General features: G+C 49.4%; 1 protein-coding gene and 1 long non-coding RNA gene across 4 annotated transcripts; both read right to left on the bottom strand.

Annotated features, from left to right (window-relative positions):
• Nucleotides 1-17,978: 17,978 nt before the first annotated feature.
• LOC141021296 (uncharacterized) lies at nucleotides 17,979-21,468 on the bottom strand. Its single transcript, XR_012181998.1, has 2 exons — nucleotides 21,179-21,468; nucleotides 17,979-21,072 (listed from the first exon to the last, which is right to left on the bottom strand). It is a non-coding gene; the product is annotated as an uncharacterized lncRNA (long non-coding RNA).
• Nucleotides 21,469-44,469: 23,001 nt separating this feature from the next.
• LOC109754678 (peptidyl-prolyl cis-trans isomerase CYP23) lies at nucleotides 44,470-70,724 on the bottom strand. 3 transcript variants are annotated; one of them, XR_002230759.4, is made up of 9 exons: nucleotides 70,420-70,670; nucleotides 54,319-54,432; nucleotides 54,077-54,225; nucleotides 53,631-53,703; nucleotides 53,461-53,550; nucleotides 53,284-53,323; nucleotides 46,503-46,616; nucleotides 44,930-45,012; nucleotides 44,470-44,843 (listed from the first exon to the last, which is right to left on the bottom strand). XR_002230759.4 is itself a non-coding variant. In XM_020313589.4 (8 exons), the coding sequence occupies exons 1-8, from the start codon at nucleotides 70,561-70,563 to the stop codon at nucleotides 44,823-44,825; spliced, it is 714 nt and encodes a 237-aa protein (XP_020169178.1). In that variant the 5' UTR covers nucleotides 70,564-70,724; the 3' UTR covers nucleotides 44,470-44,822. The 3 variants fall into 3 exon arrangements, 2 of the variants coding, with proteins under 2 accessions (XP_020169178.1, XP_045083584.1); XM_020313589.4 differs by lacking the exon at nucleotides 46,503-46,616 and having other exon boundaries at nucleotides 70,420-70,724; XM_045227649.2 differs by lacking the exons at nucleotides 44,470-44,843; nucleotides 44,930-45,012; nucleotides 46,503-46,616 and adding an exon at nucleotides 52,682-53,050 and having other exon boundaries at nucleotides 70,420-70,724.
• Between the last annotated feature and the right edge of the window lie 955 nt (nucleotides 70,725-71,679).

The following is a 71,679-nucleotide window of genomic DNA, read 5'->3' as shown; positions in this document are numbered from 1 at the left end:
AGGTCGATGCCCGACAGGAGGGGGGAGAACTGCCCGTCATCCCGACATGGAGCAGGTCTTCCCTGATTCCTCGGGATGCTGCCTCCGCCTTGACACCACCCAGAGCTGCTTTCGGCTCTTCTACTGCACCGTCTTCCGCTCCCGGAGTCGGCGCGCCCACGCCTCAGGCTTCGAGGCTTTCAGGCTTCAAGCTTCCCAAGCGGAGGGTGGAGTACGCCGTGGTGGATCAGTAAGTGTTCGAGTTTCATCTTGCTTCTGCTTATACTTGCTAATTCCTGACGTTCACCCGTGGTTGACTAGGCCGACGCCTTCGGTGAAGAGAAGGAAGGAGGATGCAGCGGTCGTGCCCCCCGCGTCAGAGAAAGGAGGTGGCAGCACTCGCACCTCCCCAGCTCGGTCGCCCTCGCGAGGCCAAGGGGAGCAACGTCAGGAGGAGTCAGCCCCCGTGGCCCCGCTGGCTCCGGAAGTGCCAGTGCCTGGCCCGGCTGATGAGGTCCCAAGGGCTCAGGAGCCCTTGATCTCCCAAGCTCTGGTGACGACGTCGATTCCTCCTTCTGCCGCGCCACTACTCCCAGGCTCTTCTGCTTCCTCCACCGCCCTGGAGAGCATTCTTTCAGAGATGGCACAGCTGCGGGAAGATCTTCTGGGCGCAGACCCGCGCCTGGTAGCCGGGCTCCTGGAACTGGCCTCCGGCTGGCTTCATTCTGACTCGGTGGTCCGAGCGACGCTGAGCCAGGCCGCGGCGTCCTCCGAGAAGGAGAAGCACAGCGCCGCCAAAGCCGCGGCTGATCGCGACGCGGCACTGAAGGACGCCGAGGCCACCCGCGGCCGCTGCCGAGAGCTGGAGGACTAGCTGAAGCGTCTGCGCGACCAACACGAGGAAGAAGCACGCGGCTGCCAGGTGAAGGAAGAGGAGATGAGGGCCCAGGAGGACGCCATCAAGAACCGTGACGCCGAGTTGGGGGAGCTGGAGAAGACGCAGGCTGCTGAGCGCAACCGGCTCGAGGAGCTGGAGCGGGAGGTGAAGGCGAAGGAGGCTGATCTTGACGCCAAGGCGAAGGTCCTGGCTGAGGAACGCGCGTCCTTCGCTGATCTCGAGGAGAGGTCTCGCGCGGCACTGAAGACACTCTACGAGAACAACTTGGAGAGGCCGCTAGCCACCGATGATGACGGCCCTGCTCAGCTGCTTCCCTTCTTGGTGGAGGCGCTCAAGGAAGTTGTGGAGGGCGTCGGTCCCATGGCAGAGGCAGAGGCTCGTGTTCTTTCTTCAGCTGCGTTGACTCGCGTCTTCAGCCACCTGCACCTTCGTGACCACAACGCTTGTCTTGATGAGCTCCTGGAGCCTGTGGCTGGTGAACACTGCACAGCTGCCGCCGCAGACGTGCAAGGTCGGGTGGAGGCCCTGCTGAAGAAGTTCCGCGGCTTTGCATCCGCGCCCGGGGCGACACCACTATTGTGACTCCGACCGGCGACCAAGGCGAAGGCGACACCACCAAAGGAGGAGTGCCGCCCACGGGCAACGATGATATTCAGGGGTGACCTGCGGCTCCTTTCCTGCTTTATTCCTGCAATCATGCATCAGGCCTCGTGGAGGCGTTAAACTTGTGTTTGATATTGTGAGAACAATATGTCTTGTAATATTTGCTTCGAGATTTTGCAATTTTCTTCCTATCCACTTTGTGTTCTGCGTCGGCAAAGCCCGGCCCCGCGCATACCTCAACCGCCATTGGGCCGACCGGAGACCAGGACGGACCAAGGAGTGAGGGGCTACGTGACCAGTTAGGCTCCTGAGTCGCGATGCTCAGGAGTACCCCTTGACGTGCAAACAGCTTATAGGAAGGATGCGCGAGGATAGGTTAATGTTCTACGTCGGCAGAGCCCGGACCCGCGCATACCTCAACCGCCATTGGGCCGACCGGAGACCAGGACGGACCAAGGAGTGAGGGGCTACGTGCCAATTAGGCTCCTGAGTCGCGATGCTCAGGAGTCCCCCTTGACATGCAAACAATTTCCATACCTGCCCTCGCCGAGGCCTCGGGAGGGGCGTGCGACGACCAGGTCCGGGAGACCTGGTTGGGTGGCGTGCGCTTGGGTGCGACCCGAGCGCAGCCCCCAGGTCTGGGAGACCTGGTTGGGTGGCATACACTTGGGCGTGACCCGAGCGCAGCCCCCTCACGCGGCTCTCCCGAGGGGAGGCGTTGCGGTGTGGCTGGACGCTGAGCTCTGGGGCTCCTTGAGGTTGGTACGTGAAGGAAATATGCCCTAGAGGCAATAATAAAGTTATTATTTATTTCCTTATATCATGATAAATGTTTATTATTCATGCTAGAATTGTATTAACCAGAAACATAATACTTGTGTGAATACATAGACAAACAGAGTGTCACTAGTATGCCTCTACTTGACTAGCTCGTTGATCAAAGATGGTTATGTTTCCTAGCCATAGACATGAGTTGTCATTTGATTAACGGGATCACATCATTAGGAGAATGATGTGATTGACTTGACCCATTCCGTTAGCTTAGCACTCCATCGTTTAGTATGTTGCTATTGCTTTCTTCATGACTTATACATGTTCCTATGACTATGAGATTATGCAACTCCCGTTTACCGGGGGAACACTTTGTGTGCTACCAAACGTCACAACGTAACTGGGTGATTATAAAGGTGCTCTACAGGTGTCTCCAAAGGTATTTGTTGGGTTGGCGTATTTCGAGATTAGGATTTGTCACTCCGATTGTCGGAGAGGTATCTCCGGGCCCACTCAGTAATACACATCACTATAAGCCTTGCAAGCATTGTGACTAATGAGTTAGTTTCGGGATGATGTATTACGGAACGAGTAAAGAGACTTGCCGGTAACGAGATTGAACTAGGTATCGAGATACCGACGATCGAATCTCGGGCAAGTAACATACCGATGACAAAGGGAATAACGTATGTTGTTATGCGGTCTGACCGATAAAGATCTTCGTAGAATATGTGGGAACCAATATGAGCATCCAGGTTCCGCTATTGGTTATTGACCGGAGAAGTGTCTCGGTCATGTCTACATAGTTCTCGAACCCGTAGGGTCCGCACGCTTAACGTTACGATGACAGTTATATTATGAGTTTATATGTTTTGATGTACCGAAGGTTGTTCGGAGTCCCGGATGTGATCACGGACATAACGAGGAGTCTCGAAATGGTCGAGACATAAAGATTGATATATTGAAGCCTATGTTTGGATATCGGAAGTGTTCCAGGTGAAATCGGGATTTTTCCGGAGTACCGGGAGGTTACCGGAACCCCCCCGGTAACTTAATGGGCCTTAGTGGGCCTAGGTGGAAGAGAGGAGAGGAGGCCAGGGCAGGGCCGCACGCCCCTCCGCCCCAGTCCGAATAGGACAAGGAGAGGGGGGCGGCGCCCCCCCTTTCCTTCCTCCCCTCCACCTCTTCCCCCTCTCTCTCCTAGTCCAACATGGAAAAGGGGGGAGTCCTACTCCCGGTAGGAGTCGGACTCCTCCTGGCGCGCCTCTCCCCTTGGCCGGCCGAACCCCCCCCCCCCCTTGCTCCTTTATATACGGGGGCAGGGGGCACCTCTATACACACAATTGATCATTGATCTCTTAGCCGTGTGCGGTGCCCCCCTCCACCATATTACACCTCGATAATATCGTAGCGGTGCTTAGGCGAAGCCCTGCGTCGGTAGAACATCATCATTGTCACCACGCCGTCGTGCTGACGAAACTCTCCCTCAACACTCGGCTGGATCGGAGTTCGAGGGACGTCATCGAGCTGAACGTGTGCTGAACTCGGAGGTGTCGTGCGTTCGGTACTAGATCGGTCGGATTGTGAAGACGTATGACTACATCAACCGCGTTGTGTTAAACGCTTCCGCTTTCGGTCTACGAGGGTACGTGGACAACACTCTCCCCTCTCGTTGCTATAGATCACGATGATCTTGCGTGTGCGTAGGAAAATTTTCAAAATTACTACATTCCCCAACAGTGGCATCCGAGCCAGGTTTTATGCGTTGATGTTATATGCACGAGTAGAACACAAGTGAGTTGTGGGCGATATAAGTCATACTGCTTACCAGCATGTCATATTTTGGTTCAGCGGTATTGTGAGATGAAGCGGCCCGGATCGACATTACGCGTACGCTTACGCGAGACTGGTTTCACCATTGCGAGCACTTGTTGCTTAAAGGTGACTGGCGGGTGTCTGTCTCTCTCACTTTAGTTGAACCGAGTGTGGCTACGCCCGGTCCTTGCGAAGGTTAAAACAGCACCAACTTGACAAACTATCGTTGTGGTTTTGATGCGTAGGTACGAACGGTTCTTGCTAAGCCCGTAGCAGCCACGTAAAACTTGTAACAACAAAGTAGAGGACGTCTAACTTGTTTTTGCAGGGCATGTTGTGATGTGATATGGTCAAGACATGATGCTGAATTTTATTGTATGAGATGATCATGTTTTGTAACCGAGTTATCGGCAACTGGCAGGAGCCATATGGTTGTCGCTTTATTGTATGCAATGCAATCGCCATGTAATTGTTTTACTCTATCACTAAGCGGTAGCGATAGTCGTAGAAGCAATAGTTGGCGAGACGACAACGATGCTACGATGAAGATCAAGGTGTCGCGCCGGTGACGATGGTGATCATGACGGTGCTTCGGAGATGGAGATCACAAGCACAAGATGATGATGGCCATATCATATCACTTATATTGATTGCATGTGATGTTTATCTTTTATGCATCTTATCTTGCTTTGATTGACGGTAGCATTATAAGATGATCTCTCACTAAATTTCAAGATAAAAGTGTTCTTGCTGAGTATGCACCGTTAACAAAGTTCGTCGTGCCCAGACACCACGTGATGATCGGGTGTGATAAGCTCTACGTCCATCTACAACGGGTGCAAGCCAGTTTTGCACACGCAGGATACTCAGGTTAAACTTGACGAGCCTAGCATATGCAGATATGGCCTCGGAACACTGAGACCGAAAGGTCGAGCGTGAATCATATAGTAGATATGATCAACATAGTGATGTTCACCACTGAAAACTACTCCATTTCACGTGATGATCAGTTATGGTTTAGTTGATTTGGATCACGTAATCACTTAGATGATTAGAGGGATGTCTATCTAAGTGGGAGTTCTTAAGTAATATGATTAATAGAACTTAAATTTATCATGAACTTAGTACCTGATAGTATCTTGCTTGTCTATGTTAATTGTAGATAGATGGCCCGTGCTGTTGTTCCGTTGAATTTTAATGCGTTCCTTGAGAAAGCAAAGTTGAAAGATGATGGTAGCAATTATACGGACTGGGTCCGTAACTTGAGGATTATCCTCATTGCTGCACTGAAGAATTACGTCCTGGAAGCACCGCTGGGTGCCAGGCCTGCTGCAAGAGCAACACCAGAGGTTATGAACGTCTGGCAGAGCAAAGCTGATGACTACTCGATAGTTCAGTGTGCCATGCTTTACGGCTTAGAACCGGGTCTTCAACGACGTTTTGAACATCATGGAGCATATGAGATGTTCCAGGAGTTGAAGTTAATATTTCAAGCAAATGCCCGGATTGAGAGATATGAAGTCTCCAATAAGTTCTACAGCTGCAAGATGGAAGAGAATAGTTCTGTCAGTGAGCATATACTCAAAATGTCTGGGTATAACAATCAATTGATTCAACTGGGAGTTAATCTTTCGGATGAGAGCGTCATTGACAGAATTCTTCAATCAATGCCACCAAGCGACAAGAGCTTTCTGATGAACTATAACATGCAAGGGATGAATAAGACAATTCCCGAGCTCTTCGCAATGCTAAAGGCAGCGGAGGTAGAAATCAAAAAGGAGCATCAAGTGTTGATGGTCAATAAGACCACTAGTTTCAAGAAAAAGGGCAAAGGGAAGAAGGGGAACTTCAAGAAGAACAGCAAGCAAGTTGCTGTTCAGGAGAAGAAACCCAAATCTGGACCTAAGCCTGAAACTGAGTGCTTCTACTGCAAGCAGACTGGTCACTGGAAGCGGAACTGCCCCAAGTATTTGGCGGATAAGAAGGATGGCAAGGTGAACAAAGGTATATGTGATATACATGTTATTGATGTGTACCTTACCAGAGCTCGCAGTAACACCTGGGTATTTGATACTGGTTCTGTTGCTAATATTTGCAACTCAAAACAGGGACTACGGATTAAGCGAACACTGGCCAAGGACGAGGTGACGATGCGCATGGGAAACGGTTCCAAAGTCGATGTGATCGCCGTCGGCACGCTACCTCTACATCTACCTTCGGGATTAGTATTAGACCTAAATAATTGTTATTTGGTGCCAGCGTTAAGCATGAACATTATATCTGGATCTTGTTTGATGCGAGACGGTTATTCATTTAAATCAGAGAATAATGGTTGTTTTATTTATATGAGTAATATCTTTTATGGTCATGTACCCTTGAAGAGTGGTCTATTTTTAATGAATCTCGGTAGTAGTGACACACATATTCATAATGTCGAAGCCAAAAGATGCAGAGTTGATAATGATAGTGCAACTTATTTATGGCACTGCCGTTTAGGTCATATCGGTGTAAAGCGCATGAAGAAACTCCATAATGATGGACTTTTGGAATCACTTGATTATGAATCACTTGGTACTTGCGAACCATGTCTCATGGGCAAGATGACTAAAACACCGTTCTCCGGAACTATGGAGAGAGCAACTAATTTGTTGGAAATCATACATACAGATGTATGTGGTCCGATGAATATTGAGGCTCGTGGCGGATATCGTTATTTTCTCACCTTCACAGATGATTTGAGCAGATATGGGTATATCTACTTAATGAAACATAAGTCTGAAACATTTGAAAAGTTCAAAGAATTTCAGAGCGAAGTGGAATATTTGAGTTACGAGTTTGGCCTACATTTGAAACAATGCGGAATAGTTTCGCAACTCACGCCACCCGGAACACCACAACGTAATGGTGTGTCCGAACGTCGTAATCGTACTTTACTAGATATGGTGCGATCTATGATGTCTCTTACTGATTTACCGCTATCGTTTTGGGGTTATGCTTTAGAGACGGCTGCATTCACTCTAAATAGGGCACCATCGAAATCCGTTGAGACGACGCCTTATGAACTATGGTTTGGCAAGAAACCAAAGTTGTCGTTTCTTAAAGTTTGGGGTTGCGATTCTTATGTGAAGAAACTTCAACCTGATAAGCTCGAACCTAAATCGGAGAAATGTGTCTTCATAGGATACCCAAAGGAGACTGTTGGGTACACCTTCTATCACAGATCCGAAGGCAAGACATTCGTTGCTAAGAATGGATCCTTTCTAGAGAAGGAGTTTCTCTCGAAAGAAGTGAGTGGGAGGAAAGTAGAACTTGATGAGGTAACTGTACCTTCTCCCTTATTGGAAAGTAGATCATCACAGAAACCAGTTTCTGCGACACCTACGCCAATTAGTGGGGAAGTTAATGATAATGATCATGAAACTTCAGATCAAGTTATTACTGAACCTCGTAGGTCAACCAGATTAAGATCCGCACCAGAGTGGTACGGTAATCCTGTTCTGGAGGTTATGTTACTAGACCATGACGAACCTACGAACTATGAAGAAGCGATGGTGAGCCCAGATTCCGCAAAATGGCTTGAAGCCATGAAATCCGAGATGGGATCCATGTATGAGAACAAAGTATGGACTTTGGTTGACTTGCCTGATGATCGGCAAGCCATTGAAAATAAATGGATCTTCAAGAAGAAGACTGACGCTGACGGTAATGTTACTGTCTATAAAGCTCGACTTGTTGCGAAAGGTTTTCGACAAGTTCAAGGGATTGACTACGATGAGACTTTCTCACCCGTAGCCATGCTCAAGTCTGTCCGAATCATGTTAGCAATTGCCGCATTTTATGATTATGAAATTTGGCAAATGGATGTCAAAACTGCATTCCTGAATGGATTTCTGGAAGAAGAGTTGTATATGATGCAACCGGAAGGTTTTGTCAATCCAAAGGGAGCTAACAAAGTGTGCAAGCTCCAGCGATCCATTTATGGACTGGTGCAAGCCTCTCGGAGTTGGAATAAACGCTTTGATAGTGTGATCAAAGCATTTGGTTTTATACAGACTTTTGGAGAAGCCTGTATTTACAAGAAAGTGAGTGGGAGCTCAGTAGCATTTCTGATATTATATGTGGATGACATATTGCTAATTGGAAATGATATAGAATTTCTGGATAGCATAAAGGGATACTTGAATAAGAGTTTTTCAATGAAAGACCTCGGTGAAGCTGCATATATATTGGGCATCAAGATCTATAGAGATAGATCAAGACGCTTAATTGGACTTTCACAAAACACATACCTTGACAAAGTTTTGAAGAAGTTCAAAATGGATCAAGCAAAGAAAGGGTTCTTGCCTGTATTACAAGGTGTGAGATTGAGTAAGACTCAATGCCCGACCACTGCAGAAGATAGAGAGAAGATGAAAGATGTTCCCTATGCTTCAGCCATAGGCTCTATCATGTATACAATGCTGTGTACCAGACCTAATGTGTGCCTTGCTATAAGTTTAGCAGGGAGGTACCAAAGTAATCCAGGAGTGGATCACTGGACAGCGGTCAAGAACATCCTGAAATACCTGAAAAGGACTAAGGATATGTTTCTCATTTATGGAGGTGACAAAGAGCTCATCGTAAATGGTTACGTTGATGCAAGCTTTGACACTGATCCGGACGATTCTAAATCGCAAACCGGATACGTGTTTACATTGAACGGTGGAGCTGTCAGTTGGTGCAGTTCTAAGCAAAGTGTCGTGGCGGGATCTACGTGTGAAGCGGAGTACATAGCTGCTTCGGAAGCAGCAAATGAAGGAGTCTGGATGAAGGAGTTCATATCCGATCTAGGTGTCATACCTAGTGCATCGGGTCCAATGAAAATCTTTTGTGACAATACTGGTGCAATTGCCTTAGCAAAGGAATCCAGATTTCACAAAAGAACCAAGCACATCAAAAGACGCTTCAATTCCATCCGGGATTTAGTCCAGGTGGGAGACATAGAAATTTGCAAGATACATACGGATCTGAATGTTGCAGACCCGTTGACTAAGCCTCTTCCACGAGCAAAACATGATCAGCACCAAGACTCCATGGGTGTAAGAATCATTACTATGTAATCTAGATTATTGACTCTAGTGCAAGTGGGAGACTGAAGGAAATATGCCCTAGAGGCAATAATAAAGTTATTATTTATTTCCTTATATCATGATAAATGTTTATTATTCATGCTAGAATTGTATTAACCGGAAACATAATACTTGTGTGAATACATAGACAAACAGAGTGTCACTAGTATGCCTCTACTTGACTAGCTCGTTGATCAAAGATGGTTATGTTTCCTAGCCATAGACATGAGTTGTCATTTGATTAACGGGATCACATCATTAGGAGAATGATGTGATTGACTTGACCCATTCCGTTAGCTTAGCACTCCATCGTTTAGTATGTTGCTATTGCTTTCTTCATGACTTATACATGTTCCTATGACTATGAGATCATGCAACTCCCGTTTACCGGAGGAACACTTTGTGTGCTACCAAACGTCACAACGTAACTGGGTGATTATAAAGGTGCTCTACAGGTGTCTCCAAAGGTATTTGTTGGGTTGGCGTATTTCGAGATTAGGATTTGTCACTCCGATTGTCGGAGAGGTATCTCCGGGCCCACTCAGTAATACACATCACTATAAGCCTTGCAAGCATTGTGACTAATGAGTTAGTTGCGGGATGATGTATTACGGAACGAGTAAAGAGACTTGCCGGTAACGAGATTGAACTAGGTATCGAGATACCGACGATCGAATCTCGGGCAAGTAACATACCGATGACAAAGGGAATAACGTATGTTGTTATGCGGTCTGACCGATAAAGATCTTCGTAGAATATGTGGGAACCAATATGAGCATCCAGGTTCCGCTATTGGTTATTGACCGGAGAGGTGCCTCGGTCATGTCTACATAGTTCTCGAACCCGTAGGGTCCGCACGCTTAACGTTACGATGATAGTTATATTATGAGTTTATATGTTTTGATGTACCGAAGGTTGTTTGGAGTCCCGGATGTGATCACGGACATAACGAGGAGTCTCGAAATGGTCGAGACATAAAGATTGATATATTGAAAGCCTATGTTTGGATATCGGAAGTGTTCCGGGTGAAATCGGGATTTTTCCGGAGTACCGGGAGGTTACCGGAACCCCCCGGTAACTTAAGGGGCCTTAGTGGGCCTAGGTGGAAGAGAGGAGAGGAGGGCAGGGCAGGGCCGCACGCCCCTCCCCCCAGTCCGAATAGGACAAGGAGAGGGGGGCGGCGCCCCCCCTTTCCTTCCTCCCCTCCACCTCTTCCCCCTCTCTCTCCTAGTCCAACATGGAAAAGGGGGGGAGTCCTACTCCCGGTAGGAGTAGGACTCCTCCTGGCGCGCCTCTCCCCTTGGCCGGCCGAACCCCCCCTTGCTCCTTTATATACGGGGGCAGGGGGCACCTCTATACACACAATTGATCATTGATCTCTTAGCCGTGTGAGGTGCCCCCCTCCACCATATTACACCTCGATAATATCGTAGCGGTGCTTAGGCGAAGCCCTACGTCGGTAGAACATCATCATTGTCACCACGCCGTTGTGCTGACGAAACTCTCCCTCAACACTCGGCTGGATCGGAGTTCGAGGGACGTCATCGAGCTGAACGTGTGCTGAACTCGGAGGTGCCGTGCGTTGGGTACTTGATCGGTCGGATCGTGAAGACGTACGACTACATCAACCGCGTTGTGTTAAACGCTTCCGCTTTCGGTCTACGAGGGTACGTGGACAACACTCTCCCCTCTCGTTGCTATACATCACGATGATCTTGCGTGTGCGTAGGAAATTTTTTGAAATTACTACGTTTCCCAACAGTACGGCCGTGAAGCCGCCCTCAGTTGTTTATCACCAGTGCGGAGCATAGTGCTTCCGCTTGTGCACGGGCATAGCCGCTCCTCGGCAGTGTCGACGGCCAGAGCGGAGCATGGTGCTTCCACTTGTGCGTGGGAGGGGGGCTCCCTCTGAAGAGAGCCCCCGGGGCGTGTACAGCCCCGCCCTGACACGTGGCTTGCACGGCAGGGCTGCGAGGTGTATCTGGGCACTCATGAGCCAGCGCGGGACTCACGAGACCCTACCTCAAGGCGGGTTGCGCCAGGTCTTGGGTCTTGATAGTTGTATGTTCCTACGAGACGGTTAGGTACAAATGCTCTACGTCCTCAGGTCCCGGCCCTCGAGCGAGCTCAGCCGCCGCTGGTATGCCAGGTCGCGATGCCGTGGTCAAGGCCAGGGGGTGAGGGCTGGAGAGCCAGTAAGAGCTCCTGAGTCGCGATGCTCAGGAGCCCCCCTTTTAACGCGCAAGCGAATTGCAAGAGAGAGAGGGGTGGACCCATGGCAGGTGGCAATCGAGCAGGTGATAACCACAGGTAGATTACGCATGAAAGGCAGGTCAGCTTGGGTAAATGCGGCAAGATACATGCCACTGGGTCAGGCCCGAGCGGCTTGGGGATGATGCAGCCCGAGGGGCGCCCCAAGAGGGTAAGCTAAAGACATGCGCAAAAGTGAAACATGCCACAGCGACGGACCCACGCGGCCTGGGAATGATGCAGCCCAAGGGGCGCTCCCAGCTGAATGAACTTGGAAAATGTCACCTGGTTCTGTTGATGAAGGGTTGTTGGGGCAGCTGAAGGTATGCAGTGAAGGGATTGCTCCTCACGAGCCACCGGGGCCCTGAGCCTCGGGAGGCTTTGGGGGCTCAGGTGGTTCCCTGAGGACCGTCTCCATCTCTGCCAGACGGCGTGGTGCCTGACCTCCTGAGCCGCCAGGACAGGCCGCAGGTTGCGCTGATAGGCTAACGACACGCTCGGCAAGCCGAAAGGCATGCGAACGTAGCTGTGTGGTGGGCCCTCGCAACGGCCCACGCGCGAAGGCCAGAAAGGCTCCTGAGATGCGGCCCTGTTGAGCCCTGGAACGTCGATGCAGACGCGCAGCCCGGCATCCTCGCCTGGATGGGGAGCTGCGCCTCGTGAGCGGCGGTCGCCGCGCATGGCCCTTGCGTCCTGCTGTTCCTGAGTGGTCTTGGTCATAAACTCCTGAGCGGTGGGCGCTCCTTGCCCTGTGTGCTCCTGAGGGAAACGTGCCTTGAAGCACGCCTCCAAGTGGTGCCCGAGCGCCTCCCTCGTGATGTTGGCAAGGTCTGAGGCCCTCCAGAAGAGAGCCCCCGATCCCTGCCCGAGGAGGGCACTGGGCGCGCCTTCCTACGCGACGGAGGGAGGCGCCCCTGGAGCGGGCGCTGATCCTGACAAGGTTCCAGCCGCGACGCCACCCTCCTGAGGTCCGGCACGGCGCAGCTGCTTCTTCTTCTTGGGGATGGCCTCCGGAGGGCCATCGCCCTGCTGTCGGGGTCGTCGATTGCTGCAGCTTGAAAGGCACGCTCGAGGGAGCACGCCGCGTCTCTTTCTTCGCATGGGACCGTGATGATTCCGCCGCTTCCCGGCATCTTGAGGACGTTGTAGCCGTGGTGGGTCACTGCCATGAACTTGGCCAGGGCTGGATACCCAAGGATGGCGTTGTATGGCAGGCGGATGTGCGCGACGTCGAAGTCGATGAGCTCGGTGCGGTAGTTCTTACGTTCTCCGAAGGTGACAGGGAGGCGGACCTGCCCTATCGGTGTGGTGGAGCCGTCGGTCACTCCTGAGAAAGGCTTGTAGGCTGAAGCTGGTCATATGGCACTTGGAGGTTGTCGAACGTGTCGACGGACCAGACGTTGAGCCCTGCGCCGCCGTCGATGAGGGTCTTGGTAACTTGCACGTTGCTAATGACTGGTGAACAAAGCATCGGGAGAGCGCCAGCGGTGGCCGCGCACTTGAGCTGGTCTGCCGAGTTGAAGGTGATGGCGCACTGGGACCACCTGAGCGGGCGCGTGGCCTCAAGCTTGGGGAGGACTGCATTCACCTCACGAGCAAACTGTTTGAAGATGCGCTGCGAGGCTGGGGCCTGGGCTCCGCCCAAGATGCAGGCGATAGCGCGCGGTTCCTGGAAGCCCCCAGCCCCCTCGTCCTGATGGTGGTCGTCATTCCATCTTGGTGGTGGCGGCAGCGGGGGAAGAGCGGCGTTGCCCTGAGGACGATCCTCACGAGGCTGGTCCCTCCAGGCACCCTCGCGAGGATGATCCTGCCAACGGTCCTCACGAGGCCTGTCGCACCACTCCTAGCGCGGGCCACGGGCGTCCCAGCGCCCGCCACCACGTCCTCCTCCTCGGTCATAGCCCCGGTCACTGCGCTCGGGGCGTCGACCGAAGTGTCCTTCTTGAATGGCTCTGAGCTCTTGACAGTCGCTGGAGTTGTGGGTGTTCAGGTTGTGGAAGGCGCAGAACGGTCGGCTACTCTTGGATGACTCGGGCTGATCTCTGCCTCGCTTGGTGTCCGGCTCTGCTGCGAACACGACTGCTTCCTTGTGCTTCACGTCCTTGGCCTTGGCTTTCTTCTCCTCCAGGTCCGTAGCTAGCAGCTCAAGGAGGGAGAGGCGCCCTTCCTCAGCTCTTGCGCATTTAGTAGCCAGGTTGAACAGCTCCTGAGATGTGCACAACTCCTCATGGATAGCGAGCTCGTCCTTCATCTTGATGTCACGGACGCCATCAGAGAACGCGGAGATGATGGCCTCATCCGTCACCTTAGGGATCTTGAGGCGAGTGTTGTTGAAGCGCTGGATGTACTTCTGGAGGGTCTCTTCTGGCTATTGCTTGATGCGCTGCAGGTCACCCGCGGCCGGCGGGCGGTCGCGAGTGCCCTGGAAGTTGGCGACGAAGCGGTCGCGCATCTCCTCCCAGAAGGATATCGAGCCTGGAGGCAGGTTGAGGAGCCACGAACGGGCGCCGTCTTTGAGTGCCATAGGGAACCAGTTTGCCACGACTTTCTCGTCGCCGTTGGCCGCCTCGATGCTCAGCTCGTAGAGCTGCAGGAACTCCGCGGGGTCGGGGGTGCCGTCGTAGCGTGGAGGCAGATCTGGCTTGAACTTGCCTGGCCAGGCGATGCTACGCAGCTCGGGGTGAAGGCGCGGCAGCCGGCCGTGGTCGCCGGGGCCCGTCTTGGAGGCGGAGCTTGGTCCTGGCGCCCACGCGCCGCCACGGCAAGTGGCGCGGGGGCCTGCCGCGGCAGACGATCCTGGTGTGGCGGGGCGAGGAGTGGCGGAGCGTTCTCTTGCAGTCGAGGAACTTCTTGGCAGCTTCCTTCTTCACGCGCGGGCGCCGGACGCGGCGGATCGCGTCGCGGAGCCGCACGCCTTGGCGCCAAGGCGCCATCTTGGGGCAGAGGTGGTGGAGGCGCTCCGTGAGCTACGTCGCCCGTAGCTGGCGGAGGGTGAGGCGGGGAGAGGGACGGCGCAGGGAAGCCCCCTGCGGCGCGGACGAGCTCGGTGATGCCGTCGAGCCAGTCCTAGTAGAGGTCGTCGACCGGGCGGTAGCGCAGGAGCTCGTGCGCCATGAGGAGCGTGGCCCGTGCGTCCATGGGAGCACGACGAGCATGGGACGACGAACTAGCGGGAGTCAGCGATGGAGTGGCGGTGCGGCCGTCCTGCCGCACCGAGGGGTGCAGCGAGGACGCTTGCTGCTCGTTCCCCGCCGGGCCGGTGGCGGCGTTGGCGGCAGGAGACGGAGAACGACGAGGTGGCCCACCAACGGGAGCCGTCCGAGTGACGCGGGTGGCCAGGGCAGCCCGGCGCTCGGCACGAGCACGGCGAGCGTCCGCCATGGAGACGATGGAGCAACTGGACGCGAACGACGGAAGGGAAGCTCTGACGCACCCCTACCTGGCGCGCCAAATGTCGGATCACAGGTTCAGGCAAAACCCTTAAGGTTCGAACACTGGGGTGCGCGCGGAGATTTCCTCCCTACCGATCTACGCCCTAGCTCGCTAAGACCTCACGGACGAACTCAACGAACTCGTAACACAAAGACACAATATTTATACTGGTTCGGGCCACCGTTGTGGTGTAATACCCTACTCCAGTGTGGTGGTGGTGGATTGCCACTTGGGCTGATGATGAACAGTACAAGGGGAAGAACAGCCTCCTGAGGTCGAGGTGTTCTTGTGCTCGATGTGTGGCTAAGGATTGGCTCAGGGTCAGATTCCTTGCCTCTACTGTGGTGGCTAGTTCTACTTATACAGGCCCTGGTCCTCTCCCCAAATATTGAGCGGGAAGGGAGCCAACAACGGCCAATTTGAAAGGGGACAGCTAGTACAACTTATCCTGACAAAAGCGGTCTTCGCCTGCAAAAGCCTCTAGTGATGACGTTGTCTTGGGCTCCATGGTGACCTCCGTCCTGCCGTCTGGATGGTCTTGGTCTCGTTGCACAGATATGGAAACCTTTGCTTGATGTCTCGGTACTCCGCGCCTGCGCTTGCCTCCTTAGCACCAAAGAGGAAACAAGGACGCTGCGCATGCTGACGCCCGCCTGATCTTGATCGTCATGGCTCACGTCACGAGAGCCTCGCGAGGTTTGCCCCGCCTTTCTCCGCTCCTTGCGAGGCAGCCTGGTGAGGCCGCTCCTGAGGAGGTCTTGCGTCGTCCGCCTCGCGAGGCTTGGCCCCTCACGAGGGTCTTGAATGTCTCGTTGATGAAGTTGGGCCGTACAAGCCTGCAGCACAACCACCCCGTGGGCCGCAGGCAGGCATGTCTGGGGGACCCCGTTCCCAGAACGCCGACAAAAGTCCATCAAAATATGACAAACAAAACAACCTTGCTTCAAAACACACATGATTGATATAAATATAGATAAGCTTTTGCAACACTAAAAAGAATTGTTCTTAATAGGAATAGGGAGAATTAGTGAACCACAAAGTTAAGCTGAAAAAATATGTTTAATGCGAAGAACCCAGTATCACATGGTAACATACAGCAAGGTGAACCACAAAGTCATGCATAATTTGCAAGTGTTACGCCTTATCTTATAAGTACATAATAGCACTATTTTTCACACATACCAAAAAGGATTTTTGGTACATATATAGTAGATACAGTCATTCCATATAAGGTGGTTGAAATCTTGAAGAGACAGTACTATTTTGTCTACAGATGGTATTTCTTATATCATGCTTTTATTTTTTGCGAACCTATTTCTTTCATCAGTTAAGATCATGAATGGAGTGGATCTGATCAATTCTTCAATAATCTTTTTTGCAATTTCTTTATTATGGTAAGATCTTGAACGGAGTGGAGCTAAGCAATTCTTCAATAATGATCATAAAGGGAAACAAAAGGTTCCACAATTGAGCATGACAATATATCTCAACAAAAAAGAATTAACAGTTAACTTTAGCCCAAGAAATCAAATTGCAGCCAAGAAAGGATTTAATTAAAAGTGTGTTATGGCACTGCTAGAAGCAGGGCGCGAGAGGGCCGGCCGGGGGCCTTTTTACCCACGACCGGGCAAGAGGGAAGGGATTTCCTTCTTAATTCTTGCTTGATTAGATTGATACATCTCCTCTCATTATATAGAGAGGTTTACTTGACTTCCAAGCAAGGCTTACTTGATCCCTAAGCAAGCGACCCTTATCTCTAATTAACCCTAAGACTAACGGGCTAGACCGCCAGCCTAGGCCATTAGGCCCATTACGTACTCTAACACTACACCCCACCTGGACATGCAGCTTGTCCTCGAGCTGCAGCCTAACCAACTTATAACCATGACTCGACGCAACACAAACCTAACACCTAAAAACAAGCCTTTTACATCTCGGCTTGTTTTATTACTCTCAACCTGAAATGGACTGGGACGATTTATTTTGGACCCCTTAACAAAAGTGGACACCATCCGCACGTCGGACGCGCACGTGTACAGCCACCTGGATCCCATGGACACCATTTGGACAAAAAGAGTGCATGTGTATGGCCACCTGGAAGTGGTCGCCAGAGCGACCAGTAGAGACGCCCTCGCGGCGGCCGGCGGAATGCAGTGGTGCTACGCGGTGCGCTCCTGTTGGTGACACCCTGCCTTCTCCCCGCCGAACGGCTGTTGGTCTGCACCGCACAGAGAAGAGTGGAGGGCTTGCGATGGAGAATGACGAGAAGGGGTGCGCCCCCCCCCAACCGCCGATGTCGCAGACTTTGAGGTCGCTGCCCGCAGGGAAAACAACATGCCCAAGATCCCAGACGCAGCGGACAAGATCGAGGTCCTTTGTGTAGCGAAGCGCAGCTGGGAGGAGCGGCAGCTACAGACCACGCATCTCCTGCACACGCCGACGTGCTAGGAGGCCGCGCGCAGCAGCCTGCAGCCCCACCGCCGCCGACACGTGGTGGGTAGTGATCCAAGCCGGAAGCGGCGACGGCGACGGCGGGAACTTGATCTGCTAGATGGGGACGCCCTGGGAAAGCGGTAATGGCGACGGCGGGAACTTGATCTGGTGGATCGGGACTCCCGCTGGCACGGTCGATGCGGGGCCGGAGCTGACCGGCGGTGGCTGCGGCCCGACCGCCTGGGTTAGGTCCCGCAGCACCCTGGACACCTCCTCCGGGGTGAGGACGGCGGAGGCGGGTGCGACGGAGGATCCCGACAGCGGAAGAGACAGGTTAGGCGACGGTGAAGACATGATCGAACCGAAGCTAGCTGTTACCAAATTGTTATGGCGCTGCTAGAAGGAGGGCGCGAGAGGGCCGGCCGGGGGCCTTTTTGCCCACGGCCTGGCAAGAGGGAAGGGATTTCCTTCTTAATTCTTGCTTGATTAGATTGATACATCTCCTTTCTTTATATAGAGAGGTTTACTTGACTCCCAAGCAAGCGATCCTTATCTCTAATTAACCCTAAGACTAATGGGCTATACCGCCAGCCCAGGCCCATTATGTACTGTTATGGCGCTGCTAGAAGGAGGGCGCGAGAGGTCCGGCTGGGGGCCTTTTTGTCCACGGCCGGGCAAGAGGGAAGGGATTTCCTTCTTAATTCTTGCTTGATTAGATTGATATATCTCCTTTCTTTATATAGAGAGGTTTACTTGACTCCTAAGCAAGCGACTCTTATCTCTAATTAACCCTAAGACTAATGGGCTATACTGCCAGCCCATGCCCATTATGTACTCTAACACTACACCCCACCTGGACATGCAGTTTGTCCTCGAGCTGCAGCCTAACCAACTTATAACCATGACTTGACGCAACACAAACCTAACACCTAAAAACAAGCCTTTTACATCTCGGCTTGTTTTATTACTCTCAACCTAAAATGGACTGGGACGCTTTATTTTGGACCCCTTAATAGAAAGTGGACACCATCCACACGTCGGACGTGCACGTGTATAGCCACCTGGATCCCATGGATACCAGCCACTTCAGCAGTTGGGACACGGTGCGCTCCTGTCGGTGACACCCTGCCTTCTCCCCGCCGGACGGCTGTTGGTCTGCACCGCACAGAGAAGAGTGGAGGGCTTGCGATGGAGAATGACGAGGAGGGGTGCGCCCCCCTACCGCCGATGTCGCAGACTTTGAGGTCGCTGTCCGTCGGAACGAGATCGAGATCCTTTGCGCAACGAAGGACAACTGTGAGGAGCGGCAGCTGCAGACCACGCCTCTCTCGCACACGCCGACGCGCTAGGAGGCCGCGCATAGCAGCCTGCAGCCTCACCACCGCTGACACGTGGCGGGTACCAATCCAAGCCGGAAGTGGTGACGGCGACGGCAGGAACTTGATCTGCTGGATGGGGACGCCCTGGGAAAGCGGTGATGGCGACGGCGGGAACTTGATCTGGTAGATCGGGACTCCCGCCGGCGCGGTCGATGCGGGGCCGGAGCTGACCGGCGGGGGCCGCTGCAGCTGCAGCGGCTGCTGCGGTGTCGCGCCGGGCAGCGGCTGCTGCGGCGGAGCGCCGGGCGCGGCGGAGGCCACAGTAGTGGCGGCTGCCACTGCAGCCAGGGCGGGGCGGTGGATGCCAACTACAGCGGCCCGACGAGCGCGGTGGAGGCCGCCAGGAGCGGCGGCTGCCACTGCAGCCAGGGTGGGGCGGTGGATGGCAGCTGGAGCGGCCCAGCGAGCGCGGCGGGGGCCGCCTGGTGCGGCGGCTGCCATGGCGGCGCAGCCTGGTGCGGCCCGTAGGACCCGGCCAAGAACAGGCGGATCTCCTGGACCGCCTGGGTTAGGTCCCGCAGCACCCCGGACACCTCCTCTGGGGTGAGGACGGCGAGGGCGGGCGCGACGGAGGACAGCAGGAGAGACGGGTTGGGCGGCGGTGAAGACATGATCGAACCGAAAGCTAGCTGATACCTATGGCGTTGCTAGAAGGAGGGCGCGAGAGGGCCGGCCGGGGGCCTTTTTGCCCACGACCGGGCAAGAGGAAAGGGATTTCCTTCTTAATTCTTGCTTGATTAGATTGATACATCTCCTTTCTTTATATAGAGAGGTTTACTTGACTCCCAAACAAGCGACCCATATCTCTAATTAACCCTAAGACTAATGGGCTATACCGCCAGCCCAGGCCCATTACGTACTCTAACAAAGTGCAATAGCAGACGAATGGGACATGCACTGGAAACCATAAAAAAACAAAGGTTATGAGTCATGAGATTCAAGCCCATCAATAAAATTATGAACACAAAAAACTGCAAAACAGTTGTTTCCCGGCTGTAAATTCAACCATGTAAGTATTTCTTCTCCTTATATGTGTTGGCAATGCTCCTGCCATTTTCATCAAAAAATAGTAAAGATTATGCTAGTACTATATGAAAACAAACAGTAAAGAGTATATTATTACTGACATGAAAACATGACTTCCTTCGTCATGTGCGGACTACATCACAAATAGCAAGCACAACCATTAATATATGCTTTCCTAACTTATAACTGAATTCTGATTGGGGGGGGGGGGGGGGGGGAGGGGGAGCAAAAGCCTGAGTTTGCCACTGAGGAAACTGTAGTGTACGTGGTACTTGAAGGCTGCAGCTTGTTCTTGAATTGAGTGTGTTGAGATTGATATCCATTTGTATGGAGAGGTGTCTGCATATATTAGAATACAACGAAAACAACATGGAGACGGAAGAGATCAAGTTAGCATGTCATACTCATTTATCATCATATTATGACATGGAAAACGCAACATGGAACCCAAGTCAGGGATTCGAGGCCAATTAGCACCTAAAACTTAAAGATAAGGATGGGGCTCGCCAGGCATCCTGATGACTTCAAAAGGATGGTGTGGCTAGTCGTGGAGAAGATCCTAATCGATAACTATATCCATCGGGGCAAGCTAGCTGCAACTAAAACTCACAACAATGTCAAGTTAGGCGCAACTGCATGGATGCAAGAGACGGCGACTTGGATCCAGAGGAGATGCTAGAAGATCAATCGAGGAGGGATAATATTTGGGTCATGGGTGGTGCCCCTGCAGAAGTATGTGAATGGACAGGAATGAAGAGATAACTTTAATTGCCTCTTGGTGGTTAATGGAGATTAATTGCAAATTGGGAAGAAATTATGATTCCTTCAGTTACCAACCTGATCGAGAGGAGAAAGGAGTTGAAGTTTCAAGAGTAAATGGGAAATGATGCTACTCTAGCAAGGAGAAAGAAAATCTACCGAAGCCACCATCTAAATGGGTGGCATATGATTGGTGTGATCTTTTTTTATAAGAAACAGTCGCACCAAAGAAAACAAATATTGCAGAACAGAATAACTAACCTGACTTGACAAACAAAGTCGTGGTAGTCCGAAAATTCCATTGCCACAGTAGAAGGTCGCAGCTGGAGGGAGACAAACTTGTCACTAACTGTAGCTGCAGGTGCTGGATCCAGTCCACGCTATGGCAGAGGCCTCACCGGGGTAGCACTCGAGTGTACAGTCACCAGGATCACTGCACAATCCTTGAAATCACCATACCAATCCACGAGGATTATTTGAGCTAGATACATACTGTATCAACTAAGGCCAGTACATAGTGCATGCTGACATTTGTTGTGAACTTGTGATTCAGTAAAGCCGGTGTGGATACTTGAGAGTGCCAATCCTTACAGAGATATGCTTGAGGATGAGTCCGCCTCTGCATACATAGAAACAAAACCATAAATGGATTAGACATACTGCATCAGCGCTAAGGTAGCACTTGCTGGAGAACATGAGAGTGCAAGTCAGTGCTAAGGTAACACCTCTGCATACAGCATACATAGAACAAGCTCGGAGAGCCGTCGAAGGCGGACCGGTGGTCGTGGTGGAATTGTAGACCCATCGGAGGAGAGTCAGACCAGCGGTCCAAGCCGACGGTCCTGCCGGAGGGGCATTGGATCAGATCTCGGCCGCCGCGTCGAATGCATAGGGGCGACCGGCCAGCGGTCCTGCCGGAGGGGCGTCAGATTGTACTCTGGCCGCCGCGCAGGAGGATACAGAGGGGATCAGGGGAAAGAGAGCGATGGGTTTGGCTAAATCCGGGAGATAAACGTACGTGATGAGTCTGTTTCCGGTCCTACTGCTGTTCTGTGTTCTGGTGGGTCCCATATGTAAGCCGGAAAAGAAAATGCTGAGATGGCAGGCTGCTGACGTGAATAGCCTGCATGTTTAGATAAATAGGTTAGTGGGGATGAATACGATCGAGATTTAACAAACCATTCACATTAAATGTATGACCATAGAAGATTTTATTCATTTAAACAGAACAACAATTATTCTCTAACTTAAATGAATAATCGTATTGCAATAAACATGATCTAATCATATTCATGCTCAACGCAAACACCAAATAACATTTATTTATTTAGGTTCAACACTAATCCTGAAGGTAGAGAGAGTGTGCGATGGTGATCTTATCAACCTTGAAATCACTTTCAACACACATCGTCACCTCGCCCTTAACTAGTTTTTGTTCATTCTGCAACTCCCGTTTCGAGTTACTACTCTTAGCAACTGAACCAGTATCAAATGCCGAGGGGTTCCTATAAACACTAGTAAAGTACACATCAATAACATGTATATCCAATATACCTTTGTTCACTTTGCCATCCTTCTTATCCGCCAAGTATCTAGGGCAGTTCCACTTCCAGTGACCATTTCCTTTCCAGTAGAAGCATTCAGTTTCAGGCTTGGGTCTAGCTTTGGGCTTCTTCACGGGAGTAGCAACTTGCTTGCCGTTCTTTTTGAAGTTCCCCTTCTTCCCTTTGCCCTTTTCTTGAAACTAGTGGTCTTGTCAACCATCACCACTTGATGCTTTTCTTGATTTCTACCTTCGTCGATTTCAGCATCACGAAGAGCTTGGGAATTGTTTCCGTTATCCCTTGAATATTATAGTTCATCACGAAATTCTAGTAACTTGGTGATAGTGACCAGAGAACTCTGTCAATCATTATCTTATCTGGAAGATTAACTCCCACTTGATTCAAGCGATTGAAGTACCCAGACATTCTGAGCACATGCTCACTAGTTGAGCTATTCTCCTCCATCTTGTAGGCAAAGTACTTGTCAGAGGTTTCATACCTCTCGACACGGGCATGAGACTGAAATACCAATTTCATCTCTTGGAACATCTCATATGCTCCGTGGCGTTCAAAATGTTTTTGAAGTCCTGGTTCTAAGCCGTAAAGCATGGTGCACTAAACTATCAAGTAGTCATCATACCAAGCTTTGTCAAACGTTCATAACGTCTGCATCTGCTCCTGCAATAGGTCTATCGCCTAGCATTGCATCAAGGACATAATTCTTCTGTGCAGTAATGGGGATAATTCTCAGATCACGGACCAAGTCCGTATCTGTCGGATTACGGGTTCCGGCAAAACCCTTGAGGTTCGAACTCTGGGGTGCGCATGAAGATCTCTCTCCCCCTAGCTCACACTCTCGCCACGATCTCAAGGCCTAGCTCGCCGAACCCACGGAACATGGGACACAAGAGTTTATACTGGTTCAGGCCACCGATGTGGTGTAATATCCTACTCCAGTGTGGTGTGGTGAATTGCCTTGCAAGCTGGGGATGAACAAGTACAAGGGAAGAACGACCTCCTGAGGAGAGGTGTTCTCTAGCTCGATGAGCTTGTGTGTGTGAGGATGGACTGGGTCTGATCCCAGATCTGTTTTCTATGGTGGTCGCTAGTCCTATTTATAGAGGCACTGATCCTCTTCCCAAATGTTTAGGCGGGAAGGGACCCTACAACGGCCAATTTGAAGGGGGACAGCTAGTACAAGCTATCCTGACAAAAGGTGGTCTTCGCCTGCCAAAGGCTCTGGTGGTGACGACATCGTGGGCTCCGCGATGACGTCCATCCTGCCGTCCTGCTGGTCTTGGTCTTGTTGCACCGATATGGAAACCTTTGCCTGATGCCTCGGGACTCCTCGTCTGCACCTTCCCCTTTAGCACCAAAGAGGCAACCGGTACTCTGCGCCCGCTGGCGCCTGCTTGGCCTTGGTCGTCATGACTCACGTCACGGAAACCTTGCGAGGTGCCCCTCACCTTGATCTCTCCGCTCCTCGCGAGCCAGCCTAGTGAGGCAGCCCCTGAGGAGGTCTTGTGTCGTCTGCCTCGCGAGGCTTGGCCCCTCGCGAGGGTCTTGAGTGTTGTTGATGAAGATGGGCCGTACCAGGCCGCTGGAGGAGCCACGCTCTGGGCCGCAGGCAGGCAAGTCTGGGTACCCCCGTTCCCAGGGCGTCGACAGTAGCCCCCGGGCCCAAGGCGCGCTCGGACTTGGCTTCGTGGCGAAGCCAAGGGTCAAGGGCGGAGCGTCGCGGGCCCCAATAGCCTGCGGCCTTGATTGACGCGTGGCGATTGATAGGACGTGGGCGTCTCCGCTTCCCCACGCTGCCTCGGCAACTGTCCGACTTGACGAGTCCTTGGTGCATGCAGAAAAGCCATCATTACCTGCGATCGTGGAGGTCGTCGGTTGGCCTCCTCCTGCTATAAATGGGGAGGGGGGCGGAGCCCCCGCTGCCCATCTCTTCCTCCGTTCATCTTGCTTCTTCTTCCTTGCTTCACTACCTCGCCGCGTCACCCATGGCACCCATGAAGAGGTTCTCGGCCGCGGAGAAGGGGAAGGCTCGCCAAGAGGGGCCTGGTTCTCACCCGCCCAAGAGGGGGCGTGGCCGCCCTCAAAATCACGCCGCGACCCCCGCTGTGGTTCCTCGTGGGCGAGGACGAGTCTCTTCGGGGTCCGATGCCGCTCCGGGCAGCCGAGGCGGCGTTTCTCCCCCTGGTGGAAGCCGTCTGAGGCATGGCGGTCCCGTCGATGAGGGGAGGCGCACCATGGTCGCTAGGCCTCCCCGGCCACACTTCCACTCGGTGGAGATGCTGCCGGAGTTCATTGTGTGGTCGGAGAACCCGACCGGCACCTGGCTCCAGCTTCCGCGCTCCTTTGCCAGTGAGCTGGCGGCCACGGGTCCCGGCGGCCTCTGGTTGCAGGCGGACGGCTGCTGCAGCAAGGCCTCGTGGGTCGCGGTGCAGATCTCCATTGCGGGCAATGTGGCCCTGGCCCGCAGCTGGCAGACGTTTGCCCGCGCGCGCGGTTTGAGCAGGCGGTGCACCCTCCACTTCAAGTACGACGGTGCCGCGACGCTCTTCGTGAGGGTGTTCGGGGAAGACGGTCGCCGCGCTGGGTGCTGCCCTGAAGACAGTGATGGTGACGAAGTGCTCGGCCTTGGCGACGGACGCGACGAGGACGGGGGCGAGCTCGCCCTCGGTGATGGCCGCGGCTCGTCCGGCAGCGGCGGCTCCTCCTCCGGCGAAAGCTCCAGCAGAGGCGGCTACGACCAACTGCCCCGTCGCCAGGCTCGCTTCAAGGACGGTGGCGGGTCGTCCCGTCGTCGCGCCCCAGTGAAGCGCGAGGAGGGCTCTGGCTGAGTTTGGGGAAGTGCTGGGAGCTGATTCTCGGGAGTAGCCGCGGGCGTAGGGGCCGCTTTTGCCTGTTTTTTCTTTCTTTTCTTCCTGCATCACAAGAAACAAGTATGGGGCCCCACGGGGAGTATGATGAACCGTAACGCTTTTTTTGCCTTATGCTATTTTCATCGCTTCTGAGCTGTGTTGTGGTATCAGTGCTTTATGTAGGCATGTAAGGATAACTTAGCTCGAGGTATCTGAAGTAGTTTCCACCTCATGAGGCGCGCATCTCCCAGCACCTGATGAGACCTCCCTGCTACGGACTTGGGAGGCGTCTAGACATTGCAAAAATTTGTTAAGAAACCCTTATTCTTCCTTGCTCAGGGCCCCAGGCGTGGCAGGTCATGGCCCAGCGCACCACATCACGGTACCCGTGGGGCACGGACTTAAAACGGGGTGCACCGGTCGCGAGCTCGATGAGGGTGCCTCGTGAAGACCAGGGGCAGCACTTACGCGCGCACCTGTCCAGCCCCCTCGCGAGGCGTGCGAGGGAGAGTGTCGGGCAAAACAGAGAACCGATGGAAGAAACAGAGAGCAAAGGGAATCGAACCAAGCCATCGAGAAACACCAGAATTCAAATTTCCATTAAAGAGGGGCAAGCCAACTACGGAAAGCAAATGAACAGCCGCGTCCGGCACCTAGTCTAGTCTTCTCATCAGCGCGGAGCTAAGTGCTGCCACTAGGACGTGGGAGGAAGCCCCCGAGGCCCGAGGGCGGCACTCTAGAGACTCCGGGGCGTGTACAGCCCCACTCATTATTACGTGAGAGTGTCACGGGCGGAGACCTTCACAGGCACTGGGCCTTGCTTCATGGGTAGAACTTCCGGAGGTGCTGAATGTTCCAGGCGTTCTGGATGGGGATCCCGTCCTGTGTCTCCAGGCGCACGGCGCCAGGCCTGGAGACATGGGCAATCCTAAACGGGCCCTCCCACATGGGTGAGAGCTTATGCAGCCCTTCCCTAGAGAGCACCCGCCTTAGGACGAGATCGCCCACCTCGAGCGTCCTGGAGCGGACGTTGCGGCAGTGATACCGGCGCAGCGCCTACTGGTACCTTGCCGCCCGGAGCGAGGCTTAGCGGCGGCGCTCCTCCCCCAGCACGAGGTCCATCCCCCGCATGGCGTCCTGGTGCGCTTCGTCGAACGCTAGGACCCGCGCAGAGCGATGCTTGATCTCGTGAGGGAGGACTGCTTCAGCTCCGTAGACGAGGAAGAACAGGGTGTCGCCGGTTGGTTTGGTGACGGTGGTGCGGATGGACCACGGCACAGACTGGAGTTGGTTGTGCCATCCCCTACCGTAGGCCTCGAGCTTCATCTTGAAGGTCCTGGTCTTGAGGCCTCTCAGGACCTCCGCGTTGGCGCGCTCGGCCTGGCCATTGCTCCTGGGTGTGCCACTGAGGCGTAGCATATCTGCGTTCCAAGGTTTGCCCAATATGTCTTGAAGAGATTGCTAGTGAACTGCGAGCCGTTGTCGGTGATGATGCTGTTAGGGACCCCAAACCGGCTCACGAGGCCCTTGATGAACTTAACTGCGGACCCGGCTGGGATGGTGCGGACGGCCTCCACCTCTGCCCATTTGGTGAACTTGTCGATGGCGACGTAGAGGTAGTGATAGCCCCCAAGCACTCGGGGGAACGAGCCTAGGATATCCAGCCCCCAGACCGCGAATGGCCATGAGAGCGGGATAGTCTGGAGGCCCTGAGATGGCTGGTGGATCCGCTTGGTGTGGAATTGGCAGGCCTCGTAGGATTTCACTAGCTTGGCTGCGCCGTTGAGTGCCGTGGGCCAGTAGAACCCGTTGCGGAACACCTTGCCAACCAGGGTGCGCGATGACGAGTGATGCCCGCAATCTCCGCCATGTATGTCAGCTAGCAGCTCGCCCCCTTGCTTCCTGGAGATGCATCGTAAGGAAACATCATTCGGCCATTTTCTGTAGAGCTCACTATCTTGGATGCAGTACGTCGTGGCTTGCCGGGCCACACGCTCTGCATCCTCCTCCTTCTCCGGCAGCGTCCCCCGCACCAGGTATGCCTTGAACTCCTCGGTCCAGCACCCCTCCTGAGGCTCGAGCGCCAGGAGCAGACGTGCTCCTGAGGTTGGACTGCAAGCGGGGGCTCCCGAGGTCGGTGGCTTGGGGAGTTCCTCTCGAGATGGCGCAATATCCGCGGCCGCGGGGGCCGCTGAAGGCTTGAAGAGTCGCTCCTCGAAGACGCCGGGTTCTTGGGGCTCGCGCCTTGACGCCCTCTTGGCGATCTCATCGGCCTCCTAGTTGGTGTCGCGCGGTACATGCTGCAGTTCTAGGCCCAAGAATTGCTTCTCCATCTTGCGAACCTCCGCGAGGTACGCCTCCATGTGCTCGTCCCTTGGTCCGTACACCTTGTTGGAGAAGTTGACGAGGAGCTGGGAGTCACCCTTGATGGTGAGATGCTTCACCCCCAAGGCCGCCGCTGCCTTGAGGCCGGTGATCAATCCCTCGTATTCCGCGATGTTGTTGGAGACCTTCTCACCACGCTGGAAGCAGAGCTGCACGACGTAGTATAGCTTGTCTTGGGTGGGCGAGATGAGCACTGCGCCAGCCCCCGCGCCCTGGCGTGCGAAGGCGCCGTCGAAGTACATGACCCAACTATCTGGTGCTTCACTTCCCGGCGAGAGAGATAGGCTCTCGCCAACTTCAGGTTCCGGGGCGTCGGTGTAACGCCCCGAGACCGACGCTCCAGAAGACTTCCAGCTATTCCGAGTTTCGCCGTGTGATTTATTTTTGTTTGTTGCATTTCATCATGTCATCTCTTGCATTGCATCATGTCATCATGCTGTCATATCATTAATTTTATAACTCTTTTAAACAAATTGTATGGATTTTTCGATCCATTTAAATCAAGGGAAGGGTGACTTCTCTTTATAACATATCCCCCCAATATTATGGAGCTATCATAAATATTCCATCAACTTTGGAATCACCATAACACACCTGCAGTTTAAGTTCCATGCATTTTTCTATCTAAATTCCTTGCCTCAAACTTTGCCAACAATTCTTTCTCCATTTATTGTGGCTCCTCTAAAATGCTCAACATTTTTGGGCCTTCCAAACCTCCACTTCCTATTCACCCATTTGAATTAAATTCAAATGTTTTTGAATCTAAACCTTGCATCCATGCCCACTCCTATTTTCTTGGATTAAACTCATTTTTCTGAGTCTGAGAAAATTAACCCCGTGCCAATTCTTTCTCTAACCTTCTCTTTTCTCTCTTTTCTTTCTTTCTATTTTCTGTAAATCAAGAAGAGAGAAGCCCAGTTGGCCAATTGGGCCTCCCAGCAGGTCAGCCCACCTATCTAATCCTAACCCTAGACCGACCTCCTCCTCACTCCCATCGATCTCCATCTCTCCCTCGTCCTCCCTCCAGCGCCGCCAGCGCTCGATCCCCCCACCTCCTCGCTCGATCCCCATCTCCTTCTCTTTCTGCCGCCCGGCCTCCCGCGCCACCAGAAGTGGCCCCGTCACCCGAAACCATGGCGCCCGTGCTCTCAAGCTTCCTGGTCCACCGCCCCTGGCATGGCCGCTGCTTCTGCCTTCCTCCAGCCGCCGAGCATCCCCGCCGCCGCCTCGTCGTGGAGCCGCGTCCCCTTTGCTCCGCCCCGCACCTCGCCCTTGCCTCCCTTTGCCATGACCTTCTCCTCGCTGCCGCGACCGTCGCCCGCCTCCACCACGCGCGTGCCTCGCGCCGGGCCTCCTCTCTCCAGCGCTCGCCCTCCTCCTACCATGCCCACCGCCTGCCATGGCCCGCGAGGCCATCAGCATTGCCGCGGCCCTGCTCGCGTGAAGCCCCTGCTCCACCACCATCAGTGCCTGGCGTCTCCGTCCCGTTCCACGCCTTGCTGCTGCTGCAGGCCATGAGCTCGCGGCTACCGCAGGGACGCCATGGCCGAGACCATCTCCAGCAACTCGCCCGCTTGTTCCCGTGGACTCGATTCAGCCAAACGCCAGGTCCACGGGTCGAGGCCGCCTCCCCTTCCCTTCGCCAGTTCTGGCCTCCTGTTCACGTTGACCGGAATACCGCAAGATATCTCTCTGTCTCCTATACACGTTGTTCTCCAACAGTCTGATGCACGCCAAGACATACCCCCTGGTTCTCCAAGTACACCTTCGTCAAGACCGTTGCTCGAACCAGCACCCTTCGCGTGGATTGCGTCAAGTACCACTACTCTCGTCCGTCGGGGAAATCGGATTCGTCAAGTTCCTCTTCAAAACTTGAACCACTACTTCCACAACGACGTGTGTACCACTACCGTCGACCTCGAAGACCCCGTGGACGTCAAGTTCCTTGACGTGACCCCGAACATCTACGGAGTGTGTACAACTACGAAATGTGTACGACTACTTCCCCTACGACACGTGAACAACTACTTCCACTTCTAACGCGTTCCGCCCCGAATGCACGCTTCAAAGGTATAACCGCCGAGAACGACGTCCGTGGAACGAAAGCATGTGTTGTTTGAGTTGCTTGCGTTTGCACCGTGCCCGACTTGTTTGTCGCACGCTGTCACTCGTTTCCTTACCATGCCGCCGTACCGTGGGAACCCGGTAACCGGGAGCACCCCACCATTCTCTTGCGTGTTTCACACATCCGCACAATTCTCCTTGCGCCGGTATCTCCGTGAGCTACCGGAACCGATATGTTGCCGTGGCACCATTTTCGGATTCGTTGTCGTGGCACCCTTTTTCGTTCCACCACGGTAACAAATGCTTCATAACATGCTCATGTCCACGTTTTATAAAATAGCATATACTTTGCATATGTTCATCCGCATCATGATAACAACATTTAAAATGTCTAAGATTGTGTTTGTATTAAATTGCTAAATGACACGAGGATTTTCCGGAATTATTGTTTGTTGTTCCGGCCTCATTTAAACTTGCCTAAATAGATAGTTATTATGCTTCACCTCTTGCCATGGTAATCAACATTTAATATGGTCGAGTACATAATGAGAGAGAACTAAATAATTAAATGTGGTGTTTCTTCAATATGCAACTCGTTGCATATTGAGCTCCACTTAACTTGTAGTATTGTTTGTTGCACTTTGCCATGCCATGCATATTTAAACCGGACATGCATCATACTTGTTTGTGCATCATGCCATGTTTATGTGGTGGTTGTTTACTATGTTGTTTGTTTCTTTCCGGGTTGCTTCTTTCGTTACCTTCGGTTTCGTTTCGGAGTTGTGAGGATTCCTTCGTCTACGTCCGTTTGTCTTCTTCATGGACTCGCTCTTCTTCCTTGCGGGATCTCGGGCAAGATGACCATACCCTCGAAATCACTTCTATCTTTGCTTGCTAGCTGTTCGCTCTATTGCTATGCCGCGCTACCTACCACTTGCTTTTCAAGCCTCCCAAGTTGCCATGAACCTCTAACCTTTGTCACCCTTCCTAGCAAACCGTTGTTTGGCTATGTTACCGCTTTTGCTCAGCCCCTCTTATAGCATTGCTAGATGTAGGTGAAGATGAAGATTGCTCCATGTTGGATTATGTTTATGTTGGGATATCACAATATCTCTTATTTATTTAATGCATCTATATACTTGGTAAAGGGTGGAAGGCTCGGCCTTATGCCTGGTGTTTTGTTCCACTCTTGCCGCCCTAGTTTCCGTCATACCGGTGTTATGTTCCTTGATTTTGCGTTCCTTACGCGGTTGGGTGATTTATGGGACCCCCTTGACAGTTCGCTTTGAATAAAACTCCTCCAGCAAGGCCCAACCTTGGTTTTATCATTTGCTACCACCTATCCCCTTTTCCCTTGGGTTCTGCAGACTCAAGGGTCATCTTTATTTTAGACCCCCCCGGGCCAGTGCTCCTTCGAGTGTTGGTCTGAACCGAGCAGCTGCGGGGCCACCTCGGGGAAACTCGAGGTCTGGTTTTACTCGTAGCTTGACTTATCCGGTGTGCCCTGAGAACGAGATATGTGCAGCTCCTATCGGGATTTGTCGGCACATTCGGGCGGCTTTGCTGGTCTTGTTTTACCATTGTCGAAATGTCTTGTAAACCGGGATTCCGAGACTGATCGGGTCTTCCTGGGAGAAGGTTTATCCTTCGTTGACCATGAGGGCTTATGATGGGCTAAGTTGGAACACCCTTGCAGGGTATTATCTTTCGAAAGCCGTGCCCGCGGTTATGTGGCAGATGGGAATTTGTTAGTATCCGGTTGTAGAGAATTTGACACTTGACCTTAATTAAAATACATCAACCGCGTGTGTAGCCGTGATGGTCCCTTCTCGGCGGAGTCCGGGAAGTGAACACGGTTTCTGGGTTATGTTTTGACGTAAGTAGGTGTTCAGGATCACTTCTTGATCATTGCTAGTTCACGACCGTTCCGTTGCTTCTCTTCTCGCTCTCATTTGCGTATGTTAGCCACCATATATGCTAGTGCTTGCTGCAGCTCCACCTCATTACACCATCCTTTCCTATAAGCTTAAATAGTCTTGATCTCACAGGTGTGAGATTGCTGAGTCCTCGTGACTCACAGATACTTCCAAAACAGTTGCAGGTGCCGACGATGCCAGTGCAGATGACGCAACCGAGCTCAAGTGGGAGCTCGATGAAGATTTTGTTTATTGTGTTGTTTCTTTTCATTTTGATCAGTAGTGGTGCCCAGTTGGGACGATCAGGGATCTAGCAGTTGGGTTGTCTTCTTTTCTTTTGGTTCCGTAGTCGGACCTATGTGTGTATCTCTGAATGATGTATGTTTTATTTATGTATTGTGTGAAGTGGCAATTGTAAGCCAACTCTTTATCCCATTCTTGTTCATTACATGGGATTGTGTGAAGATGACCCTTCTTGCGACAAAACCACAATGCGGTTATGCCTCTAAGTCGTGCCTCGACACGTGGGAGATATAGCCGCATCGTGGGTGTTACAGTCGGTCCATTCAGCTATGAAGTCGGCTAGGGCGGCTCCCTTGATGACCCTGGTTGTGGTGAACTTGAGATGAAATGCCTGAAGTTCGATGTTCCACTCGGCGACCCTTCCCGCGGCATTAGGGCTCCGGAGCACCCTCTCTAGTGGGTAAGCTGAGACGACCTTGATCGGGTGGCCTTGGAAGTAATGGCGCAGCTTGCGTGAGGCCACCAAGAGCGCGAGCAGGAGCTTCTGCGGCATGGGATAGCGTGCTCTCGCATCCCGTAGCACTGTGCTGACGAAGTATACTGGGTGCTCGACAAGGGCGGGAGCGTCGGTGGAGCCTGTGCCCTCCGGAAGTTGTGGTGCCTCCTGAGGTGGGGGGACCTCAGGAGCCTGGTCGCTCATCTCGGCCTCTGCAAGCCCGGGAGTGCCGTCTTGCAAGGCCTGGTTGTCAGCCGACGCCGTCGTGGCTTCGGTGGTGCCGTCTTGGTGTCACGTCGTCCCTGCCGTGGATGCGGCGTTGCGTGGCGAACTCTTGTGAGGCGCTCTTCCGGACCGCCACTAACGTCGCGCTGGCGGAGTGGGGAGTGGCGGCTAGGTAAAGCACCAGGGGCTTGAGGGGACGAGGCGCCACCATCACCGGAGGGCTGGTCAGGTATCTCTTGAGGTCTTGAAACGCCAGGTCGGCCTCCGGGGTCCACTCGAACGGGCCCATCTTCTTCATCAGCTTAAAGAACGGCAGGGCGCGCTCCCCCAGCTTGGAGATGAAGCGCCCCAGCGAGGTCACGCAGCCTGCAAGCCTCTGCATTACCTTGAGAGTTTGCGGTGGGCTCATGTCTTCTATTGCCTTAACCTTCTCGAGGTTAGCCTCGATCCCCCTGTGAGACACGAGGAAACCCAGTAGCTTGCTGGAGGGGACACCAAACACGCACTTCTCCGGGTTGAGCCGCAAATCCACCTGGCGCAGGCTAGCGAAGGTATCCTCCAGGTCCTGAACCAGGGTTCTCGCCTCCCGAGACTTTACCACGATGTCGTCGACATAGGCTTCACCGTTTCTCCTGAGCTGCTGACCTAGGGCGATGTGCATCAGCCGCTGGAAGGTCGCCCCAGCGTTGCGCAGTCCGAACGGCATGCAGGTGTAGCAGTACACCCCGCGCGGGGTCAAGAAGGCGGACTTCTCCACATCCTCAACTGCCATCTTGATCTGGTGGTAGCCCGAGAACGCGTCCAGGAAACACAGCAGGTCGCACTCGGCGGTGGAGTCGACGATCTGGTCGATGCGCGGAAGCGGGAACGGGTCTTGGGGACAGGCCTTGTTGAGGTTGGTGAAGTCGACACACATGCGTTCCTTCCCGCCTTTCTTTGGCACGACGACGGGGTTCGCCAGCCACTCCGGGTATTGGACCTCGCGAATGACACCTGCCGCCTCCAGCTTGCGAGTTTCCTGGACGATGAAGGACTGCTTCTCCATGGACTGTCTCCGCGCCTTCTGGTTCACAGGGCGCACATTGGGGCACACCCTTAAGTGATGCTCGATTACCCCCCTTGGGACCCCTACCAGTTGCTTGGGTTCCCAGGCGAATACCTCCTTGTTCGCGCGCAAGAACTTCACCAATGCCTCCTCTTGATCTGGGTCGAGGTTGGCGCCTATGGTGAAGGTGGCTCCCGAGGGTCCGCCTTCCTCCACCGGTACTTGCTTCGTTTCGGCTCGATCTTGAGTGAACAGCTGCTTCTTCTTCGCCAGCGTGGCCTCCTTAGCCCCTAGGGTGCCTTCGCCGATCGGGTGCGCTACCGCTGCGGCCCTGAAGGCAAGCTTGAGGGCCGCCAGAGCCTCCTTGGTGTCCCCAGCCACGGTGAGGGCGCCGCTGCTGCCCGGCATCTTCATGAGGTTGTAGGCCGGATGAGTCGCTGCCATGAACTGAGCTAAGGCAGGGTACCCGAGGATGGCGTTGTACGGGAGGCCGATGCGGGCGATGTCGAAGTCGATAAGCTCGGTGCGGTAGTTGTCGCGGGTGCCGAAGGTCACGGGGAGGCGGATCTGCCCTAGGGGGCTGGTGGAGCCACTGCTGACTCCGGAGAAGGGCTTGGTGGGATGGAGCCGCTCGCGCAGTACGTGAAGTAAGCCGAAATCCTCCACGGAGAGCACATTAAGGCCGGCCCCGCCGTCGATGAGGGTCTTGGTGACGGCTACATTGCAGATGGTGGGCGTGCAAAGCATTGGGAGCACGCCCAAGCTGGCAGTGGTGACGGGGTGATCCCCTGAGTCGAAGGTGAGGTCGGCCTCGGGCGCCGCCGATCCTGGAGGGGCTCCTTGCTGCACAGGGGCGGCGCCGATCTGGCGGAAAAACTGCTTGGCGTGGCGGTCCGAGGGAGGTGCTTGCGAGCCGCCGAGGAGGGCCACAATGGCGACAGGCGCCGGTGCCGTGAAGCGTGCGACAAAAAGACCGCGCAGCTCTTCCCAAGAGGCCACAGAGGATCCTGGTAGGTTGAGCAGCCAGGCATGCGGCGCGCCAGCGAGGGCCATGGGGAACCAGTTGGCCATGACCTTGTCGTCGCCTCCAGCTTCCAAGACGGCCTCCTCGTACGCTAGCAGGAAGGCCGATGGATCCGCTGCGCCGTCGTAGCGCGGCGGCATCTCCGGCTTGAACTTGGGCGGCCATTGCACCTGCCGCAAGGCGGGGGTAAAGGCCCTAAGCCCCCTGGCGCCGTCGTGGGCGTCCATTGACCCAGTTGGAGGAGCAACGCCGGCCATGGGGACTGAACGGGGAGGCGGTGCCGGTAGAGAGGCGAACTTCGGCGCACCCCTACCTGGCGCGCCAAATGTCGGATTACGGGTTCCGGCAAAACCCTTGAGGTTCGAACTCTGCAGTGCGCACGAAGATCTCTCTCCCCCTAGCTCACACTCTAGCCACGATCTCAAGGCCTAGCTCGCCGAACCCACGGAACAAGGGACACAAGAGTTTATACTGGTTTGGGCCACCGATGTGGTGTAATACCCTACTCCAGTGTGGTGTGATGGATTGCCTTGCAGGTTGGGGATGAACAAGTACAAGGGAAGAACGACCTCCTGAGGAGAGCCGTTCTCTAGCTTGATGAGCTTGTGTGTGTGAGGATGGAATGGGTCCGATCCGAGATCCGTTTCCTATGGTGGTGGCTAGTCCTATTTATAGAGGCCCTGGTCCTCTTCCCAAATGTTTAGGCGGGAAGGGATCCCACAACGGCCAATTTGAAGGGGGGCAGCTAGTACAAGCTATCCTGACAAAAGGTGGTCTTCGCCTGCCAAAGGCTCTGGTGGTGACGACGTCGTGGGCTCCGCGATGACCTCCGTCCTGCCATCCTGCTGGTCTTGGTCTTGTTGCACCGATATGGAAACCTTTGTCTGATGCCTCGGGACTCCTCGCCTGCACCTGCCCCTTTAGCACCAAAGAGGCAACCGGTACTCTGCGCCCGCTGGCGCCCGCCTGGCCTTGGTCGTCATGGCCCACGTCATGGAAACCTCCCGAGGTGCCCCTCACCTTGATCTCTCCGCTCCTTGCGAGCCAGCCTAGTGAGGCAGCCCCTGAGGAGGTCTTGTGTCGTCCGCCTCGCGAGGCTTGGCCCCTCGCGAGGGTCTTGAGTGTTGTTGATGAAGATGGGCCGTACCAGGCCGCTGGAGGAGCCACGCCCTAGGTCGCAGGCAGGCAAGTCTGGGTACCCCCGTTCCCAAGACGCCGACAGTATCATTGCTACTATCATCTTTTCCACTTATTTTTCTCTTGGAACATATCAAAATAAACTGGGAGCTACATCGCGAGCTATTGATCTACAACATAATTTGCAAATACTATCAAGACTAAGTTCATGATAAATTAAGTTCAGTTAATTATATTACTTAAGAACTCCCACTTAGATAGACATCCCTCGAGTCATCTAAATGATCACGTGATCCATATCAACTAAACCATGTCCGATCATCACGTGAGATGGAGTAGTTTTCTATGGTGAACATCTCTATGTTGATCATACCTACTATATGATTCACATTCGACCTTTCGGTCTCCAGTGTTCCGAGGCCATGTCTGTACATGCTAGGCTCGTCAAGTTTAACCCGAGTATTCCTCATGTGCAAAACTCACCCGTTGTATGTGAACGTAGAGCTTATCACACCCGATCATCATGTGGTGTCTCCGCATGACGAACTGTCGCAACGGTGCATACTCAGGGAGAATACTTATACCTTGAATTTTTTAGTGAGGGATCATCTTATAATGCTACCGCCGTACTAAGCAAAATAAGATGCATAAAAGATAAACATCACATGTAATCAAAATATGTGACATGATATGTGACATGATATGGCCATCATCATCTTGTGCCTTTGATCTCCATCTCCAAAGCACCGTCATGATTTCCATTGTCACCGGCTTGACACCTTGATCTCCATCGTAGCATCGTTGTCTTCTCGCCAACTATTGCTTCTACAACTATCGCTAACGCATAGTGATAAAGTAAAGCAATTACATGGTGATTGCATTTCATACAATAAAGAGACAACCATAAGGCTCCTGCCAGTTACCGATAACTATTAGAAAACATGATCATCTCATACAACAACGTATATAACATCATGTCTTGACCATATCACGTCACAACATGCCCTGCAAAAACAAGTTAGATGTCCTTTACTTTGTTCTTGCAAGTTTTACGTGGCTGCTACGGGCTTCTATTAAGAACCGTTCTTACCTACGCATCAAAACCATAATGGTGTTTTGTCAAGTTTGTTATTTTAACCTTCAACAAGGACCGGCCGTAGTCAAATTTGATTCAACTAAAGTTGGAGAAACAGACACCCGTCAGCCACCTTTATGCAAAACAAGTTGCATGTCTGTCGGTGGAACCGGTCTCATGAACGTGGTCATGTAAGGTTGGTCCGGGCCGCTTCATCCAACAATACCGCCGAATCAAAATAAGAAGTTGGTGGTAAGCAGTATCACTATCATCGCCCACAACTCTTTGTGTTCTACTCGTGCATATCATCTACGCATAGACCTGGCTCGGATGTCAATGTTGGGAAACGTAGCATGCAATTTCAAAAAAATCCTACGCTCACGCAAGATCTATCTAGGAGATGCATAGCAACGAGAGGGGGAGAGTGTGTCCACGTACCCTCGTAGACCGAAAGCGAAAGCGTTTGACAACGCGGTTGATGTAGTCGAACTTCTTCTCGTTCCGACCGATCAAGCACCGAACGTACGGCACCTCCGAGTTCTGCACACATCCAGCTCGATGACATCCCTCAAACTCTTGATTCAGCAAAGTATCAAGGGAGAGTTTCGTCAGCATGATGGCGTGGTGACGGTGATGGTGAAGTTATCCGTGCAGGGCTTCGCCTAAGCACTACGTGAATATGACCGGAGGCGTAAACTGCGGAGGGGGTGCCACACACGGCTAACAATGTTTGTTGTGTGTTCTAGCGGTGCCCCCTCATATATATAGGTTGGAGGGGAGGGGAGGCAGCCAAGGGGGCGCCCCAAGTAGGAGGAATCCTACTTGGGCACCTCCCAATTCGGCCTCCCCCCTTTCCTATTCCTATTCGGAGTAGGAAGGGAAGAGGGGGAAGGGGGAATCCTATTCCCTTTTTCCTTTCCTCCTTCCCCTTTCCTTCTCAAATTTGGCCAGCCCATATGGGGGGGCACCAGCCCCTTAGTGGCTGGTGTGTTTCCCCTCTTGGCCCATAAGGCCCATATAGTTTGCCGGGGGTAGCCCGGAACCCCTTTCGGTGGCCCGATACGTACCCGGTACCCCCGGAACACTTTCGGCGTCTAAATACTATCGTCCTATATATGAATCTTTACCTCTCGACCATTTTGAGACTCCTCGTCATGTCCATGATCTCATCCGGGACTCCGAACAACATCCGGTCACCAAATTACATAACTCATATAATACAAAATTGTCATCGAACATTAAGCGCGCGGACCCTACGGGTTCGAGAACTATGTAGACATGACCGAGACACCTCTTCGGTCAATAACCAACAGCGGAACCTGGATGCTCATATTGGTTCTTACATATTCTACGAAGATCTTTATCGGTCAAACCGTAATGACAACATACGTCATTCCCTTTGTCATTGGTATGTTACTTGCCCGAGATTCGATCGTCGGTATCTTCATACCTAGTTCAATCTCGTTACCGGCAAGTCTCTTTACTCGTTCCGTAATGCATCATCCCGCAACTAACTCATTAGTCACATTGCTTGCAAGGCTTATCATGATGTGCATTACCGAGAGGGCCTAGAGATACCTCTCGGATACTCGGAGTGACAAATCCTAATCTCGATCTATGCCAACCCAACAAACACATTCGAAGATACCTGTAGAGCATCTTTATAATCACCCAGTTACGTTGTGACGTTCGATAGCACACAAGGTATTCCTCCGGTATCCGGAAGTTGCATAATCTCGTAGTCAAAGGAATATGTATAAGTCATGAAGAAAGCAATAGCAATAAAACTTAACGATCATTATGCTAAGCTAACGGATGGGTCTTGTCCATCACATCATTCTCCTAATGATGTGATCCCGTTCATCAAATGACAGCACATGTCTATGGTTAGGAAACTTAACCATCTTTCATTAATGAGCTAGTCTAGTAGAGGCATACTAGGGACACGGTGTTTTGTCTATGTATCCACACATGTATCAAGTTTCCGGTTAATACAATTCTAGCATGAATAATAAACATTTATCATGATATAAGGAAATATAAAATAACAACTTTATTATTGCCTCTAGGGCATATTTCCTTCACAAGCTACTACTGAGCTTCGTAGGTCGACTAGGACACGTTTCACACCAGCATGGTACGGTAATCTTGTCTTGGATGTCGTGTTGTTGGACAACGGCGAACCCATGAACTATGAAGCAATGATGAGCCCAGATCCCGACAAATGGCTTGAGGCCATGAAATCCAAGATAGGATCCATGTATGAGAACCAAGTATGGACTTTGGTAGACTTACCCGATGACCGACGGGCCATTGAGAACAAATGGATCTTCAAGAAGAAGACAGACGTTGATTGTAATGTCACCGTCTATAAAGCTTGACTTGTTGCAAAGGGTTTTCGACAAGTTCAAAGGGTTGACTATGATGAGACTTTCTCACCCGTAGCGATGCTCAAGTTTGTTAGAATTATGTTAGCAATAAGCATATTTCGATTATGAAATCTGGCAGATGGACGTCAAAATGGCGTTCCTTAACAGTTTCCTTAAGAGTTATATATGGTGCAACCAGAAGGTTTTGTCGATCCTATGGGTGCTAACAAGGTATGCAAGCTCCAGCGATCCATCTATGGACTGGTGCAAGCATCTCGAAGTTGGAATATATGCCTTGATGAGGTGATCAAAACTTTCAGCTTTATACAAACTTATGGAGAAGCTTGTATTTATAAGAAAGTGAGTGGGAGCTATGTTGCATTTCTAATACTGTATGCGGAGGACATATTATTGATTCGAAATGATATAGAATTTTTGGAAAGTATAAAGGGCTATTTGAACAAGAGTTTGTCAATGAAGACCTGTGAAGTTGCTTACATATTGGGCATCAAGATCTATAGATATAGATGAAGACGCCTGATAGGACTTTCACAAAGCACATACCTTGACAAGATTTTGAAGAAGTTCAAAATAGACCAGTCAAAGAAGGGGTTCTTGCCTGTGTTGCAAGGTATGAAGTTGAGTAATGTTGAGATATTAATAGTGAAAAGTCCGAAAATAGTTCGAAGTCCCGGATGGGATCCGGGACATCACGAGAAGCTCCGGAATGGACTGGAGGTAGAGATTTATAGATGGGAAGTCATATTCAGGGTTCTAGAAAAGTTCGGGAATTTTTGGTAGAGTACCGAGAAGGTTCTAGAAGGTTCCGGGGGTTCCACCGTGGGGTCCAACGCCCCGGGAAGGGCCCACATGGACCGAGGGGTGGGGCTATAGCCCACATGGGCTAGACGCACAATTCCCCAAGGCACATGTCATTTAAATCTAGAGATAAGGTCTTATCTCTAAATTTAAAGGGTTGAATCTAGAGATAAGATGTTATCTCCATGTTTAAAGGGATTTCTCCCTTGTGGCCGACCCTAGGAGGGTTTTGGACGCCCTCCCCTCCCCCCTTGCCTATATATAGAGAGGGTGAGGCGCATGGGGGAAGCCACCCCTTCACCCTTGTCCATTGCCTCTCCCAACTCCCCCCACATTTTTCCGGTACGCACCTGGCAAGCCCTGCCCGAATTCCACTGCCACCACCACCACCATACCATCATGATGGTACTAATCTCATCTACCTCATCTCCCTCGTTTGCAGGATCAAGAAGGAGAGGACGCCATCAAGCTAAACGTGTGCTAATTTTGGAGGTGTCATCCGTTCGGCACTAGATCGGATTGGATCCTGATTGGATCATGAAGTACGACTACATAAACAGTGCTACATACGCTAGCGCATTCGGTCTACAAGGGTACGTAGACACACTTCCCTCCCATTGATATGCATCTCCTAGATTGGATCTTGGGTGTTTCATAGAATTTTTTTGATTTTCATGCTTCGTTCCCCATCACAAAGCAATACCGAAGCACCGCCTAGATGATTCATTAATTAAGCAGTACTTAAGTAGTCAACCATGTGGTTGTATGGTGGTATATTATAGGTGTTTACCAATCCCCGATATGGCAGCTAAGTAACTAGTCGTTGGTTACATGGTCGGGGCATAAATGGACCTATATCATCCTATTGGGTTCTGTCAAGCATAAAGTAAAATCCTATAGGGAGTTCCTAGTTGAAAACAACTACAATGCATGAAAACATAGGTTATGATCAAAGGTTCCACTTGTCTGTATTGACGATTCTTCAATCTCATAATCTTGATCATGTTACTCTTCGCTCCCCGTATAATCTATCATAGGTAAAGAGCAATAATAAACAACCATACAATACAAACAACAAACGATAGGTGTTGTGCATGGCGTTTGTGTCATTGTGCTGTGAGATCTGGTGTCAGGGTTAACTCATAAGAGTTTGGAAAACAACATAGTGGTTGTTAATTGGAATACATGTAACATAAGAGTTCCCATGCAAGTTTCAAATAAAGGTTCATCACATAAGGAGTATGTGATGTCAAGTTGTAGTCGTTAGATTCTGGAAAAGAATCTTAACAACAGAGTCATGGTCTTATGAAACTTGGGTAGCCAAGGTCATGTTCAAGTTTGAATGACAATTCAACTTGTTGACCTTTTATGATTTTGAATACACTAAGGTCTGAAAATGATAACTTGGTATAACTTCCTGCTCAAGTTGGGTTTGGATAAGATTGATCTTATCTGAATTCAAGTTGAATTGAGTTCACAATTTGATTTGATTTCAGTTATGTCAATTCGGATTGTGGGTTATTTCATAATTGAGTAAGTTGGTTCAAACAATTCAACATGTGTGTTGCTTCCCTAAAGTCAAGTACAAATCCAATATGATGACTAATGCCCATTGTTTAATTCAAGTTCAACCTGAAGTCAAATATAGTACCACATAATACTATAGTTTATTTATCTGATTTTTTGTTTAACTAAAGTCAAATATAATCCACTAAGATCACTGTGGTTTATCAATTTGATTACTAAGGTTCATTACTCAATTGATTCAATTAAGGTCTTGTACCAATCCAATGTGTTCGCTAAGGTTTATTCATTTGATCTTTAGTCTTACTGAGGTCAATTATAAATCCAATGCCATTACTATGGTTTTTTATTTAATTCGATCTAAGTCAAATTTAGAACAATTGGTTTACTATGTGCAAATGGTTTCAAATTTAATTTAATTTAACTTAATTTAATTAATTTGAGTTCATCTTTCCCTATAGTCAAGTATTAACTCCAACACTGATTACTAGGTTTAATTCATTTCATTAAATCACATTGCATTAGTTTTATTTAAAATAAACCTAGGGTATCAATGTTATATTCAAAGTATGTCTGAATTTAATTCAATTGTTGTTTGAATTACCTAAAGTCAAATAATAATCCAAATAATTTTTATGGTTCATAATATAGTTTTTGAACTCATTTGTATCACTGTTGTTTTATTACACAATTTTTATTTCAAAGTTAAACCTAATTAGGTTTAATTTCTATTTGAATTTAGGCCTATACTGTATTCTGTGTCAAATGTATATTTAAATTATCTAAACTTGAACTAAAGTGTTATGGGATGAAAATACATTTCACTAGGTTCAATTTGTAAAAAGAGTAATTTAATTTGGATTTATTATGTGCAAGTTATGCCCTATTCAAATTTAAATTCATTATGTCTGAATTTGAATTTTAAATTGTTCAAATATGAAATTTTTCTAGGCAGGATGAAAGTATTTTTCATAAGGATCATTTTGCAAAAAGAATCATCTATTTTGGACATGTAGATAATTAGTTTATGAGTGTTTGAAGTTCACGGGATTTTTTGCAAAATTCCCTTTTAATTAATTAACTGGTTTTCTTTTGGATAATGTTGATGACGTGGCGTGATGTGGTTGGCCGATATCGTTTTAGTTTAAGTGATTGTGTGAGATGCGTTGGATCGAAGATCTACGGCTAAGATTAGACAGAGGAGATCCTCACCAGAGCTAGGTCACCGGAGAAGTCATTGGGGACGACGCGGACGACGACGCACGGCTCGGACCTCATAAGGGACGATGTTCTAGGGGGCGCCGGAGATGGTGGAACGCACAGGTGGACGCGAGAGTGGTAATGAACAAACTCGAGGATGACTATAGTGACATTACGAGCTCGTCGGAGCTCGGGTGCGGCGGCGGAGCTACGGGCGTGGATGCACGCGTCGATCTGGAGCACCTAGGGTCAACCAAATGGTCAGGGAGGCATGCACATGTGCGGTGAAGACGTTGGACAAGGTGCGCGGGCCAAATTACCTCGGTGATCGCCAAAGTTGGGCTTGCGGCGGAGGATGGCTCGGGTCACTGGTGGTCAAGGGCATCCAGGGGGTTTCGGGCAGGAAGGAGATGTCTAGGGGTCACCTGGACATGGGGAGTTGAGTGGTGTGAGTGGTTGATCTCGGGGGTGGCTAAGTTTGCCGGAATCCTCATCGGAGTGGCTAGGTGATAGGCGGATACGGGTGCTCGCCGGCGAGCAGCTTGGCGGCGATGTGGAGCGAAAGGAGAGGGGAAATGGAGAGGGGGTCCAGTCCTATTTATAGGACATGACCATTGCGGCTGGCGTGGTCTAAGGGTGCGCGGGCGTGCGCAACGTGGGCTCAGGCCGTGCGTGCGTGCGAGAGGGGCGGTTGAAGGTAGGGACAAGGGAGCTGACGGGTGGGGTCGGAGTGTCAGCAAGAGCGGGAGAGAGAGGGGTGCGGGCGGGGCTTGGTTAGCTGGGTCGGCTAGCTGGGTTGCGGCCTAGCTGGCTGGCTCAGCTGGGCCTTTTCTTTTTATTTTCTGTTTTCCTTTTCTGATTTTTCCTTTTTTCTGTTTTGTCTATATTTTCAAATGAATCTGAATTTGAATTTCTTTGAACAGAGAATGTTTTCTATATTCCAAATGGAATATTAAGAAATGTTTGAACATTTTGTTTCAACAAAATGGACATGTAATTCCTCCGGTTATATTTCTTATTTGAACTTGAATTTGGTTTCAAAACCAAATTTGTTTCAAATCCTTTTTAGAAAATTGGCAGAGGGTCAAGATTATTGTTTGGACTTATGAAATTTGATTTCCTGCCAGATAAAATGCAAATCCATTTTTGAATAATTTCCTTCTGATTTGAATTGATTTCAAAATGAATCCAACTCAATTCTTTTGGGAAATTTTTAATTTGGCTTTGAATATTACTTGGGGCTTATTGAAAATGCTTTTGCCCAAAAAATATTTTCGAACTGGCTTGGGTTCCTACCAAGGCTAGCTAGGGTTTCAACTAGTGGCATTTAGATTTCCATCCTTCTAGGCAAACAATCAAGCAATCCAAGTCATTTTCAAACAATCCTAGGCAATCATGGGAAACTCCTAGAAATTTTTTAGTTGCCTGTGAAATTTTTAAGATACCAGATTTGAGAAAGATCTGGGATGTGACACCTTATGGCTGGCTGGTGGCCCCTCCCGACGTCTCCCAAATGTTCCAGTGTTTCTTGTTGTCCAAAAAAATAATGTTCAATCGGCAACGTATTTGACCACCCTAGGTATTGATTCCCTGCAAAACCAAAAAAACAGAAAACAGGAATGGGCACTAAATTAATAAGTAGTCCATAAAAATAATATAATTTTATAAAAAATATAGAAATGATAACATAATAGCACTTAACAATCAAAAATTATAAATACGTTTTAAACGAATCATAGACACATACGGCACCGTGTTGAATGGCCAAAATAATCCCGGCATAGACGCATACGGCACCGTGTTGAATGGCCAAAATGATCCCGGCATCATGATCCAGTTATTTGCGGCAGATTGAGGGACGCTGTTGGAGATGCCCTTATCACACTACGTACCAAAGCGATGGTAGCTTATGCACAAATGCAATCCTGTCCTGTAACAGAGTCCACCTCTCGTGGCAATCATTGTCATCTCTATAGTGCACAGTGCCATTGTCCTGCAGCGAACAGTACAACGTGGAGTAGCGCAGAGCAAACAGCGCACCGCCTCTGTAACACGGTGCATGAACGAGCAGGGAAAGCATACATGTGTAATATTTATTTATTTTTCATTAGATTATCGGTCGATTGGATTGCATTAGGTCCTTCCCAATGCTTCACGCTGTGCATGTGCTAAGCATGCCACATAGATACAAGACAAAATTTTGGTCACCATAGAGAAACAATGCCAAATGAAGAAAAGTTATCAAAGCGTTCACAGTAACATCGAATTCATGGAAAAATTACATAGTACAACGCATTTGGACATAGTACAAGTCTGACCCTTCTCCTTGGAATGCACATGCACTCTAAATCCTGGAAGAGGTAATATGGATGTCCTTTTGAAATGCATGTCTTCTCGGTGGGGCCGAAAGGAAAATAAAGACACTCAATCGCTGGATCATGCGAAGCATTTTCGTCTCTACAAAAATAGAAATAAGGTTAGTTGACCACTATGAACATGTGTAAGAAGAATACATTTTTATATTTCTCAAGTGAGATCCTCACCCATCTCTCAACTTCTGATGCTGATTCAGAAAGTCTCCTCTTAAGAATAGACTTCTCTGCTTCACAGCTCTCTACATCAATATCTGCATGCAAGTCAAAAACAATTGAGGCTGAACTGTGCACCTTCAGGATTTAAATGAACAAATATCTGTGACATAAAGCTAGCCCACAAAAGAGAATACCAAAAGACAACTTACAGTAATGAATTCTCACTCAACTACGGACGTACAAACAGAATACTAGAGGCAAACAAAGGAAAATAGTACACAATGGAACATGTCAATTTTATTACGACCTTGCTGACCTAAAATCCTAAAGTTTTAGTACTCAAATATGTCGATCTAGTTAGCAGTGGGATAACCCTGTATTACCTCTGAAGCAAGAGAAAGAAATGGCAGGTTCTATTGTGGACTCTGGTTAGGAAAAGCGATAAGTATAGGCAGTGTGTCAGGCGTCGACAAGTTCAGTTAACTGTAGAAGTTCAGAAAAACGCTTCGCAGCAACCAACGATCAGGATCGCTCCTCACCAGCGCTTCGTCGCGAACCGTTGATCTCCTACTTACCGTTATGAGTCCGTTACTGTTACTTTTCACGGTCTTGCCGGGTAAAAGGTTCCCTATAAATACAGCCGGGGTGTGGCTGTCATCGCTATCTCTCTCTTTTCCAGAATATTGCCGCAATGGCTTATCATACACTCATATAGTTCATACTTTTTCAATACAAAAGGGGATCTGAGAGAGAGTTTATACAAAATCGAGCCATATACTCTTTGATATTTTTGCATAGATCATAGCTAGGTCCTGACAAAGTGGTATCATGAGCAGTCGATCCTCGGCAGAGAGGTGAATTGGGAAAAAAAATTCTCTCCAATCGGGATTTCCCCACCCTTCTTCGCAATCGGCGGCGGTGCCTGCGGGCGCGTGGCGGCGGGGTTGAGGTGATTGGCGGCGGTGAAATTCGAGCACAGATTTGTCGAGCAGAGTCGGTTGGTCGAGTAAACTGCTCGATTAGTAAAATTCCGAGCTCTAGCACAGATCCGTGTGCTACGGCGGCGTGGATCGTGGCGGCGGCAAGATCAGAGGCAAGGGCAGGGTTGCTGGGGAGATCCAGTGGTAAAATTCCTCACCCGAATCTCTGATCAAGGTGATGGGGCGGACTAAAACTATCGATGAAGCGGATTTGCAAGAGGTGCTGGGCCTTCGGGACGATTTAGGAGGTTTACAGCAAGAGAGCACACAACTGCATTCTGAGATGACCAAGTTGCAGGAGGAAATGCAGTCTATGAGCGGCAAACAGGGGGAAATCTCAAAGCATGTGGGTAACGTGGAGCAGGTGGTATTGGATCTCAGCAAGCAGCTGTCTGCGATGAGTTCAGTCTTGCAGACATTGGTGAAAACCACAGCTCCCCACACGCAACAGGAGCGACCATCTAGCTCTAGTCAGATCCCAAAATCCCCAACATTGCAGCAGGAAGAGATGCAGAGCCAAGTGGACAGAACAGAGCAACTCAGGAAACAATTGGAACTCGAGAAGGAGAAATCAAAACAAATTGAAGAGCAATTGCAGAACTTACCTCCTATTAGGACAAACCGAGTTCAGGCACCCCCAGGATATGCACACCCTATCAGAACTGACACAATACCAAATGTTGGAACTCCCATGACTGCTAGAGATCAGATGCATACACCTGCTTTCAACCAGTACTATCAGAACAACAGGGATAGGCAACTATGGCAAGGCTATTGCAGAACTTACGAGCAGGACATGCAGGCACAGTTCATGAAGTCATTAACAAAAGGTCCCAAACTGGATTTTCCAAAGTTTTCAGGTGAAGATCCTGTAGGCTGGCTGAGACAGTGCAACAAGTATTTTCAAATGTCAGGAGCTCCAGAGGAGTACAAGATATCCCTGGCTCAAATGTATGTAATAGGAGATGCAGATGTGTGGTTGAGAAGGTCTGGGTTACTTAAAAAGCAGTTGACATGGAAACAGTTTGGAGCTGAGGTGGTCAAACGATTTTCTGACAATGGTTCATATGATCTAACTAAGAAATTCAATTCAGTTAAGCAGCTGCAGAGTACAGTGTCTGAATACACTAAAATGTTTGAAGATTTAATGGCTGATGTTCAGGAGGAAAATCCTGAGCTGGGAGAACTCTGGTTTGTGAGATGCTATGTAAATGGCTTAAGAGATGGGATCAAGTATCAGTTAAGGCCACTTCGTCCTCAAACACTCACAGATGCTTACTGCTTAGCTAAGGACATAGAGCCTTGTCACCCTCATGTGACCACAGCACCTAAGAAAACAGGGGCAACCTTTACCAATTTCTACCAGAAGAGCAATTGGTCTGCTCCAGTGAAGCAGAGCACACCTGTTCTGCCACCACAACTGCTAGTAAGACAAGCAGAGATACCTGTTAACAATTCCCAGAAAATAAGAAAAGTGGGAGAGTGCTGGAGATGTGGGGACAAATGGATGCATGGCCACAAATGTAAATTAATCCCTAATGTGCACTTGTTGCAACAAGAGGGTGAGGACCAACAGCAAGAAGAAATGGAAGATGCAATACAACAAGAACAAATGGAAGCAGTGGAACAAGAAGAACAAGTGATGTTTGTTTCAGCTCATGCTATGGGGCAAAGATTGGCAGTTCCCACCCCAACAATTGTGATACATATCAATGGGAAGAGAGCAGTTGCTCTACTAGATTCTGGCAGTACAACTTCTTTCATTAATGCACAGTTTGCAGCTAAGCTCAACTGCAACATGATTCCAGTAAAACCTAAATCTATTGAAGTAGCTGGAGGAGGGAAATTACTGTCTACTGCTGTCATACCAAACTGTGAGTTTCAGATAGCAAAAATCAAGTTGTCTCACAATTTCAGAACATTAGACCTGCCCAGCCATGATGTTATATTGGGATATGACTGGTTTACTGTAGTGAGCCCAGTTTCATTTGATATTCCCAAACAGAACTTCTGTTTTACACAACAAGGCCAGAAAACTGTGACTACTGCCATTTACACAAATCCTGAAACAACCAAAGAAGTGCCAGTGGAGAGAGTGCAGAAGCAAATGGAAAAAGGAGCAGAGGTTTTCCTATTGCAAGTGCACAATATTTTAATGGAAGCACCTGAAGGAACTAAAACACCTCCTCAGATACAGAAGTTAGTGATGGAATATGCTGACTTATTTGAGGAACCTACTACACTTCCTCCTCACAGAGCCTTAGACCACAAAATTCCATTGGTACCTGGTGCTAACCCTCCCCATATGAGACCTTACAGAGTGCCCCAACACCAAAAGAAAGAAATGGAGGAGCAGATCAAGAAACTGCTGGCAGCACACCTGATTAGACACAGTCAGAGTCCATATGCTGCTCCAGTACTGTTGGTCAAAAAGAAGGACAGCTCCATGAGATTGTGTACTGACTTCAGGAAGTTGAATTCCTTGACAATAAAAAACAAGTTTCCAATTCCAGTCATTGAGGACTTGTTGGATGAGCTACATGGAGCTAAATATTTCTCTAAATTGGATCTGAGATCTGGTTATCATCAAATTAGGATGCATCCAGAAGACATACACAAAACAACTTTCAGAACTTTTTTAGGCCACTTTGAATATCTGGTGATGCCTTTTGGGCTATCTAATGCACCTGGCACTTTCCAGGAACTGATGAACACTATCTTTGGGCCTTATCTGAGGAAATTTGTGTTAGTTTTCTTTGATGACATTCTCATTTACAGCAGAAACCTCAAGGAACACTTAGAGCATATTAAGATAGTAATGGTTGTGTTGAGAGAAAACAAGCTCTTTGCAAAGCTCTCCAAGTGTGTTTTTGCAGTGCAGCAAGTGGAATATCTAGGGCATGTCATTTCTGAAAAAGGAGTTGCAACTGACCCTCAAAAACTTGCTGCTATTGCTGATCGGCCCACTCCTGACACAGTTACTAAAGTGAGAAGTTTCCTGGGCCTGGCTGGGTATTATAGGAGGTTCATCAAAGGGTATGGTCTCATTTGCAGACCACTGCATGATTTACTGAAAAAAGGCCAATTCCAATGGACACAAGTGCATGATCAAGCTTTTGCTCAACTGAAGCAAGCACTTACTACAGCACCAGTACTTGCACTACCAAATTTTAGTAAACCATTTGTGTTGGAAACTGATGCCTCAGTAAAAGGAATTGGAGCTGTACTAATGCAAGATGGCCAACCAATCTCTTATTACAGCTCAGCCCTCTGCCCTAGAAATGCAGCACTTTCCACTTATGAGAAAGAAGCACTGGCTATTCTTGAAGCACTAAAAAGTGGAGGCATTATTTGCTAGGCAAGGAAGTGGTGATTAAAACTGATCAGCAGTCCTTGAAGTTCATCACAGACCAGAAAATCACTGAAGGGGTGCAACATAAACTCATGATGAAGCTACTGGAGTTCAACTTTACAATACAATATAAGAAGGAGGTTGAAAACAGAGTGGCTGATGCGCTTTCAAGGCTCATTCCTAAATGTTTTGCTATTTCTGCTGTCACTCCTACTTGGGCTGAAGAATTAATAACTAGTTATCAACAACATCAACACACAAGGACTCTGATGGAACAGTTATTGGTGCAAAAACAGAGCACAACTTCTGACTACACAATACATGCTGGGGTAATAAGGTACAAAGGAAAGTTATTAGTGGGCAAGTCAGTGGAACTCAGAAACAAACTAATAACAGCTCTACACAATTCTCCTGTGGGTGGACATTCAGGAAGAAGGGCTACTTATCACAGAGTTAAAAGCATTTTTTATTGGCCTGGGCTGAAAGCTGATGTAGAAAATTTCATTGCTGCTTGTCCCATATGCCAGAGAGCAAAGCATGAAACTTGCTTACAACTAGGTTTGCTTGATCCCCTGCCTGTAGCAGACATGGCCTGGCAACATATCACAATGGACTTTGTGGAAGGTTTGCCTAAATCCAATGGCAAAGATGTGATCATGGTAGTGGTGGACAGATTTACGAAATACAGTCATTTTATTCCTTTGTCTCACCCTTATTCAGTTTTATCTGTGGCTAAAGCTTTTGTGGACAACATTGTCAAACTGCATGGACCTCCCAAGCTAATCATCTCTGACAGAGATAGGATTTTTACCAGTAAATTGTGGAAAGATATATTTGCTGCCTTAAAAGTGGAGTTGAGGTACAGTACAGCATACCACCCTCAGACTGATGGCCAGACAGAAAGGGTGAACCAATGCTTAGAGACATACTTGAGATGCATGGCTACTGATCAGCCTCACAAGTGGTTAGCTTGGCTTTCATTAGCTGAGTACTGGTACAATTCTACCTATCACACCACTCTCAAAATGTCTCCATTTCAGGCCTTGTATGGATTTCCTCCATCCTTAATTTCAGAGCTTGCAATTCCTGGTCCTGAAGATGAGGAAGCACAAGATTTTCTCTCTTCCAAACAGCAGATGCTGGAGCAATTGAAGGAAAATTTGTGCAAAGCTCAAAACAGAATGAAGAGATATGCAGATCTCAAGAGAGTAGAAAGAAGCTTCTCAGTGGGAGATATGGTCTACTTGAAAATGGCTCCATATAGATTGGCTGCCTTTGGATTCAGAGGTGCTTTAAAACTTCAGAATAAGTATTATGGTCCTTTTCTTATCATTCAGAAGGTGGGCAATTCAGCATATAAACTCCAATTCCCTCAGGGAGTGCAGATACACCCAGTCTTCCATGTTAGTCAGCTCAAGAAACACATTGGCAGCAAGACAATTCCAAGTCCCATGCTGCCCATGGTTAACACAGATGGCACCATCAAAACTGGTCCGGCAGCACTGCTTCAAGTCAGACAGATACCACGCAACAACTTACCTGTGGTGCAGTGGTTGATCCAGTGGCAAAACCTATCAGAAGAAGAGGCCACGTGGGAAGATGCAGATTTTGTCAAATACTCCTTCCCAGAGTTCTTCAGAACAACTACTCAAGCGTGGAGGGAGGCAGCAACAACGACGTGAGGACTCGTCGTAACTCAAGAAGGGGGCAATGTCAGGCGTCGACAAGTTCAGTTAACTGTAGAAGTTCAGAAAAACGCTTCGCAGCAACCAACGATCAGGATCGCTCCTCACCAGCACTTCGTCGCGAACCGTTGATCTCCTACTTACCGTTATGAGTCTGTTACTGTTACTTTTCACGGTCTTGCCGGGTAAAAGGTTCCCTATAAATACAGCCGGGGTGTGGCTGTCATCGCTATCTATCTCTTTTCCAGAATATTGCCGCAATGGCTTATCATACACTCATATAGTTCATACTTTTTCAATACAAAAGGGGATCTGAGAGAGTTTATACAAAATCAAGCCATATACTCTTTGATATTTTTGCATAGATCATAGCTAGGTCCTGACACAGTGGCAATGCTGGCATTATGTCCGCAAAGGAGAGAAAAGCTTGTACAGAGAATTGGGGATGACTAGGAGTCCTAGTCAGAGAGAGAATCAGCTAGCAGATTTGGTAGCAGGCAGCTCGGATTAGGGAAGTTCTAAACATTCTAGTTGCATTAGGTAAAGGTCAAGGGCAAAACATCCCATATACAAAGGATGTATTGTATCTCAGATTAGGAAGCAAGAACAATCAATCTTTCACTCCAATTATTCTCTCCAAACACCTTCAAGTTATTTTCAGCATGGTAGTACTTACATTCTGGATCAAAGTTTACAGCAGGTTCTGATACATGAAAATACACATGTCATAGCTAAAGTGCTGAATAGATTTTGTACTAGGGCTAGGGAGAAGCTCTCAGCCCTGGAAGCAAAGATAGAAGAGTTATTTTTCTAATTCTAGCTTGCATTATTCCTCATGGGGGGGGAGGGGGGGGGGGGTCCTCTTTAGACAGAGGCCTAACAATCCAATCTAAAGAGGTCACAGATCTTATCCCTAATTGGCTTTCGCAAGCTAAAGGATATCTTCTTTATTTAAAGGATAGACTATCTAAGATAGCGGTTGGGGACCTCTTCCCATAATTGGTACCTGCCATGGTAGGGCCATGTACTCCGATACATAACAGCTTGGTAGCAGGGAAATCATGCATATACTTCTTCTTTAGATCAGAAATTCAATATTATACTTTTGTGTATCATACAGATTAATATTTCATTACAATTACTTTACTAGGCATAGGTCAAACCTTTTAACACCTAATATTTTCACAGGTTAGTGTTGCTTCATCAACAATCACTCTAGAATGAAAAATGTAGATGGTTAGGGGTCTAAAATTCTACTTAACTAGATGATACCCCGCGTGTTGCATGGAATTGGATATATAGTTTCTAAAGACTCTGTAGAATACTAACTCGGTCCTTACGATTCAAACAATGTGATAGATTTCGACTTAAACAAAAAATATTAACATGAAAAGCTGTGCATGTCACAATTAAATGCAATGTGATCTAAAACCTACTTAGAATGCACTTGTGCATGTTTCATGGTAGAGGATTCTCATGCGTAGATCAGACAGATGCTAGTGGATCAAGCTAGTAAATCTATCGGCTACAACAATTTTGATTATGTTGAAACATGCATGTTGAGATAATTAGAATTAATGGGGATCACTCTCTTAGGTATATACATGATAGGATTAGCTATAGAACCTTCATATTGACATCTATTCAACTGCTAGAGAAAAAAACTACTTCCAATGATAGAGAAGATCAACTCAAATCTCCATTTGAATGTATCTTCTCTGCTTGTGCTCTGTTGTGTTACTGGGCAGGTTTGATGAAGCAGGAGGACGCTGCAACTCTGAGAACTGGAGGAGAACTGCTGAAGGATAATGCATCTCGTCTGATGAGGATCTGCGCGACGGCTTACCAGGATGAAGGAGCTCGCTGAGGAGGGTGATCTTGTTCTTTGCTTTGTTGACCTAGTTGCCTCCTGCGTGAGGATGGATGGGGCCTGTTGCTCTGGATGGAGCCTGGCGTTTGTTTTGGTTTGATCGTAGACGGTGTTTGTTTCTGTTAGGGTATGAATTATATAGTGTCGTCGGGTTTTCGCCCCACAGTGAGTAATCTCGATGGCGAGTGCTCATGGTGGGTTTCCCGGCGATGCTTGAACCCGCTTCCCTCTTTCCCGCCTTATTTTCTGGACATTGGTTGTATTTCCGTTATGTCGCAGTAATGGAAAGGGTAATGCCTGGTTAAAAAAAAAGTAAATTGTCTAACCATCTAAAGGGCACGCGGTGTAACACTCTAACTATCATTGTTTTGATTTGCATATATGCTAGTGTATTTTGTTCGTGGTAATGATGTTCAAGATACAGAAAATAAAAATAAAAGGGGGAAGAAACAAGGAACTTTCAGTTGTTACCAACTTACCATAATAGTATGTCGACAGAATCTCAATGCGCTCAATTGGCTGAAAATGGAATAAATACATAAATATGGTGCAATTTAGCATGTGAAAGAATTCAAATATTTAACATGTGCACTCAAGAGGTAAATAAGGTGGAACAGATTTGCCCACACATAGGACTGGCATTGACAGATACATACCATTACAAAAATGCCTTCTTTATGTGTTGGCAGGCGCTCTAGTTTTCTTAATGTATCGTCACCCTTAGTCACCCTCCCAAATACAGCATACTGAAAACCATTAGGCATCAATCTCCATTCAGTTACTTAACTGACATTGAATATGAGTCTTTTCAAAAAATGCTAAATACCTGGCCATCAAGGTGGGGAGCATCACCAAGGAGGATAGAAAAGGAAGAGGAGGCACTGTCTGGGTCAGAATACCTTGCAGAGGGGAAGAATAAGTAAATATCATAAGCTGATAAAATGTAATTGTAGATACAAAGCAGCTTCTTTTTTGTGCAGGGCATACCTGATCATATTTATGAATGAATCTATGGATGTTTTTCAGAATTTTTAAAGATAAATAATTAGCTAAACCCTAGACTCAAGCACCCACCCTTGCATGTACAATATCCACTCTGAATAAGGATATACGTTGCATTCATCTGGAGTTGTACGGGAAGACAAAAGGAACTATGGAGAACAATATGAACCAATGCATACAGAAAGGTGCTAGTACATGATATTATGGTTTAGGCCAGAACCAGATGGTTTGATAAGACAGGTTTCTGCCAAAACTTCAGAGAGGGAGTACCTTCCCATTGAGAGAATTCCTCTGACATGCTTGACAGTACTAAATTCACCAACAATTGATTTGTCTGCCTGTTGTTCCTGCTCTTTATTCATAGGGGCTTTTCTACCTCCCATGACATCGGCAACTTGCGCAACGAAACCCTTGTCAACCTGCAACCAGTAACAGATGTGCATGCATATGATAAAAAGTAGTCCATAACAAACAAACAAAATGTGTCAGCAAGTTATCAAATTTATTCATACCCGGAAGAAGTGATTTGTATTATAGCATCCAAGCTGCACAAGTTTAAATATGTGTTCAACTGTCTTAGGTGCAACATGAGGAAAGAAGCCGAATTCAATGTCACCATGATTTAACTGCAGGTACAATTGCAAAACAAGTAGGTGATGTCAGTAAGAAAATTGATTAGCATACTACATTTGAGGATTAACTGGGTCATATAAAGGAACATAAGTACCAACAGATATAGAAGAACATTAAAAACAAAGTTCTTGCAAAGTACAAAAAACAAAACTAGGTATGCTACACAACAATGCAAATAAACTATCTGATCCAGTGGTTGCGGCCTCGACGGACGCCGCTGGACAGGACCCGAAAGGAAAGAAAACCGGCCTTTGGTGCTTCAAATGTCGTTCAGATGATCATCTCGGAGTAAATTGCACAAAACCACCACTTTGAAGGCTAGGTTTGCAGAAAACACTACAATACATTTTTTTTTTGCAAAAAACACCGTGTCTACCGTAATCTTTTTGCAAATAACACTGATCGGCGGATTTGCCTCCGTTAAGTGTGTTTATGACAGATGGGGCCCGTTAGTCAGGATGACGTGGCACAAATTTCTCACACCGTTAAATTGAATCGTTTTGCTGGATATGGGACCCGCTTGTCAGTGTAACACTCTCTATTGAGCATTTCATCGAGCAGTTTGCGTGCAGCACACATGCCATTCTCGTTGCACCCACTGCACTGGACCGTCTCCTTCCGCTCGCCGTCGAGGCGCACCTTGCGGCTGCCGTTGCAGTCCCTGCACATGACGAACCCCACGCCGGCGCAGCCCGCGAGTCCGCGACTGCCCCTGGAGCAGGGCCTTGAGCTTCCCCTCCTCCATCCTCGTCACCTCGGCCGCGCCGCCGATGTGCGTGCCCCGAACAGCTGCAGCTCCTCCCGGTAGTGGATTTGTCCCGCTTGATGGACGTCAGGCGGCTAGGGCACGTCGGGCGTCGCCATTGCCGTGCGTGCACGCCATCGACGGAGCCGAGTAGGGGCTTCCCTGCTCAATGATGCGCTGGCCTATGCCTCAGCCGGGAGCAGGGCGGGCTGTGGCGTCTGGTGCGGTGCGCGCGAGCAGCAGCCAGCAGCATGGGCGGAGGTGCGCTAGCGGCAACAGCAGGGGCGCAGGTGCGTGCGAGCAGCAGCAGGTTCAGCTCCTGGTGGTGTTGCATGTGCAGGCGCTGGAGCTTGCAGTCGCGGTCGGCGAGCCCATCTGCTAGCCCCACTCCCATCAGCACCCTTGCGCAGCCTACCCTCTCCAGCACCGACGCGGGTGGAGAGCGTCCGCCGAGCACCGAAGGCGACCGCGACCACGCCGGAGCAGCAGCCGGACAGGCACGGATCTCGCCGGATCCGGTGTCAGGTGGGGCAGGTGAGGTGGGTATGGCCGGATCCAGCGTGCGGCACGACGGCGGCGGCGGCGGCGGTGGGAGCGCCGGAGAAGCGGTGGCGGCGCTGGGATTTTGAGGGATTCTCTTTATGCAGCGGAGAGGAAGATAACACTTCGCATGAACCATTTTTTTTAATTTTTCTTCCAATGACAGGTGGACCCCATACAGCCACACATGCTGACAACGTTAGCCAACCTCACCATTACATGTGAGATGTTAAATGGTGCCACGTCATCCTGACTAGCGGGGCCCATCTGTCATAAACACACTCAATGGAGGCAAATCCGCCGATCAGTGTTATTTGCAAAAAGATTACGGTAGACACGGTGTTTTTTACAAAAAAAATGTATTGTAGTGTTTTCTGCAAACCTAGCCTTCAAAGTGGTGGTTTTGTGCAATTTACTCTCTCTCCAAGGACTGCACGGTGATACACTATTGTCATATTTGCAACAACTACAAGCACCCTATGCACCGTTGTCCTGTGTTCAAGCAGCCAAGGCCCATTGCGTCGCTCGGTGGATGCGGGCTTGTAAACGCTATGTTCGTGCAACTACCTGACTCGCTTTTCAAGGAACATCTAGCACCACCAACACTGCCGACTGCTTTGGTCACGATCTCCGGTGGTTCTTTATGTGCTGCTGAGGTGGAGGTAGAGGTCGCTAAGATCGCCTCACTCCAGTCTTCTTGGAAGTGGGAAGCCATGCCGCATGGAGACAATGCTTTCCTAGTTTGTTTCCCGTCCCTCGAGATTTTGAAATGTGTGACAGCTTTTGAGTACAATGTCAAATCACACAACGTGAAGGTTGCATTCAGTGAATGGATTGCCGAGGAGGTCACATCCGTTCTTCCTTTGCAGCCGGTATGGGTTCATGTCACTGGCGTTCCACCACCTCTCCGCCATTTCCTCGGTTTGTGGGCGGTTGGATCAGTTATAGGAGCCACGCAAGATGTTGATTTGGTTTCTTTGCGCCGGCATGGAATTGTGCGAATTCAGGTGGCCGTACATTCTTTGAATATTTTCTCCAAGAAAGATGGGTCTGTTGATGCTTCGGTCTCCTCGGATGTCTATGTTAAACTTAATCGCTATTCACTTCGCTTTGTTCTGGAGGACTATGTCCCAGATGTTGACTTTATCCCACGAATTTGGGAAAACCATGATGATGGCCATGAGGACGGCGCTAACCGGGGTGAGGATATGCCTGACAGAGACGCTAGCAAGAGGTCTAAAAATGTCCAAGCTGTTGGTGAAAATACGACATCGGATGCTCAAACTAGTTCGGCGGTTCCCATGAAGTCCGTGCAGAGATCAGTACAGGCAGCAGAACCGGGCTTTCGGCCGGCCAGCCGGACGTGTATATGGCAGCAACGAGACTGCCTGTAGCTCCTGCTGCTCACGCGAATGAAGTGGACCAGGCGCGGTCCCCGGCTGAGTGCGCCATACAGGCAGCGGCTGTGGAGGGCCGGCCTATGGCTCTTGGCTACATGCGGCATGCAGCAGTCACGGAGAATGGCCCAGACGCGCATATGAGCCTGGCGCTCAAGCAGCCAAATGCTGCTGCCCCGACGTTGCATGCAGCTGCAGCACATGCTTCTGCCACTGCTTCGGCGCGGATACAGCCGGCCGTGGATCCTGTCGCGCCACCAGCTGCGCACTCGGTTCATTCTGCTCCGGTTTGCAGGCCGGATTCCTCGACTGTCGGGGGATGACCCCCGGGTAGGCTTAAGGTGGTAGGCTTAAGGAGACGAAACGACACTTCAAAACATCAGGGCGGCCAACACCCCTCGGTCCGGCTGCCCGGCCACCCCGGCCGGCTCGCCACCCGGCTGCTCCAGCCTGCTTCCCGTCCGGCTGCTCCAGCCGGCCTGCTACGCGGAGTCAACCGCGGCGTCACATCCGACCCGACACGGAGAAGATGGCCATACCATGGTCACTATTGCTGATAGAGCAAACACTATAGCGCATCACTTCACTGCGCCCCAATAGTGCTGCATTATGCATGCATCATGCGTCACTTCGGATGACCTCTAGATAGTATAGTTGGCCAGGTGGGCCACCCCTTGTCCCCTGGGCATCCCTTTATAAGATGCACCAGGGGGCTCACTTGGCCAACACAAGGCACTCATGCCCACCACACCACACCACACTCACTCACGGCTATACATTCATCTCTGGCTCTCACGCCACACACTCACACTCATATGCATGAGGCATGAAGCCCATAGCTCTCCACTGCCTCCTGTAATACAGCTCTAGGAGCAACTCTGTACTACTTCGCATATACACCAGACATGCAGGACTAAAGGTGTTACCTCCCACGGAGAGCCCCGAACCTGGGTAAACCACCACGTGATGTTGCTCAATCCCGTCCCGGATCTCCGATGTAGCCTTGCCCTCACCTTTAAGCCATCCCATGGCATCTGTCGTGACGCGGCACCCACTGCGAGAACACCAGGACATCGACGATGCCACCAGCCGCGTCACCGGCTCGTGCGGCTGTCGTCGTGGTTCCACTGGGCTCTGCAGCGCGTTCCTCTTCACCGACCACCGGGACTGTACGGACACCCCCACCCTCGTTTAAGTCTACGCCAACGGCTACTCTGTCGACGCCGATGGGTACTATGTCTAGAGGCCTGACCACGCCCCTTCGACGTAGTAACCGTCACTCCCTTGATGCTGATGGTTCCTCTGCGACTGATGAACACTGCCTCGCGAAGGCGATGCGTCGCCAGGCCTTGAGGAATTTGGACCCACGCCAGGTATCTCGTCCGCTCAATCTTTTCTTACCTTTTCAGATACTCGTATTACTAGTAGCTTAAAGATTATTGGTGTATCTATGGAAAAGAACGATAATGAAATTAATCTGTCGGTTGGGGCACTTAAACACATGGAGATTGACCATTTAAATGTTTATCCGAAGTGTAATAACACCCTACCAAACCCCGAAACCGAGGATGATGATGAAGCGGATGCCAAAATGATGGTCCGCTAATCTCCGACTTGGTTGGTGAGGTTACCGAGGTGGGTTTAGATGTTGCAAGACCTGGGTCAATGTTTTGTGACTTCACAGCGTCTTCGCGGAAATCTAAATCGCACTCCTCTAAAATGAAACAAAAACCGCCCAAGAAGGAGAAAAGTTCCACACCAATTCGAGTTTTCACATGAGGCATGTTTTGGAATAGCAGAGGTCTCTCAGACTTGGCTAAACATAAACACGTTGGTGATTGTGTGCGAGAACACGAATTAGATTTTGTGGCAATTTCAGAGGCTGGTAAATGTGACTTCCGCCCGCACGTCCTCGATCACCTATCAGGTGGTTTCGACTACACATGGCATAGTCTACCAGCTAGTGGAAGGTCTGGAGGAATCCTTCTTGGGATACAGACCACGACCATGAATTTGTTGGCTTTTTCGACCGGTGAATTTCATATCAAATTTCACCTACAAACAGGGCTAATAATTTTACATGGAGCCTGGTCGCAGTCTATGGGGCTGCCCAAGATGAGCATAAAGCTGCTTTCCTCCGTGAACTGGTGAACTTGGCTAACGATAACCCGTACCCAATGCTTATTGGAGGGGATTTTAACATCCTTAGGTACCAGGAAGAAAAAAATAACGACCGCTTCGACACTCATTGGCCTTTCCTATTCAATGTTGTGATTGACAGCTTGGATCTTCGGGAGGCCTGTATGTCGGGGAGGCAGTTCACTTGGGCTAATAATTGTTCTGTGCCGACATACGAGAAGCTAGATAGGGTACTCATGGATACCGAATGGGAGCTAAAATTTCCTATGGTGACCGTGCGAGCCCTAGAGCGAATCGAGGCATTATCGGATCATGCGCCAATCATTCTTCATTCTAATTCTACGAGCCATCCTGCCCATCGCCCTTTCAAATTTGAATTGGCATGGCTGCATCGGGAAGGTTTTGTAGACGTAATCAAGAGCGTTTGGGAGAGGCCCGCCGTTGGTCGTACACCGATTCAGAGATGGAATTATAAAATAAGGGCCATGAGGCAACAGCTCTCTGGATGGGCGAAACACACCAACGGATTATACAAAAAAGAAAAGCAGCGCCTCTGCACCATCATTGATGACCTCGACAAAATTGCAGAAACACGCACCTTATCTCAACAAGAGATTGAATTGAAAAATCAATCTAATGAGAAGGTTGCCCGTCTATTGCGCGAAGAGGAGATCAAATACTACCAGAGGTCCAAAGCTGACTTCATCCTAATGGGAGATAGTAGTACAAGATACTTCCAATTGGTCGACAATGGTCGACATAGGAAGAAATGTATTTGTAGTCTCCAACAGGATGAGGGGCGGATCAAAGGTCAGGAGGAGCTCAAAAAGTATATCACCATCTACTACAAATCTTTGTTCGGGGTGCCAGATGAAGGGAATGTCACCCTTGACAAGGCACGAACAGATGATATTTCACAAGTCACGGTGAAAGAGAACGATATCCTCACGGCACCTTTCTCGGAAGAGGTGAGAGCGGCGGTGTTCCAAATGGAACACAACAAAGCTCCATGCCCGGATGGTTTCCCCGCAGAATTCGATCAGAATTTCAGGGAGATCATCAAGACTGACCTTTTGGAGTTATTTAAGTGTCTTCATGCCGATCGACTTGACCTATTCAGGCTAAATTTTAGCAAGATTGTTTTGTTGACAAAAATTAAGGAGGCTGAACGGATCCAATAGTTCAGACCCATATGCCTCCTTAATGTCAGCTTCAAGATTTTCACCAAAGTGGCTACGAATAGGTTAAACTCGATAGCTGACCATGTTGTCCGACCATCTCAAACGGCCTTCATGCAAGGAATGAATATACTAGATGGGGTAGTAATCCTTCATGAGACCGTTCACGAGATGCACCGAAAGAATACGAGTGGAGTAGTATTCAAAATTGACTTTGAAAAAGCCTATGACAAGGTCAAGTGGTCTTTTCTCCAACAAGCCCTAAGGATGAAAGGTTTCTCTGATAAATGGCACCAGTGGATGCAAAATTTTGTAACTGGAGGTAGTGTGGCCATCAAAGTCAATGATGATGCAGGTCATTATTTTCAGACAAAAAAGGACTACGACAGGGTGACCCATGTCCCCAATGTTATTTAACATTATTGCTGACATGTTGGCTATTCTGATTGAGCACGCCAAGCAGGATGACAGATTGCGGGAGTAGTGCCACACCTTGTGGATGGTGGCCTCTCTATTTTGCAATATGCCGATGACACAATTCTTTTTAGGGAACATGACCTGGACAAAGCTCGAAATCTGAAACTCTTGCTTTCAGCATTTGAGCAAATGTCAGACCTCAAAATTAACTTTCATAAAAGCGAATTGTTCTGCTTCGGAGAAGCCGTTGAGGCGGCGGCTGATTATGCTGACCTGTTTGGTTGCGCACTTGGCCAATTCCCGATTAAAGATCTGGGAATAACGGTTCATTATCAGCGTCTCACCATTGCAGAGTGGAAGCATGTGGAGGAGCGTCTAGAGAAACGGTTGAGAAGTTGGAAAGGAAAATTGCTCTCAGTTGGAGGTCGGCTGGTTTTGATTAACTCCGTCCTCACAAATATGGTTCTCTATATGCTTTCTTTCTTCCGACTCCCAAAAGGGGTCCTGCAAAGACTAGACTATTTTAGATCCAGATACTTTTGGCAAGGAGACGGTGAAAAGAAAAAATACAGGCTTGCCAAATGAAGCATGGTTTGTAGGCCTAAAGACCAAGGTGGCCATGGAATTCATGACCTGCAAGTCAAGAATGAGGCCCTTCTCTGTAAATGTTATTTAAACTTCTTACTAAGGATGGTGTTTGGCAAACCATGTTGCGCAACAAGTATCTAGGCCAAAAGGCGGTGTCTCAGGCATATTGGAAACCTGGCAACCCGCACTTTTGGGCTGGCCTAATGACGGCAAAGAAACATCTATTTCGCTTTGGGTCCTTCATGATAAAGGAAAGATGGGAGATTCGTTTCTGGGAAGACATCTAGCTAGGCAATGCCAGTCTCAAAGGACAATATCCAGCCTTGTATAACATTGCTCGCGATAAGAATAATACTATTGCGCACGCGCTCAGTTCTTCCCCGCTGAATATTTCGTTTAGGCGGGATTTGATTGGCTCGCGACTTATGTCATGGCATAATCTTTTATCCCGGCTGGATTAGATTAACCTGACACAAGGCCGGGATGTGTTTCGCTAGAACCTTACGACATCAGGGTCTTTCACAATAGACTCTATGTACCGTGCACTCACGCACTCTGAGGTACCAGTGAGTAATAACAAGAAAATTTGGAAGTCTAAGATTCCACTAAAAGTGAAAATCTTCATGTGGTATCTTTGGAGAGTTGTGTTACCTAAAGACAACCTCGCACGATGCAACTGGCAGGGAGTAAGAAGTGTTGTTTTTGTATTCGTGACGAGACAATCAAACACCTCTTCTTCCAATGCAAGTTTGCATGTTCTACGTGGTCGGTCATCCAAATAGCGTCAGATTTGTATCCACCCACAAGTGTTGCCAATATTTTTGGTCAGTGGTTGGACGGTATTACAAATAGGTTAAAACGCTAATAAGGGTAGGAGCGTATGCCTTAATTTGGTTGCTTTGACTATGTAGAAATGGTTTGGTTTTTGATGACAAAAAGGCTTCTCCTCTGCAGGTTATTTTCCGGTGTACGCACTCGCTAAATACGTGGTCTTTTTCGCGAATACGCAAAACTTGCGTATCATTCATTGATAGAAGGAAACAAAATGAGTACATAAGAAGGTACAACACATGGCTCGAACGCATACATGAGAAGGCGTGGGCATGGTACCCTGAGCAGAGAGACAAGGGGTGCTCAGCCAGAACAGAGAAGGAAAAAAAACACATGGCTAAACCCACCGAGCCTAGGACATAGAGGTGCGGCCGAACATCTCCAGAGCCAACACCGGGGACGCCGCGAGCAGGCAAGATGGCGCCTTCAAGAAGGGGAGCGACGTCATGACGCCGCCACCATCCGATCTGAAGAACCGGACCAAGGGTTTCCCCCCATGCTCGAAGAGGGGCACAGATAAAGGCCATGGCAGCGCCTCCAGGAAGGGAAACGGCACCCACGAGTGCCGCCGCTGCCAGCATAGGTAAGTCGAGCAGAGCTTTCGCCCTCGCCTAGGACCGAGCAATCCCATTGCCGCCGGTTCAGGGTTTAGAGATTAGGAGGTCAATCCGCTGATTGAGACCACCACCTCAAAAGGAGGGTGGGGCTGCGCTTTCCACCGGAGCGGGAGGCACCGGGCGTCGTCGAGAAAACACGAGCTTTGGGACCGGCGTGGCATGGAGGTGGATGGGGTCAGAAAGGCGGCGTGGTAAAGAGCGCCGACGCGGAGGATGGGATGGCAACCGACGCCACCGACAAGCTAGGAACCGGAAAAGGGAACGCAGCTCCAAGTTGTCAGGGCGAAGCCGCCGAAACGCCCGCGAGCCGAAGACTGGAGAGGACGCAGCAATCGAAGCACGGCAGCCGAGGCGGCGCCGGGAAGGACGCCGGCAGGCCGTTGACACTGGAAGACGCGGGTCCATGACCGCCGGGACCGGAACCGCGACGGCAAAGAATCCACCGCGAGGCCTCAACCACCCACCAAAAATACCACCTTGACCACACGAACACGCAGGAGCCGGAACCGCACCTTGGAGGAGATGCCATTGGAGAAGAGGAGCGGGCAGTGCCGAAGCAGGGCCGACCCTCAGCCAGCCGGCCGCCAACACCCAAGGGCCTCATGCCCATCCACCACCACCAACAGAAGGAGAGCTGCATCGGGGAAGGGGCCGGAAGCGGGCCTCCAGCGCATCCACCAGCACCAGCAGAGGAGCTGCGTTGGGAGGAGGCCAGGAGGCGGCCGAGGGATGAGCAGGCCCGGGCGGTGCCGCCGCGCCGAGCCGGCAGAGAAGGCAACGCGCCAGATCCGATCTGGGAGGAAGGGGCTTAGCGTCGCGACGCGCAGGAACGAGGCCGCCCCGCCGCCACCATCCCGGGGCACCGCGCGGCTTCGCCAGCAAGCCCTCCAGCGGCGGCGTAGCGGAGGGGGGCGGAGAGGGGACCTGGCCGTCGGCGGCTAGCTTTCCCCCGAGTCATCAGTCGTGGGCGACGCGGGGGCGGGTCTGTATTGTATTCCTCCACTGCCTCGCGGTGCAATTCTCAAATACGTGGTCTATGCTACAACGGTCGGAGTACCAACCGTTGTTCATGGCGGTGTGTACGCGATTAGAGCAGGTGGCTACGGAAGTTTTTTCCCGACATGGGTGGCAGCATAACCTACGGATCGATCCACCGCCTCCTTTGACATATGCATAGTGTCGGTCTATAGGACTCTACTGTGTTAGGTTGATCTCCTCCGTGTGGGCCCAACGGCCCACTGGGCCCTTAGATCCGCGCCCTGATCGGGGGCGCCCAACCCTCATATGGTTGGTGGGCCCCTGTGACCCGTGCATATATAAACAGAGGTGGGGGCCGGGGCACGACTGATGAAGTTCACCACTGCCACAAACCCCACCGAAATCCCCTACCGATCTAGGGTTAGTGTGGTGCTCAGGGGAAGCACACCACCGCCGCCATCTCTCTGCCATCACCGGCCACTACTTCACCATGGCCGGCACCGGCTCGAGCTCTTCAACCCAAGGAGAAGGTAGGGCTACCGGATTGATCTAACCTACCCGATCCCATCGATCTAACAATGGTATCAGCCAAATTGGGTTTAGACCTTTCGGTAGAAAAGAAATTCAAAGATAATTTTCCCCCTTCCAAGAACCCTAATCAGAGGGCAAAGAAGGATTACCGGCAGAGGGCCTCTGGCCTCGCCGGCAAAGTGCGTCGCCACTCCGGCCGCGCCTGTTCCTCTCGATCCCCACACGCATCGGCGAGCCGAGGTGCAGGGACGAAGAACTACCACGAAAGGGGCAAAGAGCACCACAGCCACGCCGTTAGACGGCGGCGTGCTTCCTCTAAGGGAAACGCGTCACCGGCGAAGGGGAGGCAACGGGGCCACAGATCGTCGTCTTCCATCAGGCGCAGAGGAGAAGAGGAGGCTCTCCCGTCTCTCTCTCTCTCTCTCTCTCTCTCTCTCTATTGCAGTGGAGCTGGATAAAGAAAGTAAGGGGGAAGATGAAACAGAGGGTCGCGCGCGCGGCGAGATGGCTTCAGGTCGCCGTCGCCGGCGGCCAGACCTAGCTCACCGGTGGCCTCGGGCCCCGGCCGCGGAGACAGATCGAAGGACGGGCCCCGCCCTCTCTGCAACAGGAAAGAGAAGGGGAACGGGAGGAAGGAGAAGCGAGCACGAGGCACGCGCAGCGCGGTGGTCTTCGACCCCGTCGCCGGCGGCCGGACTGCCTGCCGCTGGTGGCCGCAGTCGCTCCCGGCGCGAGACGAAGAGAGCAGCGGGCGCAGAGCGGCGCGTGCGAGGGGGTGGGGAATGAGCGCTAAGGTTTCCCCCCGATGGCTGGAGCCCGTTTTTGATCGGGCGAAAAGCAAGGGCGACCGTCGGATTTAGATCGACGGCCACGACACGAACCCTAGCCCCGCCCCGGGCCGAAGGTGGCCTCGTGGCTGGGCTCTGGCCAGCTCGCGCGGCTGGGCTCTGGTCGGCTGGCGCGCCGGGCCACTCAGTTTTCTTTTTCTGTTATTTGTTATTTGTCCAGTTTTGGGCAAATTTCACATAGTATTTTCTATTAAAATTTAATCCAAAGAAAGTTTGTTTAGAAAATAGAAAAGTAAACAGAAAAAGTTTCTGAAAATGAAAATAGAAAATTTTCAAAAAAAAATGTTCATCAATTTTATAAAGAAAATAATAAAGTTCATGAATTTTTATTTAGTCGAAGAAAAGTTTCTGTAACAAGTAAAAAGTTCATGAATTTTTATTCATGTTTTTACGCTGCGTAGATAATTAATAGTGCTCTTTTACAAAGAAAATGAAAGTTTACATAGAATTAAGTTTTTAAGAGCATGTTAAAGTGATTATTAAAATGAATATGATTATGTTATTTTTATGACCAACGTTGTTAATAACATGATCATGTTTTATTATTGCAATTAAAGGTGCATTTATTTCTAATATTTTGCCCAACGGTAATATAGATTTAACTGCATAGACAATTGTATGTTTAATTTGACCAACGTTAGATTAATGCATATGATTGTTATACTGATCTCACTTAAATTGTGATTTCAGGAGGCTTCCACTTGATGAGTTGCCTAAAAGATGTTCCGACACTTAGAGGTGACAATTACACTGAGTGAAGGAAGAAAGTAGAACTGGCATTTGTCTGTGTTGAGCTGGACTGGTTTGTGGACACTCCACAGCCGGTCAGACCTACAGAGCCAGTCAGAGAGGCCACTGATGATGATGTTGCGTGGGATAAAAAGAGGGGGGATCATGCTCCTGTGGAGATGTTATATTCCATAGAAAACCAAAAGTGGGTCAATGCAAACAAAAAGTGCATGGCATTTATAAAGAATACAATCGAGAGCGCCATTGGGGGCTCAATTGCAGAGTGTACTTCCGCAGGGGAGTTGCTTACAAAGATAAAGAGCCAGTTCACTGGCTCTTCAAAGATATATGCCACCTAGGTGTTAAAGCAACTGGTGACAGAAAACTACATAGGTGGTAGTCATGGAATAAGAGAGCACATCCTCAGGATGAGCAACATGGCAGCAAAGCTTAAGCCAATGGATGAGGATCTGGAGATCAAACCAGCGCTCCTGGTCCACATGGTCATGGCTTCACTGCCAAAGGAGTTTGAAACTTTTGTTGTAAACTAAAATATGTCACCTGGAACATGGGACATTGAAAAGACAATAGCAATGTGTTTCCAAGAAGAGGACAGACTCAAAGCCTCACATAGTGGTTCACTCAACTATGTGAAGGATCATACGAAAAAGAATTACAATCAAAACAACAAAAGTTCCCCCTCAAAGCCACATGGTAAAGCTCCCTATCAGCATCAGCAGAAGTCTTTCCCAGTGGACAAAGACACATGTCTCCACTGTAAGAAGACCGGACATTACAAGAAAGACTGTCCCGATTGGCTGAAGTCCTTAATGGCAAAGCAAGGTAACAACATTGTTTCCTTAGTAAATGAATCCTTGTATACACAGTTTTCGAAATCTACTTGATGGATTGACTCAGGAGCAACTGTTCATGTTGCAAATTCTTTACAGGGATTCCATTCGACCCAGACTACGCAAAGAAGAGAAAGAGGCATTGAAGTAGCAAATGGAATTCAAGCGGAAGTTGAAGCTGTTGACGACATCTCCTTGGAGTTAGCCGATGGATTCAAGCTTCTACTTAGAGATGTTTTATATGTTCCATCATGTCATAGAAACTTAATTAGTGTTTCATGTTTGGACGAAGATAATTATGAATGTTATTTTTGGACATGGCAAGTGTGCCATATGGTTTAATAATGCTTATGTGGGTGATGCTTTACTACATGATGAGCTTTATTTATTATCACTACGTGAAAAAGTGCACTCTGTGTGTAATGTGAATGAGCATGTCGCGTCGAATAAAGAACAAAAGAAAAAAAGAGAACACACGATTCATCGAAATTATGGCACTGTCGCTTGGGCCATATTTCTAAGGGGAGAATAGAAAGATTAGTCAAAAGTGAAATTCTTTCTCCGTTAGAATTCTCAGACTTAGAACAATGCATAGATTGCATTAAAGGAAAGTATATAAAACAAATAAAAAAGGGTGCAATCCATAGTACAGGCACACTAGAAATCATTCACACTGACATTTGTGGACCATTTCCGATGAAAAGTGTGGATGGATATGACTCGTTCATAACATTCACAGATGACTACTCTCGCTATGGATATATTTATCCAATCAAAGAAAGATCTGAAGCGTTGGATAAATTTAAGATATTTAAAGCTGAAGTTGAAAATCAGCATGATAAAAGAATAAAGATAGTAAGATCCGACCGTGGCGGAGAATACTACGGTCGGCACACTCCATATGGCCAAGTCCCTGGACCTTTTGCAAAGTTCTTGCAGGAGACTAGCATAGTAGCCCCGTATTCAATGTCGGGCGAGCCTCGGCAAAATGGAGTAGCTGAAAGGCGCAACCGTACACTTATGGATATGGTGCGCAGCATGATAAGTTACTCCACCTTGCCATTGGGATTATGGATGGAGGCACTTAAAACTGCCATTCACATTCTCAACAGAGTACCAAGCAATTCTATCCTCATAATGGCATTAGTTGCTCATTTTGATTTAGAGTTACATCAAATGGACATAAAGACGGCATTTCTCAACGGGGATTTAAAAGAAAATGTCTACATGAAATAACCCAAGGGTTTTATCATGAAAGGCAAGGAAAATATGGGATGCCGCCTGAAGAAATCCATTTATGGATTAAAGCAAGCCTCTAGATAGTGGTATCTAAAGTTTAATCAAACGATTAAAAGTTTCAGATTTGAAGAAAATATTAAGGATAACTGCATTTATGCAAGGTTTGAAAATAGGAAATATATTTTCCTAATCTTGTATGTGGATGATATCCTGCTTGCTAGCAGTGATGTTAGTCTACTACAAGAAACAAAGAAGTTCTTATCCTCAAATTTTGACATAACAGATCTTGGTGAAGCATCATATGTTTTGGACATCGAAATTCACCGAGATAGAAACAATGGAGTCTTAGGACTATCACAGAAAGCATATTTAGACAAGGTTATTCAAAAGTATAATATGCATGCGAGTAAAGCCACACCTGCTCCTATAGTCAAGGGCGATAGTTTTGGTAAATTCCAATGTCCCAAGAACCAGTACGAGATCGATCAAATGAAAGCAATACCATATGCTTCGGTTGTTGGCAGCTTACAGTATGCACAAGTGTGCACTCGCCCTGACTTAGCTTTATCACTGGGGTACTCGGTAGCTATCAAGAGAATACAGACATAGAGGACTGGAAGATGGTAAAGAAAGCATTGCGTTATGCGCAAGGCACAAAGGACTACATGCTAATATACAGGAGAAGTGATTCCCTAAAGATAAAAGGGTATTCAGACGTAGATTTTGCAGGGGACAGAGATGATAGAAAATCCACGTCAGGATACCTATTCACTCTCACTGGGGGAGCTATTTCGTGGAAAAGCTCCAAACAGTCGTTAGTTGTATCATCCATGATGTATGCAGAATTCATAGCATGCTTCGAGGCCACGGGGCAAACGATATGGCTAAAGAAATTTATACCCGACTTGAAAGTGGTAGATTGTATTCACAAACCACTAAAGATGTACTATGACAACCAGCCTGCAGTATTCTATGATCACAACAACAAGTCGAGTAATGCTGCCAAAACAATAGAGATAAGGTATTATGTTGTGAAAGATAAAATCCAGGATCAAACTATAAGTCTCGAGCATATAAGGACAAAGGATATGCTTGCGGATCCGCTAACGAAAGGCTTACCACCCAATGTGTTCAAGGAACACTTAGCCGGCATGGGTTTAAGGGAAAGCCTATGATTCCTGGATAGGCCCAAAAGGAACAGAATTTGTTTCTGAACAAAACGTATGTTGTAGCTGTATGATTCTATTGGCAATTAAGCTGTGACGATGAAACATGCTCTATGTACCAATATGTGATGAAACAAATAAATTAGAAAGTATAAGGTTAAAAGTAAAGTTGAGATCAAGGGGGAGAATGTTACGTTGATCTCCTCTGTGTGGGCCCAACTGCCCACCGGGCCCTTAGATCCACGCCCTGATTGGGGTGCCCAACCCTCATATGGTTGTTGGGCCCCTGTGACCCGCGCATATATAAATAGAGGTGGGGGCCGGGGCACGACTGATGAAGTTCACCGCTGGCACAAACCCCACCGAAATCCCCTACCGATCTAGGGTTAGCGCGGTGCTCACGGGAAGCACACCACCGCCGCCATCTCTCTGCCATCACCGGCCACTACTTCACCATGGCCAGCACCGGCTCGAGCTCTTCAACCCAAGGAGAAGGTAGGGCTACCGGATTGATCTAACCTACCCGATCCCATGGATCTAACATACTATTGCTGATTTGTCGGTTTTATTTCATGAATTATTGTCAGACTTCTAGATTTGGCTGTGTGCATCCTAGTTATGCATAGGCCGGATGTTACTCATAATGCTTTGTATCGCTTGATGCTACATTCTGAGATAATAAAGTCGCCCTTTATTGAAAAAATCTGATCCAGTTTGTGCCATTACACCCGTATCATCTAGCAGTTGGGAGTAGTTAGGTGTATTCGGCCAATATGAGTTACCCAGAAAATCAGAATTTTGACGAGAAATATGCAGCAGCTCACTCACCAATCCTAGATTCCTGGATCTTGCAATCCTCTCACTCTTAACTCCAATACACTCTGGCCGTACCACCCATGCTAAACCAATTCCAAAACGAATCTTTGTAAAACTACAGCAGCGGCTCGGAAATTCCAGCTAAGATCCTCATGGATACTCACGATTCACGAATCGATCTACAAGTTTCAAAAAAAGAAAAGCAAATTCGTCGACAGATATAGAGGATTTAATCTACAAAAACTAATTCCGGGATATTTTTCCTCCCCCAAACGCTAGAATAGGCCGCTCAATTTGCAGGAGTTCAAGGCGAAACACCTGGGTGCGAATCTCACGACGGTAAGAGCACAAACAGGAACAGGAATCGGACCTGGAAGACGACGCGGGCGGATCCGAGGTTGGGATCCGAGGCGTAATAAGTGGAAGCGCCGGCGGTCGAAGCAGCCGTGAGGAGGAAAAGGAGAGCGGCGGCGATGTGCCGGAACAAACCCGCCATTTTTCTTTTCTCCTCCATTCTTTTTTTTTTTGGTGTGCGCTGGTTTAGCTGCAGGAGGGCAGAGCAGCTGTCAGAAAGCGCTTTCCGAGCCACCGGTAACTGCTTTGATCATTCTTTTTGGGAAAGGATCCCAGCCGGCCGACCGATCTAGTCCTCGGCCGGTCACCGTGCCACCTGCCGACCTCGCTACAGGCCTTGTGTCACATATTTATTTCTCTTTTCTCCACGGAGAAACATCATCCATCGCCATCTTACTTTCCTCCTCGTCTTCACTGTAGATCACTATGGATGTCCCATGTTAGAATAAATGGGTTTCACCCATTAACAAATTCTGAAATATCAAATGAGCCCATGAGAAAAATAAAAGTGGTGGTGTGGTGCTAAAGATTAGTCCAACATTGTTAGTTGAGAAAGTATTGGACCTCTTTATATAGTGGGTTCGAGAGAAAGAGAAGACACTTGTGTGCTCGCCTTGCTTGGTCGGGCTCGGGCCGGGGCGGGGCAGGGTGTACGTGCGACATGCACGTGAATGGTCCTTCGAAATCCGGTCTGTTGCCTTGTAGGGGGTATTGCTTTCTTTTGTCGTTTTATTTTTTGGTGTCTTGACCTTGTTCGGTAAGTTTGACCTGGAAACCAAGTAGGTTTGAGATCGTGATCGCGACACGATACATCTCTTGTTCTCCTATATATAGTGCTTACCGGCCTCGGCCAAAGACGCACCGAAAACACCTAAGGTTTTGCCTCATCTCGCAACTTGAGCCACCACAGTAGTCTACTCTATCCCGAATGCTGGCGTGCATCAGCGTGCGGGGGAGCAGGTCTCCGGAACAGTTCGTCCTTGCGATACTACACAGGAAGAGGACAAATTAGGTTTTTGGGAAGCGTTCACTGCTCAAATTCGTCATCACGGGGCGTCTTCCGTCCAAGTCGGCGGGTGCTACTCATCATCGTCTCCATCGCCGTCGACAACAGATCATCGTCAACATCATCATCAACATTGTCGTTCCTGCAGCAACTAGCGAACAGTACGTCCTTCATGATATGTTCATGTCTCTCTCTGTAGTTGCTACTTCGTGTGTTATGCTGGTATGCATGTTTTGTTGTTCATCTAGTTTGCTAGATTGTTACATGCCA

The sequence above is a fragment of the Aegilops tauschii genome, chromosome 4 (genome assembly GCF_002575655.3).
Source record: "Aegilops tauschii subsp. strangulata cultivar AL8/78 chromosome 4, Aet v6.0, whole genome shotgun sequence".
NCBI lineage: Eukaryota > Viridiplantae > Streptophyta > Magnoliopsida > Poales > Poaceae > Aegilops > Aegilops tauschii.
The sequence above is the reverse complement of the archived record's forward strand: the minus strand, read 5'-3'. Positions and strand labels throughout refer to the sequence as shown.

What these genes read in the sequence shown, in the direction of transcription:
- LOC109754678 (XM_045227649.2), bottom strand. Translation starts at nt 70,563, where the DNA reads ATGGAGGAGAAAAGAAAAATGGCGGGTTTGTTCCGGCACATCGCCGCC. An exon ending in CTCCCCACCTTGATGGCCAG is followed by an intron (nt 53,551 to 53,630) that starts GTATTTAGCATT and finishes AATGGTTTTCAG; the next exon opens with TATGCTGTATTTGGGAGGGT. An exon ending in TCTGTCGACATACTATTATG is followed by an intron (nt 53,051 to 53,283) that starts GTAAGTTGGTAA and finishes ACCAATGTCCAG; the next exon opens with AAAATAAGGCGGGAAAGAGG.